This window comes from Rhinopithecus roxellana, chromosome 8 (assembly GCF_007565055.1).
Source record: "Rhinopithecus roxellana isolate Shanxi Qingling chromosome 8, ASM756505v1, whole genome shotgun sequence".
Lineage (NCBI taxonomy): Eukaryota > Metazoa > Chordata > Mammalia > Primates > Cercopithecidae > Rhinopithecus > Rhinopithecus roxellana.
This window is the reverse complement of record NC_044556.1, coordinates 38521976-38594064: the sequence shown is the minus strand read 5'-3', so window position 1 is coordinate 38594064 and position 72089 is coordinate 38521976. Positions and strand designations below refer to the sequence as shown.

The window sequence follows — 72089 nt, the reverse complement described above, 5'->3', positions numbered from 1 at the left end:
TTTTCCTTTGCCGGCGATTACAATGAATATTAACAATCTTAGGTTGATAATGATATTTTCTTTTCATTTGCGCTTCTCTGATTACTGAAGTTGAAGATATTTTCACACATTTATTGAACACTTACATTTCTTCTTTTCTGAGTAGCCGATTTTCCTCTAGATTGTTTTCTTTTTCTTAGTACTTTATAGGAGTGCTTTCAGTAAGACTGCATATAAGTTTTTTTGAATATTAGGTAATGTAAAAGTGTTTTCTCTCCCAGGCTGTTGGTTGAAAATTAGCTTTATTTATGGATTTCTTTCATTCTAAGTCATTAAGATTACATAGTCTATCTTTTACTTTATGGCTTTAGGATTTGGTGTTTTGCAGAGAAAGGCCCTTCTTACATTTAGATTTGTTAATGCATTTGCTCAACATGTATTTAATTAATGTTTTCCACGTGCCACTGTTCCATACATTAATGAAAACTAAATTCTCTTGTATGTTCTAGTACTTTCATGTCTTATTTTTATTTTACATTTAAACCTTTGATTGGTTGGAGATTTATTTCAGGGTATGGTGTGAGCTGGGGATCTCACTTACTCTTCTTGTGAAAGGAGAGCAAATTGTCCCAGTGCCACATACTGACTTGTTCATCCTTTCCCAGTGACTTGAAATGATACTTCTAGCATATATTAATTCCCACGGCTAAATGATAATTTCCATACGTAAACGTTTCTGCGCCTTCTTTTTAGTTATCCTGTTACTGTGCCAGCACCACACTGTTTTAATTACCATAAATTTGTAGTATATTTAAGATCTCATAGCACAAGATTTTCTTGACACAATCTTTGCACAAGATTATTTGCACACAGTAGATGAATTTTAGAATCAACCAAAATTGATTGATTCCAAAATTGGTTGGAAACTGCTGTTGTAATTTTGATGGGGGTTATACTAAATACAGACTAACTTAGGGGAAACCACTGTCTCTTTACAATATTGAGAGCTTCTATGTAAAAATCTGCCATGTCACTCTTTTTACTCAGGTCTTCTTCATGATCTTCCATGGAAGACGATAGCTTCTTCACATAGATCTTGCACATATCTTGATAAAGGTATTCCCCAGTTGTTAATAATCCTAGTTGCTATGTGTAGGCATCTTTTTCTACATTATATTTATTAATTCGACACTGTGCATGTGTAGAAAGGCTGTTAATTTTTATGTTTTCTGAAATGGTTCTAATACTTTTTCAATTGTTTTTCTGGGATATTCTAGGTAGATAAATGTAATAGATAAAACTACAGTGTGCTTACTCTCTGACAGGCTTCTAAGCACTGTACATACATGAACTTATTTAATTCCAGCCATCACTTTATGAGGTAGTCACTATTACTATCCCCATTTGCAGTTGAGAGTTTAAGCGATACGCCAAAGATTACACGGTGATGGCTGAAGTCAGGATTTGACTCACTGCAAGCTCACTTACAAGTAATAATAGATTTGCCTCTTCTACAATATTTTTGCCTGCTGTCACATATTTTTGTCATGTTACATCAGCCAAAACTTGAAAAATACCCCAGGACTAGAATTGAGATGAGGCGAGAGAGGCACTGGCTTGGGCACAAAACTTAGGGAGGCACCGAAGGCTCTGCAGTCAAGACGAAAAAGATTTTAATGATTATTAGAGCCGCATCAGAGCTGGAAGCAAAGGGAGAAATCAGTTTTACTGATCCTGTCTTTAATATTTGTATATTTTGTTCTTCCGGGGATTTTTTGCATTAATTTGGATTTTTTAAAATATTGTGTTAAAATGTTATTTATTTATTGAGTTTATGGGCACTTTCTCAAATTTTGTACCTCAGGTAAGTTCCTCACTCTTGTAACCATAGTCCCAACTCTGAAGTACTGTAGAGTGTTTTTCCAAACTCTGATGAAAAGGCTTCTTACATTTCTTTGTTTAGTGTAATGTTTGTTGTGGGTTTCTTGTTAACATTTGTTAATATCATCAACAAATTAAGAACTTTCCTTTTATTCTTGGTTTACTAAAAACTTTTGTTAGGAATAGTCTTTGACATTTAACACATGATTTTTAAGCATTAATCAGGAAGATCATATAGTCTTTCTCCTTTAATGTAAGAATGTAGTGAATTACATGGATAACAATAAGTAAAGTTGCTTCTCAGTGTTTTGTTATCATAAGTAAGTTATAATCATTTTTGTGGATAAATTGCTTTCTGTCATTTGTGTTATACCCTTATGTGAAATTCTCATAAATCAGTGGGTTGCCATTTTATTTTAAACTCTTTCATTTTAAACTAGCCCCAAATGAAGCACATTTTTAAAAAACAAATGCTATTAACAATAGTAGCAGTCTTCTTTCGCTAGAGCTCTGGGGGAATTTGACACATATTCTCTTCCTGGTGCCTGTCTTATTGTTTTCTGTCGTGGTTTGCATGTGAGTAAGGGGCTGGCACCACCGACAGTACCATAACTATTAAATTCGATGGGATCTTTCACTACCTTTTATGGAGAATAGAAGAAAATTCCCACATATGGCAGGATTCCGTTAGGGGACTTTACTAGTGTGTAATCCCCTAATATGGCTGAGTAGTGTAGAAAAATAAAATTGGAGCTTAGGAGTGATAAAAGGTGGCCAGGCCTTTTATGTCCTCTCTATATTGGCTGGAAATACGGAGTAAAGATGACCTCATGACAGACTTATCAAGGACAGTTCGGTCTCTTCTTTCTTTTCTTTCCAGGAGGATTTGTTGACAGCTGATGAATAAGGTATATCAATGTGAAGCGCTGCCCCGGAATGAAACCCCTACATGTGGTTAAAGCTGCGGAAGTAAAGGATATTGCTTAGGAGGAGAGTGGGCCGTGGTTGGGGCCGTGAACTGGGGACACAGTGCAAGCTCCATGGGAGAGTCTGTCTTCAAGGCTCCAACTGCTGCACTTAGTGTGAAGCCCAACACACAGGGGTACCCAATAGATGCCCAGGGAGGAATAAAAGAATAAATCACGAAATCTTTCAGGATAGCACCATCAAAGACTGAGCTGAGGAGGAGGAATAGGAGAAGAAATGATGAGGAAACCCAGCTGAGATGGTGTCATGAGTGTCAAGGAAAGACTGTTTCAAGAGGAGGGAGTGGACAGCACTGCAGTAAATGCTGCCAAGAAGTCACTGAAGTTACAAAACCTTTAACTGCAATGAAAAAGAAAAATCCACAACAATGACTTCAAGGGCTTTTGATGGTTGTTGATGTGCCATGAGAGATCCAGCGTCTCCTAGCTTTCTCTTTTCCATTTGTAATGTGTTGGATTCTTCCTCGCGTCATGAAATGGCTGCTGCACCTCCAGATATTGTGCCCACATCCACAGTAAGAAAAGTGGGAAGAGGCAAAAGGGTAAGGAGGAGGCCAACTAAGCAAGTCCATTTGCTACAGAAATGCAAAGGTTTACCCAGAATAAGCTTTTATTTTCCTTTCTTCTATGAGATCTAGATCATATCATCATCTCTAGATCAATTTCTGATCAGAAGTCTTGAGATTCCATCACTGTTTTAATCACGTAGGCTCACCCTCTGAGGCTAAGGAAGGGTCTCTCCCTGAGATTAAGGGGTCCCTAAGGTTGACTGAAAAAACTTGGGTTTCTGTTATAGAAGTTACATTTTTTAAAGACTCAAATAAGATCAACTGCGTAATTTGTGAGGTCCTGTGCAAAATGAGAATGCAAAATCTCTGGTTCAAAAATTACTAAGAATTTCAAGACAACAACGATGGAACATGAAACCAAATGTGGGGCTCTTCTGAGTCCAGGGCCCTGTGCGACTGTGTGGATACCACACTCATTACGTTGGCCCTAGACCCCAGGCTATCCACTGAGCTGGGCAGTTGGAGATTGTTCGTCAGTTCAGGTGGGGTGTGGAGAGCAAAAGCAGAGGAGAGTGCATTAGATTGAGAAGCAAATGGGAGGTGAGGATGTAGAGATGGCCCCAAGACTCCTTGGAAAAAATAGAACCAGGAGAAAGCTGACAAAATAGGGAAAGAGAGGAGAGTGGGTAGAGGCCATATGTACCCAACAAACTGCTGCATAGGCATTTTCTGCCTCGTTATTGTGGGCCAGCTTGTGTTGGAGCCTGGGGGTGACTTTCATGTGAGGCAGGTGGGAAAGGGGCTGAGACTGAGAGCTGCAATCACACCTTTTCAGGACACATGCCACGGCAGAGACCTGAGTTTGAAGAGCTAGGTTCCAACTTGGTTCTGCTATGAACTGGCAAAATTCTGAATCACTGTGCCTTAGTTAGCTCAGCTGTCAACAGGCTATGAAAACGTGTCACGTGGCTCATATGAGGGTGACTTGCCACAAAGGGAAGGCACAGCTGTTGCCCTTCGAACAGACACTTCCGTCCTACCCTCCTCTCCACTACTGACCCCAGTCCCTTAGTACTAATTTTAAGGATGGGGGTCAGTTTTAACAGATCCTATTAATATATAATGATACTATCAGTACGAGTGGTGGGTGGGATGGTGCAGGGAGGGGCAGGAAAGGAAGAGGTAGATGGTGTCTGTTTTATGTAACCCAGTCCGTTCCCTCCCTCTCCCATGCTTGCCATCCACTGGGAGACTTGGACCCAGGGCTTATGCCACTTGGTGATGTCACCCCCATCAGTGCCAGGAGACATAAATTTCATTTCCCAGAAGATGCAGCAGACAGTAGCTTCTGGGCAAACAGTGACTCCAGCAATAAATATTGGCAGAGAAGAAAAACCTTTAATGGAAAAGCTTTGTGAACCTAAAACAGGCAGGCTGTAAATCCCAAAACAGGGAGGGATTTCATACTTTTAGACCAGAAGAAAGATTCATCAGCAGCAAAATAAATAATTCCAAAGCCTATTTGAAGGAATTAAAATCCAAATATTAAATATAAAGCACTTCTAACTGTTAAGAAACCATGGAAATGAGACAAGACCCTATCCAGAGAGAAAAAGCCAAGTGACCCCCTGAGATGAGTGTGCTCTCGCAGAGGAGTGCGTGGAGCTCAGGAGGAAAGAGGGAGCCCACAAGAGATGGTGGACAGGGCCTCTACCCTCCTGGGCGAGGAGAAGAGGTGGCAACTTTAGATCACACTCCAGGGAACTTACCTGAGGGTCACCCAAACCAAAACTCGGGAGGACAGCAAAGAAAACATAAATAAGGACAGATTGCAAAACTGTCCCCCAGATATCACTTGCCAACAAAATACATTGGGAAACTGAGCTCTAGGACAGTTTAAATGATCAAATGTGAATTTCACGTTGTGTTCCTCTGCAGAGTGAGTTCACTTTCAACACTGACTGCAGAAGAGAATGCAGGCTCATCTTCATCTTACAAGATGTTGGGGCACTTGCTTTGGGACAGGCTGGTTTTTCTGAGAAAGTAATCCAGCATCCACAGGCAACACCTTGGTCTACCCGACCTAGAACACTGCAGGCCACTCCATGACTGCCCAACCCCAAAGCAGACCTACATGGGGAGGGTGGCAGGACTCCCTGGTGTGACAGCACTGCACAGGTTCCTGTGCCGCTTCCTTTGCAGTGGGGGGTGGGAGGAAACATGGCTACTATTGTCTGCCTCAGACAAGGACATGGAAGTTCAAAGAGGTTAGGTAATGTGCTCATTATTACGTAAACCTGAGGCTTCTTCCTTGGAATCTCAAGCTTTTCTCACTTTCCTATGCCACCATACCAAATTCAAACTCAGTGTGAGAAATTTGCAGCAGGAATTCTGCTTCTGGAACGAGAGATTCAGATGTTTGAAAGTGGATCTGGAGACTACCTGGGGTTCCCTAACAGGCCCAAACTCTAAATCCTATTCTAGAATTGCCCCCCTACAGGTCAGGACTGCAGGAACTTCTTCCGTGGTCCGGAGTCAGCCTCTCCCCAACTGACACACCGGGTTAGAGCAGATAGAGGTGAGGAAGGGTGCTTGGCCTATAGCGTTTGCCCCATAACGTGTTTGCCCCAACCAGAGATCCAGATCCAGATGCAGTCCATCACATCTAGGCCTGAGAATCTGCATTAAAGAGATCTCTGGCGGGGAACCAGCAATAAGCCAGGCGTGGGAACCATGGCACTAGATGGTGACACCCGGAGGACATAAATTACATGTTATTCATATTATTTCATGGTGCATGATATTCAGTACATTCAAAACTTGTTTACTGAATACCTGGACAGACACTTTGGATAAAAGTACCTGGATCTCAGTCTTGGCTCTGCTACTTAAAGACCATGCCTTAAGTAAGCCAATGTCCAAAACTCTCTCGACTATAGTTTCCTCAGAGGTGAATTATACCTTATAGGATTGTGAAGAATATATGAGGTAAAGTGTATGAAAGAGCCTGACAAATTAAAATACACTAAAAAATGTAAAAGTTCAGAGGGAGCATTGCCAACATTAGAAATCCTTTTCTTGTCACTTACCTCTCCTTGCTACACATCTCTCTGCCAGCTTTACTAATTTATGGTTTCCCACCCTTGTCTAATATGCACTGGAGTGATGGTTGGGGGAGGAGGTAGAAAGATAAATCAGCCTCAAGTTGCTGACAATCTACAGTTTCTGCTCTCTTACCTAGAAGCAGTCATATTCCCAATTACCACGGCAACCTGGAGTCTGCCCATCTCACACCCTGGTGTCCAGAACAATGGCCATGTGTTGGATAATTGTGTGTGTGTGTGTGTGTGTACACACTCAGGGTCACTGCACACCCCCATGGCTGTTAAGTGATCAAAAAGTGTGCATGGAAGGCCTGTGTTGATCACCCACTGGAAACAGAAAGTGCACCTTTTTGATGCTTTGGACCCAGGGTTAATAAGTTACACCCCATGGACCAAATCTGCTTGTTTTTGCACAGCTCTTAAGCTAAGAATGGTTTTCACTGTTTTAAATGGTTAAAAAATCAAAAGAAGAATCTTTCGTGACATGTGAAAATTACATGAAATTCAAATGTCAATGTCTATTTTAAAAGTTTTATCAGAACATAGCCCCACTCCTTTGTTTACATGTTATCTATGGCTGCTTTTACAGTTAAAATAGGACTGTGACAGAAACCATCTGGCCCAGAAAGTCTGAAGTATTTACTCTTGAGCCGTTTACAGAAAATGTCTGTCCACTCATAGTCTAGGCCTTCAATTCGGCAAACTTTCACTGAGAATAGACTCGTGTCGGGCTCTGGGTCACCCCGGTGACTGGGTATACTGATAAATAAAGCATGGCCTTCATCCTCATGTGGCTCAGGGTCTAGTAGAGGAGCACAGAGGCCGGGTGCAGTGGCTCATGCTGGTAATCTGAGCACTTTGGGAGGCCAAGACAGGAGGATTGCTTGAGTCCGGGAATTCAAGACTGCAGTGAGCTATGGTTGCACCGCTGCACTCCAACCTGAGCAACAGAGTGAGATCTTGTCTCAAACAAAAAGAGAGCACAGAGTCCAAACACCTATCCAGGGTGTTCCTAGAGATGCCAGGCCCCCTCTTGGATACCCTTCACCAAGTTTGTGTAGAGATCCCAGTTTGAGGTAACCTGCAAGGGATCCTAGCCAATCATGGTTCCACAGAGGGCACAATTCAATTCTGTAAAAGAGCAAGCTGGTCCCTTGAAGCGTAGCCAGTGGTCCCTGCAGGTGCCCAGAATATGGGGTGGCTCTCATATCCAGGTGACATCCTGTGCCAACCTGTTCTGACTGGTGCTTTGCAAACAGATATGGGGAGACACACTCATGGTAGGCTGAAGTCCCTCAGGCAGATTTCCAACAGTCCATGGGTCACCTTTCTGCTGGGTACGGCTGTGTGCCCTGCTCCCTTGGAGGATTGTTTTATTGTTTCACTGTTACCGTTTTATTGCCTGTTCAGCATGCAATCTGGTCTCTCCTGGCCTCACATGGATTTATAATGTCTCCTGCCTTGGGTAGGCTCACCAAGTCTTCTGATGCCTCCTTTGGGGAGACTTCTCACAGGAGTCAAGGCAGAGCCAAAGATGTTCAGCACCAAGCATGAAGCGTTATCAGTAAAGCAGTGAAATGACAAAATACCATTCAACATGCCAACACCTAAGTGTGGACCTGTTTGTTGCGGACCTAGAGGATCCTTCTGCCAAGGGTGACCTGACCAGGCTAAACTTGAAGATTATACAGATCAAAGGGCACCACTTTCCTCAAAGCCCAATTCACAGACAATGTTTGCATAATGGAATCTGTGAGCTGGGTTCAAAGATAATGGATTTTTAACCGGGGTTTTGAATGTGAGCCTTAACCATAACTAAGGGAATAAGATGAACTCCTTTTGCTGCTGAATGGGCAGGAACATGAGATGGTCCAGGCAAAGTCTCCAAAGGCACTAATTGGCAAGGAGAGAAGTAGGTCACATGGAGGGACCTGCTGGGGAAACAAACTCTGGGCAGGGCATCTGGGGCCTCAATATGGAGGGTGAGGGGTGCACCCACACCTTGCCAAGGAGGGAAGATTGCTGCGGCAAAGGTAGTGTTGCCTGCTATGGAAGGGGCATGCGGGCAGAATGAACTTTGTTATCTTAGGGAGAGAGTTGAAAGGGACTGAGAAATTAGAAAGAAGTAAAAGATGTCGATGCATCAAGGGGTGGCAGTGCTATTGGTTGTGTAATTTATTATTTTCACCTGCTTTCAGGTTCTATTTTGCTGAGGTGGGCTGCAGATGGCCCCCGGCATGCTGAGCCAGTGAGTGACACTTGTTTGTGTTTACTACACCAGTGCCTCAGTCTGTGAAGTCCCAGGCTGGGCTGATGTCCTGTTGGATTAACACAGGACAGTCCGCATGGTCCTAGAGAACCCTAAGCCCTAAGGAAGCTCCACATGCGTTATCACCTCCACCACCAAGATACCTCACTTTCTGGAATGTTGTATATAAATGAAATGTGTATAATTTGAATGAAAATACCAATGCCCTGTTGGAAATTACATTTGCAATTTACATTTGTATCATGCTTCACAATGTTATAAATTATTTTCAAAGACAGGATTTTCCCCTAGTCTTTGTAACAATTGTGGGAGGTGGCTATTATCACCACTATTTTACAGCTAAGGATGGTGAGACTGCGTGTGAACATGCCACTTCGCATAACTTCCAGAGGCTAGGAAGCTCTGAGTAAGTCCAGTGGCTCTACAATGTCCCCAGAGATCCCTGTTCTTTCCATCTTCCCACTCTACCCTCCTCGCCGCTCAGTTCTGTCCTCAGGCTTACTTCCTCGGCGGCCACGGTTCCTCATACCACATCCTCATACCACAAAACTCAGCAGCAAAAAGGGACCGTGTCTTCTTTGGGCTGATTTTTAAGATTAAAGAAATCCTCACTGGAAGCGTTGCCTGCAGACTTTTTCTCCTGCCATGTTAGCTAGAATAGGGTTATATGTCCATTCTTAATCTAATTGCTGGAAGCAGGGATGAATGATCAGCATTGGCTTGGATAAAGTACATTGACTGGTTACACTATAAATTCATGACCACCAACCTCAAGAATTCTCTTAATGCTGCGTTGCAATCATACTATATTTTCCTAGACTAGTGATTCTCAAACTTAAGGGTGCATCAGAGTCACCTAGAGAACTTGTAAAAGCCCAGATTTCTGGGCTTGGCCACAGACCTTCTGATTCAGTAGGTCTAGAGTGGGGCCTGAGAATCTGCAATTCTGACAAGTTCTCAGGTGATGCTGATGCTGATGCTGTAGGTTCTGGGATCACACTTTGGGAGCCACTGCTCTAGATCATTGACTCTCCCTACCATCCAAGACAACGGTCATTTGCATAATCTTTTCCCTCAAACTTCTGACACCTTCCTTCACACATTTCTCAATCTCAACTGATAATTTTGTTGCTGATTTCATTGAGAACAAAGAAAAACAATCAGAAGAAAACATGCTCCCACCATCACATCTGCCAAGTACTTGTACACTGACTTCCTTTCTGCTACTTTTTTTTTTTTTTTTTTTTTTGAGACAGTCTCACCCTGTTGCCCAGGCTGGAGTGCAGTGGCATGATCACAGCTCACTGCAGCCTTGACCTTCCGGGCTCAAGCAATCCTTCCACCTCTACCTCTCGAGTAGCTGGGACTACAGGCTCACCACCATGCCCAGCTAATTTTTTTGTACGTGTAGAGAGGAGGTTTCACCATGTTGCCCAGGCTGGTCTTGAGCTCCAGAGAGCTGGGATTACAAGTGTGAGCCACCACGCTGTCCTTTCTGCTACTATGAATGAACTGCCATGCTCCTATTCAAGGCCAATTCTTCTATCTGTCTTTGGACCTTATCTCCTCTCACCTATCCAAGGACATGCCTCCAACAAACTCTTCTGCTCCACAAGCCATTTCCATCAGCAAACATGCTCTGATATTTTCCATCCTAAAACAAAACAAATGAAAACCCCAAAACATCCCTTGACCCCAAACCCTGGTTAACTCTGATCTCAATTCTCTGTTTTATAAAGAAATACTTGAGATCTGTATATACTCACTCTCTTCATCTCCTTTCCTTTCATTGTCTCTGGAGTCCAGTCCAGTCACACTTTTATTCCGTTTTCTTTAGTGATAACTTCCTGGTTTCTAAATCCAGTAGTTAAGTCTCAGTTCTCATCTTACTCTACTGTTAGCAGCATCCGACCCAGCTTGTCACTTCTCTGTTGGTCTCTAGGTTCTCCTCCCTCCTCCATGGCTGCTCTATCTCAATCTTCTTCAATGAGTTTTCTTCATGTCATTGACACCTATTCTCTGTTGAGGTAGTTTCATCCAGTGTCCAGACTTGAAATGCCACCGGCATGCTGTGACTCCAAAATTGACATCTCCAGCCTCTCCACTGAATTTCAGACACATGTATCCTATAGCACTAACTGCCATCTTCAGGTATATAATGGGCATGCCAGCCTTGACATTTTCGAAACTGATCTCTTGATTCTTTCCTAGCCACAGAGCACACACACATGCCAAGTTTCTCTTCCTACTCTCAGCAAATAGAGACTCCATTCTAGTTCCTCAGGCCAAAAAGCTTAGAGTCATCCTTAACTGTCCTCTTCTTTCTCACTTACCACACCAAAAACATCAGCAAAACCTGTTGGGTCTACTTTCAAAATGTATCCAGAATCTGACCCCTTCTCACAGCTTCTTCCACCACTGCCTCTGGTCCAAACCAACTTCATTTTCTGCCTCCATTATTACAAAATCATCTTACCTGGTCTCCCTACTTCTTCCCTTGACCCCCATTACCTATTTTCAACACAGCCAGCCAGAGTGAGTCCATTAAAATGTAGATCAGATTATGTCACTCGGCAGCTCAAAATCTCACTCAGAGCAAAGCCAAAATCCTTACAAAGGCCTGCAAGGGATTTGCGGGGCTACCACTCTGACTTTATTCCCTCTGCCTCTCTTCTCTGTAGCCACGCTGACCTCCTTGCAGTTCCCTGAACACATCAAGCACATAGTTGCCTCTTCACTTGCTGGTACTCTGATGGGACTACCCCTCCTGCACATATCTTTGCGTCTAGCTCCTTCGGGTTTCTGCTCAGATGTCTCCTTATCAGAAAGACCTTACCTGGCATTCCTAGATGAAATAGGAAGAACCCCCTACCCTCACTTCCACCTCAACCCTTTCTCTTCCCCTTAGTCTACCTTAATTTTCTGGCAGGCCATATTATTATCTGATATATCAAATACTTATTTACTTATATCTCTTCCCCTCTAGAATGTATGTAGCATGTATATACAGGGAATGTATGAGGCAGGGAATTTGAGCCCATAGTAGGCATGTAATAAAATTTGCTAAATAATTAATGGAAAGAGAGTTTCCATACTAAACCAACAAAAAGGCAACTACGTTATTATACTTTGGGCTCTTACGAGTTAGATTAGTGATAGTCAGTCCGCACAGAGCCCCATCAACTCTGTTATTTCCAGACTAAGCTTCTGGATCTACAAAGCCAAGAAACAGACTCTGGACTATGTTATCTCCCTGTAGGTGCTGTCTTTCTGAGACCCCTGGCTAACAAGCAGCTTCCCTCAAAGCATCTCCAACTCCTCTCAGATTCTCTAAGTCCTGGGTCTTCAGTATTTAAACTGTGGCAAATTCTTTTTGAAATACACATAATCCCTTCCTGATTAAGTTCCCAACTATTAATTTTTAATTTTTGAACAATGTTTTTCTCAAAGCTGGTCACACATGTATTCACCCACCAAAAAATAAACAAACAAAACACACACACATACACACACACACACACAAACCACTCAACTGGCATAGTTCACTCTCTGCTTCCTGCCACAAGATAGCACCCTCAATTAAACAACAACCTGGTCAGCCAGAGTAGGATGATTTTGATGGTTGTTTCTAGTCACAGTATAACTACCTGTACCTTGACAAAAAAAATTGTTTATATCAGTAGACTTCACTCTTATTGGCATTGATGCAACTTTCTTTTTTCATGTAAGTCAAATCTTTTGTCATCCCCAGAAAATGGTGTTCTTTTGTCAAAAATAAAGAAATACAGCATCCTGTGAAAATGGCAAGAATTTCCATGAGGAATTGTCTTGCTTGGAACCTTGCCTGCATGCTAGCTAATATATGCCTGCACTGCTAAGAGAACTGAAGTGACCTCTTCAGGTGATTTTTTTCTCTTCTGTGAAAGATTGCACTTCAGGTTTTGGAACAATCCAATAGATAATGAGATTGGCAAAAGGAGACGGGGGAGCCAACTGGAAATGAGATAGTAGCAGCAGCCTGACCTCTCCTGCACTCCGTCCACCAAAGGGATTACATTTAACTAATTGGCTAAGGAGCTAAGGCAAGGGTCTTGCATGTTGGAAACGATTAGAAAGACTTTTATGATATTACCATGGTGAACCATCAATGATATAACTGATGCAAGGTGTAGCTAGCTTGGAACAAGCCACATGAAAAGCAGGCAAATTCCAAGTCAGTAGATAAAGCTTAACTGAGTGAGTCATTAATTCTCCATATTGAAGAGAGGAGGAAAAATCCCCTTAGTCAAGACACTAAGAACCAATTGGGGGCATTTAGTTTTGAACAGGACAGTGTCAAACTGCCTCTCAGTGAGTGTCTCAGCTAAATCGTTAAAGCTGCTGCTATGCCTGGGGACCTCTGCTCATCTGGAGAATGTGGGGATACTATCAAGACTCAGGATGTGTCCAGAAAGAACTAAACACACTCAAGAGCAGTGCTTCTCAAACTGAACTGTGCCCTCAAATTGCCTGGGCAATCATTTTTAAAAGCAGATGCTCATGAAGTAGGTCTAAGGGGCAGCCTGGGATTCTGTGGGTCTAACAAGTTGATGCCAATGATGCTGGTCCAGGGACCTCCCTTTGAGTAACAGGGGTTAGTACTATATGGTCTGCAAGCTCATTTCTCTTTGCAATGATGGAATTGCCAAAGAGGTAGATGTAGATACGTAACTGATTAGGTCAGTAGTGCAAGCATTGGTTCTCAAAGTGTGGTCCAAAGACTAGCAGCACAGGCATCACCAGAGAACTTGTTAGAAATGTGAATTCTTGGGACCTTCCATAGAATTTCTAAACCAGAAACTGTGGGAGTGGGACCCAGTGATCTGTATTTTGATAAGCCCTATGAATGATTCTGATGTGCACTAGAATTTTGAGACCAACTATTCCATCACATTAAAATCACCTGGAAGTTAGAAACAAACAAAAACAGGACATAGGTCCCACCTCAGAGACTCTAAAGGCATCCATGGAGATTGTTATGTGTGGTCAGCCTTGAGGACAGCTGGGTTACAGCAGAAAGCCAATCCCACTCATGAAGTTGATTTAACTCTAAAGCATCTCAGTAAATCGCCACAGGCTGGTTGTAGAATGTGAACAGGTATCTGAACAATGTGCACCCTGGGGCTCTGGGGCTGCAAGTCTGAGAGAACAAATAGTACAGAACAAAGTCCTGGCTCCTCTCCCTGACATTGGGGCCCAGGTTTCTTGCTCTCTGCCACCCTACACACATCCCAGGTTGCCAATACACATTTCCCTGGCTAGCCAGTCACTCTGCCTACCGTCATGATGTGCTGTGGCTGAAATGTCTCCCTGCTATAGTGTTATCAGTCAAAAGTTTCACCCATCCTTAAAGGCCAATATCAAACTCCAGGTCTCCCAGAAATCCCTTGCTAAACTCCCTAGCCATTAAACTTATCTGTCCATAGAATTCCATGGCATGTTACATGCAATTCATTAAGGTTATTTCTTGACTCTTCCCTGCTACTTGATTATAAACTCTTGGACACCAAGAACCACATTATACTTAACTTTGCATTTCTTGTTCTGGTGTAAGTGCTGGGCTGTGAACCTATGTAGGCACTTAGTAAGTAAGTATTTATTGAATCTGGGATCAGAACACTTGAGTTTGAGATCTGCCTTTGCAATTGGTGGCTTTGTGATCCACGTTATTAGATCTCTCTAGGCCTCCAATTACCTTTTCTGTAAAATTAGAATGTGAACTGGATGATCTTCAAGGCCTCTTCCAGATCTCAGATTATTCTATTCTCTCCAGCCCATTCTTATCCGTAGAAAAATAAATCTAAACATAAACTTTATTGATACTGGGTGTTGTGGATTAGAGATGGTCACAAATTATTTGATCAGTGTCCCCTAGAGATGTGGGGTTTATTTCCCCTCCCCATGATTCTGGACTACACTGGGACTTGCTTTGACCAATAATAACTGCAGAAGAAGTGACAATGTGCCAGCTGTGGGCACAGTAAATTGGTATGTGAGAGACTCTGTGGAGAAGCCTTGAGTCTACATGGAGAGAGGGACCCATGGACTCCAGCCTTACAGCCATCCCAGCCAGTGTGCCAGATGTGTGAGTCAAATAGTTTTGGGTCCTCCAGACCTGCCTCACCACTAGCTGAATACCACCAAGTGACCCCAACCTGTGTCAATCTGGAGCAGGAGAATCACCCAGCCCATCCCTGCCCTAATTCCTGATCTAGAAAATCATGATACATAATAAAATGGTTGTGTTTGGACGGGCACAGTGGCTCACGCCCGTAATCCCAGCACTTTGGGAGGTTGAGGTGGGCGGATCATGAGGCCAAGAGATCAAGACCATCCTGGCCAACATGGCGAAACCCTGTCTCTACTAAGAATACAAAAATTAGCTGGACGTGGTGGCGCACGCCTGTAATCCCAGCTACTTGGGGGGCTGAGACAGGAGAATCACTTGAACCCAGGAGGCAGAGGTTGCAGTGAGCCGGGATCGCACTGCTGCACTCCAGCCTGACAACAGAGCAAGATTCCATCTCAAAAATAAATAAATAAATAAATAAAATTAAAAAAGGTTGCTGTTTAAGCCACTAAGTTTGAGGTTGTTTGCTATGTAGCAATAGCTAACTAGCCCATGATGTTAATGGCATTATACTTGTCTGTGAAATTCTATGCAGTTTAGCATGCACATATTGATAGACGTTAGAGAAAATATATGCAAATACACACATACATAATATGGGCTTGTGGAGGTGCATGCCATTCTGTGCTATTCCCATTAACTTTGATTTCTCAAGTCAACTAAATGGCCTGTGGATACATTACCACAGCAAATGTACAACAACTAAAAACAAGAACCTCCTTGTGAATTGTACTGAGGTCTATGATGTGGCACCAAGTTCTATGTTGGGACTTGTGGAGCAGATGTAGGAGAAGCCGGTGAATTGTGCTGAAGGCTTGAGAAGGTGGGGTCCTTACACAATGAGGGCTTTGTCTGCTCATGAACACAGTGTGACCATTTCCTAAGGTAGAATTTTTAGTTTGGGAGAGATTTGCATTTTGAAAAAGAGGATTTTATTTCCTTCTCTCTGCAACTAATTTAAACCTCCCTCATCCCAAGGGAGATTTTTAGTGCAGTATAATAAGGACACGTTCAGAATCACAGCCTCTTTTTCTGAATGTGTTTCTTATGTAAATGCTGCATCAGAGAAATTTCCCTCTACTTTACACTTTAATTCTGCTTTTAAAACCTGCCAAATAGAAACAGAGAGAAAAAGACACCTTGAAAATACTTTGAGTTTCATCTATTTTCCATTTTTACCGCAGGGGCCCACATTTTATTTTTCATCCTTATTCTTCAAGTCAAGTATATTTTAAAATCATCCTCTGTTGAAACAGAAAAGCAAAGAAAAATTATGATTCCTATACAAGAAACCACCAAGTGACCCCAACCTGTTTCACTCTGGAGACAGGAGAATCATTTGAACCCAGGCGGCGGAGGTTGCAGTGAGCCAAATACACCAAGAAATGCAAGCACTTTATAATGATCTAATAATCTCCAGATGCCACAGTGAAGCCAGATGATCCAGAGGAGGTGAGTCAAGGGACTTTTTAAGAGGTCCCATCTGAAGCCACTGTGGTCCCTGCCCCAACACCACAGTACTTCTGGAGGGAATGGGACAGGCCTGCTTCCATAGTTCTCTTACCTCCTGTCCTTTGGAAGAACTGTGTATTTAGTGTTTGTGGCCCACCCATGGTACTCCAAACAACATCTAGCCTACAACACCTCACTATGGTGATTTGTTGACATGTCCATTTGCCCCCTTGAGAACATAAGCAGTGAGGGAGAGAAGAATTATATCTCATCTCCATGGCTGCAGACAGCCAAATAGTATTTAAAGATTGAAAAATATGCTAGATCAGGCACGGTGGCTCACACCTGCAATCCTAGCAATTTGGGATGCCGAGGTTGGAGAAGTGCTTGAGACTGGGAGTTCCAGACCAGCCTGGGTAGCATAGCAAGACCCCAATGCCAGAAAAAAAAAAAAATTAGGTGGGCCTGGTGGCACATGCCTGTAGTCCCAGCTAATCAGGAAGCTGAGGCAGGAGGATCGTTTGAGCCCAGGAAGTCAAGGATACCATGAGCTATCATTGTGCCACTGCATTCCAGCCTAGGAAGCAGAGCAAAACGCCATCTCTAAAAAAAAAATTGAGAAGAAAAATTTTAAAAAAAATGCTTACTGAATAACTGATTGAAAGAATATGTTTGAATAATCAATGTAGGCACTTACTGGCACCATTTCCTCGGGCAAGTTATTGAATCTCTAAGCAGGCCCTGGTTTCCTCCTCTGTGAAATAGGGAAAAGTTGCAACCAGCTTGTGGATAGTTCTGAGGAATAAAGGGGGTAATATTTGTGAAGTGTGTGGGAGCATGTACCAGGCACACAGTAGGTTCTCGACTAAGGGCCCATCACACCTCCTCCCCAGACTCATCTGCTAACGCTTACAGAATGAGTGGGCCTTGCTTATGGGTTTGGGGAGCACCTATAAGGTTTGCTACACCCACAGTGCTGCTCCACTTTCCTGGCCCTTGCTTGAATCAATGTCCTTAAGAACTTCTTCTAACTGGAGGCTTAGATTCTACTTTAAAGGCAACTCTTTGTGGGGGTGGGAGGTCCTTTAAGCTGCTATCAGTCACTGAAACTTTGGTGTGAACTAGTTCCAGATTCTCCTCATAGAACATATTACAATGCAGAAGTGGAGCTAGAGAGAGCAAATGGGTGCCTGAGGCTGGGCTAGGGATGAGGTAGGGGAAAGAGGGTGAGGAGAAAACTGGGAAAGCTGGGCCTCCAAGAAAAGGAATCAAGAGGGGCAGTGTGTGAGGAAGGGCTCCCTGGGAGACAGGAAAACACTGCCAAGTCAGATCCGAGTTCAAATGTGAGCCCTTGTTATTGCTGGCAGTGTGACTGTGACCAAATGACTCAACCTCTTGAAATTGTAGTCTTCTCATCCGTAAAACGGGGCTAATACTAGCTAATATACGGGGTGACTCTGGGGATTAAGTGAGGCAACATGTATAAAGCATTTGGTAGAGGGTTGGTGGAGTAGTGGAGTGGGGACGGTGCAGTGCCCCGCTGGCTCCACTACTCAGCAGTAGGTTAAACAAGGTTTCATTTGTGGTCCATCTAAGCTGTGTTTATTACTTCCTTTCTCTCACCTCAATTTCTCAGTCTATGCTCTTTTGCCTGGAGCCAACTGTGGCCGCAGTGACAGCCACCTACATTAATTATGAGAGAATGCATCTTTTCTGAAATCGTCAAATCCCAAACCAGAGACAGAGGCGAGAGTACAACAATAATATTTCATTCTAGCTGGGACAGTCGGCCTCAACCACAGCTCCAGGAAGGAAATAGTGAAACCAATTCCACCATTCAGTTGAAAGCGAGGAGAAAATACTACTGCGTGGAAGGCAATTCAGCTGACGGGTAGTGCCCTCGGGCCTGCGAGGCAGGGACCTGGACTGGCGCGACCGTGGAACCTCCAGGCGGCCGGCAGGAGGCGCTGCCGAGCCATCTCCGCACGCGCTTGGGGGCAAGTGGGAGCCCTTCCCCCACCCCGGGCGTTGTTAAAACCCCGGCAGGGCGCGGCAGCTGCTCTCCTGGTCCCTTCCCGGTCCCCTGGCGGGGTGCTCCCGCCTCTGTTCTGCTCCTCTGTGTCTTCATTTCTTTTCCTCCCACCCCATCCCCGCAGAAGGCTCGGCTCGCTGCTACTGCACCCCCTCTCCAGGTGCCCCAGCGAGGGGCAGTGGGCCCCGACCCACCGCAGCACAGCGGGCGACGGGTAGCGCGGCCTTTGTCGCCCCCTTCCCCTCCTCCCCCTTAGCTCCTCCTTTCCCTCCTCCTTCCCGCTTCATCTTGCCCCCTTTCTGCCCACCTTCTCTTCCTTCTTCTCTCCCCGCCCACTGCAGCCTCCTTTCTGAACACATCCCAGGAGAAGGCTGGTGCTGTGCCAGGAGAAGGCTGGTGCTGCGGACAGCGATCCCAGCACCCCTCTGGCCTTTTGCTTTCCGGGGAGAAGGAGCAGGAAAGACATCTCAGCGGCGTGCCCTGACTGGCCCTGGCTCCCCAGCCTGCCTTGTGTGTCCTGGCTGGGAGACCCCGAGCCTACGCCCTTCAGCCCCTTCAGCCACAGCCCTGAGCACCGCCCTGTGCCGCACCGGGCTATCCAGGCTGCCCCCACCCGCAGATAGACTCCGTGGTACCCAGACACCACCTCTGAGAGCAGCACGCTGGGGCAAACCCAGAATGTGACAGCAGACGCCTTTCCCTCTCCTGCCTGGCTGTAGTGCGGACACACTGCAGCAGGGCTCAGGCGTTCACCGGGCCCAGTGAGCTGCGGGGGTGGGATGGACAGCAGTGCCCAGTGCACCCTGGGGTGAGACCGGGGCTCATACACGAAGGCTGCAAGGCAGGCCAGAGGCAGAGCGAGTCTTATCTGAGTTCACCTCGCACTCTGGAAGCCTTTGACATTTTCAACTCGGCGGTAATGGGCTTCGCTATAGGTCACATTGCTCTAGGAGAGGAAAGGAATCGTGATCTGAATTGTTGTACAGAAAGTGTTTACTTAAAATCTTATTAAGGTTTATTTTTAGAGCCTAGGTCTTCTGGCCTTATCACAAGAGACCAATTCTAGAGGGGTCTCTCCGCTCTGCTGACCTTTAAGAAAAGACGTCAGAGATATTAAATGAGGGAGAGGCAGGATGTCCTCACCTGCCTTGACAGGAAGGCAGCTCAGGGCTGGGTTCACCAGGCAGCCTGCATGTACTCTGTAATGCTAGGTCAGTGGGAATCCTTTCCTGGAATGGAAGGGCATTGTCCCTCCCTTCTTCCTCTACCCAGCAGACCCAGGGAAAAGGCTAGCTTGACCAGTGGGATAGTCTCATCGTAGCAAACAATTGTTGAGTGCTTACAAGCCAGATATTGTTCCAAGTGCTTTACACAGAGTAACTCAATTCTCACCATGACCCTGTGAGGTACATACTGTTACTATTCCCATTTTGCAGTTTGAAAAACTGAGGCACAGAAGGCTTAAGCAATTTGTCCAAGGTCATGGAACTTTCTGATAATTTTCCTCATCATAAGAAAGTCCCCACCTGGAGGCACCCTGCCTCAGCCCTACTGGCCAAAGAGCAGCATTGAGGGCCAGTCACACACTGGGGAGACCTGAGCAGGGGTTGCTGAGGATGGGGAGCCTAAGGCCTCAGCAGCAGTGCTGCTGCAGAGGGAGTGGCATTGCACCAGGCCTCTAAGAGCTGATGCCAAGAGCTGCTTCTCCCTGCCAGGCTGCAGAAACATCTCCCAAATCTGCCTCTATGAATGTGCCATTCCTCTCCTAAGAGCCCACAGCAGCTTAGAATATTCTCCATTAAACCCCAAACATTCACAAGTTTTAATGGCCACTGTAGTTCCTAGTTCTCCCAGTTTTGCAGGGCAACATGGAAGCTATGAGTGAAATCCCCAGAAACCTAGAGGAGAGGCTGTCGGCATGCCAGACAGTGATGCTGCTTTCAACTGGGAACCAATCTAAGACAGAACGACTAGACAGGGAGGGCCCTCAACCACCAGCTGTGCCCACCTAGGGTGGAGGCAGACAGAGGCTTGGGTCAGAAGGAAATGGTGATGTGGGTTGGAGAAACTCATGGATCCAGGCCTGCCATAGCTCCAGGGACTTCTGGGCACTGCCCTTTCATTGGCTGAAAAACTGCCTCTGAACCGAATAGTTGCCAGCTCCCTTCCAATGTGGCCAGGGGGACGTCAGCAAGGCTTGGGGTGGTGCAAGAGAGGTGAACAGAAACCAATGGGAGGCAAGGGAAAGCAGACAGGAGCTGTACTCTGCAGGAACAAAGGCAGGCCGACAGTGCACCAAACTGCCGGTCTCTGCAAGGCAGGGTCCATGTTACATTGGAACATGCCAGGGATCCTGGGGCAGCAAAAGAGGAAAATGCTAAGGCAGCTGTAAGCCACAAACTGGGTGAAGAACCACTAGGAGGGTGTATCCATATGCACACACACGGCTACATAGCTACATACCCCAGCCTATCCCCTTTCGCACGAACTTTGACATGTTGTATGCTCATATCAGTATATACCCGTATCTAGACATGAGTCCCCTCCCACACACACATGCTAGTGGACAAAAGTGAAGACACAACATGACGACACAGTGAGGTTCGCCGTGGGGAGATGCACATTTGTCCATTTACACCCACACACAGGCTCATACCCAGAGATGCTCAGTGACAGACTCCAGCACATGTGGACTGCATGTTCCTGGGGAGGTCCCCATGGCCCATTGCTGGCCATGCCCAGAGAGCTGGCCTACAACCAGGGTGTTCTGCAGCTGGTCACCCATAGCTTAGCTGTTCAAATCAAAGCTGGTTCTGGGAAGCTCTGAGAATCCCAGGAGTCGCTCTGGAAGTGCTGGGCTTCCCATAGGGATTTCAGACACCCAAACCGTACCCAAACTGTGGGATTATCCAAGAAGCTCTGGAAATGCCCCAAGGGGAGAGGATTCTTTGTCCCCTTTGCATGGCCTGAAGCTTCCACCGGAGCTCATCTCACACAGTTGGGTGGCTAGGCAGATTCACAGTGCTCCTTGTCTCTAGAGTGTCCCCACCTCTGGATGCCAAGTCTCATGGTGTCCACAGTTTGTTCTGTCCCTAGAACCACACACAAAAAGCACCGCACCTGAAGGCTGAATAGCCAGGATTAGAAACACAAATTAGGGAGCCAGACTGCCTGGGCTTAAATCTGTACCCTGCCACTTACTAGCTGTGTGACCCTGGGCAAATTACTTAACTGGGCCTCAGGTTCCTCAGTTGTAAAATGAAAACAATAATATACCTAACTCCTAGGACTAAGTAAGAATTAAATGAGAAAACTGCCCTCGGAGGAAGTGGGTGGACGGTGAGGGGCCTGAGGCCTAGGGACTGGAGGCAGAGTGAGTGATGATGGACAGAGAAGTAGGGAACAGGAAAATGATGTGGAAATGACCACAGGCCTGTGTCTCTGTGCCGTCAACTTTGATATTCTGGAGGGACAGTAAATAAGAGCATAATTCCTGTAACTATATTTCCTCACAGAGCACAGTGTACTCAGCCAGAAAGCCACAGCAGGCAGGAACATTTTCGCATTATTATATAATAATATCAAATATAATGATGTCCTGAGCAAAAAGAAGCCCAGAGCACTTAGAGATTGCATATTCAGTGCCCAACTCACAGGGGCCCCAGGCTGGGTGGCCGAGGCTGCCAGCTGTCTGCACCAGGCTGCTTTGCGGTGGAGAAGGCAGAACCTGAGCCAAGGGTATAACGGGAGCTGCCACACTCAGTGAAGTGCTGCATCCTCAGTCCACACAGACAGGTCGCCCACCCTGGGGGCCACTGCCAACTCAGAAGCCTTGGAGGGGCAGAAGGAGGGCAGCTGTCTCTGCTCATTGCACTGTCAACAGGAGAAATGGGTAGCGGGGTTTCACAGACCTGTCTGCTCCAAACTGCTGCTTACTCTCCTGCCTCTTGCAGGTTCTGTCTGTGTCTGAGGCAGTCGCTGGAGCTGGGGCAGAGCAACCAGAGGGAGAACCCACAGGAAAGAGCAGGAAGTGATTCCTCTTCTGTCCTACACAAGCCCTCACTGCACTATGGACTCCGTTTCCAGGGTGACTTCTGCTGTCGGATTGGACTTCATGTTCAGGGAGAGATATTTTTTCCTTTATGTGAAGAAGCAGAGACCCACTTAAGGACTGCATGGGCCCTAAGACATTTCAGAGAGTTGATGACTTGATAGGGTCATTAAGGCACCAAAAAAAAAAAAAAAAAAATGCTGCCCAGGATGAAGTTTGAAGCTAGTGCAAAGACAACGTGATACTTTTCTCCACTGTTAAGCCATGTTTGATATTTTCCTTTTAGGAGAAAGCAAGAAGCATGTGGTTCCTGAGTTAAGGAGTCCTTCATGCCCTTATGCTGGAGCTCCTGCCTTCCTGAGCTTTCACATGCAAATGTCTGCTCTAAGACTGACTCCTAAGCAGCTTCAGCAGAAGAGCAGATGGACCATTACTACCTCCTGAACACGGTGGCAGTTGGCACCAGGCAACTCCATAGTCAGAACACTTTTTATCTGTATTCCTGCAAGCTCTAGGTCTGACACAGATGTCATAAAACAAGTAAGACCACCATATTCCTGGTGCCAGTGGAGAGTCAGGAACATAGTAGGTGCTCACAGCTTTTTAATGCCTTCCTGTTGCTTGTAACATAGCAAGAGCACTGACAGCAACAGTAACCAGCATTTGCTGAGGCCAGTTATGGACTGGCACAGCTCTGTATTCATTGTACATATTGTTCATTTAATGTTCTCGGCATCTCTGTGAGACAGACCCCTAGCCACATGTGACAGATAAGGAAATCGAGGCACAGAAAGGTCAAATACTTTGTGTAAGGCCACACAGCTACTAAGTGGTGGGGCCAGCATTTGAAAATGGGTAAAGTCCAAGCATCTGGTGGTGGCATTAGCCTCTGTTTCCTCCCTGGCCTCCATTCTTGACATGCCCTATCATGTGTTCTACTACAGCTTTGCACCTCTCTCCACCTCCTTCCACTGTCTTTTTCACCTCACCATCCTCCCTCAGCTTCACTGCACCCTTCTCCTGCCTAATACCTACTTCTGTTTCCAGATTCATTTGACTTGCCACCTCCTCTTGGAAGGCCTCCCTGATCTGCATGCCCTAAGTCCCCAAGGCTGAATTAGGTGCCCCTCTTTTGTGCTTCAATGGCAACATATGTATAACCCAATCATTGCACACATTGCATGTGCTATTACAGGGCATTTATTTTCTCCACGTGCTTTTCTGACTACACTGTACTCTAGGGTGCCTGAGCCTGTATTCTTTTAGCATAATTAGATAACTAGCAGTGTGATGCTGTGAGGCCGTGCACCACACACTATCCAAGGGGCTATACTGGCATTGAACTTCATAGTGTAATATCGCTACCACAAAACTAATTTAAACTGGGCTTTCAACTAAAGAAAACAAACGTCCACAATTAAGGAAGAAAGAGTCTATCTCTTTCTATGACTATGAGTCTATCTCATAGTCTATGACTATGGTTTCCTAATGGCCACAATGATTTCTTATCCATCACACTATCACCAGTATGTGGTAGTTAGGTTGGCACTTGGTCATTGTTTGTTGAGTTGGGAACTTTTTCTATAAGGAACCAGAGAATATTTTAGACCTTGCAGACCACATGCAAACTCTTCTCCTTTCTTCTCCTTCTCCTCCTCCTACTCTTCCAACTCTTGAAAAGTTGTTTTTTTTTTTTTTTTTTTTAAAGCAACAACAAATAAACAGTCTTAGCTTGAGAGTCATAAAAAACCAGCTCTGGGCCAAATTCTGCTTGCAGTTAGTAGTTTGCAGACTCCACTGTCATTGGGTAAGATGTTTCTAAACAAAACAACTCCTAGTCAAACTAATTCAGTGATTCTCAAAATGAAGAGTATGGAGATGGGTGTATTTTTTCATCATCACAATGGCTGGGGGTGGAGGCTAGCAATGCGTACTGCCCAGGAACAAGGGATGTTGTGCTCCAAGGAAGCACAAGTAGCAGTGTGCAGCACAGTCCCCCAAAACTGCCACAGGTACTCACTGAGGAGCATGGGCAGCTGTTTGCTGATTTCCTTTTGTACTTTCTGGTAGCAATAAACTGCTTTGGGAATTCACTGAAAGAAAAGACATTAGAGAACCAATTCCTTCACAGATCCAATTGTTTAGGCAGCAAGGATAAAAAGAAATGAGAATTCATCCCTGGGCTTTCAAGGCAAGGACCCTCTTAGGTTCTTCCCTGAGTCCCTGGCACAGTGCCCAACACACAGAGGCCTCCATGTTCCTGAATCTTGCCCACCAGTGCTGCTGAGGATTGGCAGAAAAGTAGAGTGCCTCAAGACCTGCTGTAGCTTATTGTGTTTTCTGAGGTCTCAGTAGGGTTGCCTAAGTAGGGTTGCCAGAAGGGGAGGAACTGGAAGATCACCTGAGGGCTTGGAACTGAAATAGAGATCCCTTAAAATGGATCAAAATCAGCCTTGGGTAGGCCAGAGTCACCTGAATGTCCTGTCCCATGCTGAATGTTGAAAGGCACAAAGCTACATGTCTGCAGGCTTCATTGAAAATGCACAACAAAACAGCAAGAATGGTGCAATGGAAAGGCTTGGTTATCATTGTCTTAGATCATTTGGCTCACTATAACAAAATAATATTGACTGGGTAGTTTATAATAATAGAAATTTATTGCTCACAGTTCTGGAGGCTGGGACGTCCAAGATCAAGACACCAGCAGATTCAGTGTGTGGTGAAGGCCCTCAGAGATGGTGCGTGGTTACTATGTCCTCACACGGTGGAAGAGGCACAACAGCTTCACTTCTTTTATAAGGACGCAATCCCATTTATAAGGGTGGGAGCCCCCATGACATCATCACTTCCCACCTCTGAATACTATTATGTTGGGTGTTGAGTCCCAACATGTTAATTTGAAGGGAGAAACCAACATTCAGATCATAGCAGCATGATATGCAATAACTCAGAGCAACCCTGCAGAATAGACCACTTGACTCTCTCTTTCTCCTTCAGTTCAACTCCATTATACATTGGGAGTTTATTCACACATGAGTACTTCAAGAACTTTGGTGAAACTGTATATACTCTCATCATAAAAACTAATCAAACATTTATCTAAACCCTTACTCAAGTGCTTGTAGCCACTTTATATGTAGGAAAACAGAAAAATATACCCATAAGTAGAAAACGGTTCAATCATACTTTGGAATAGCTTTAACTATAGTTCCTAAACTAAAGGGACCTTAGTTAGAGCTGGACATAGAAGACTGAGGCTACTTCTAGCCTTTATTGACCGTGAAGTTGGAATGCATTGGCATGATCTTGGTTCACTGCAACCTTTGCCTCCCAGACTCAAGCAATCCTCCCACCTCAGCCTCCTGAGTAGTTGGGACCACAGGTGCACACCACCACACCTAGCTAATTTTTTGTATTTTTGGTAAGGACAGGTTTTCACCATGTTGCCCAGGCTGGTCCCAAACTCCTGAACTCAAGCACCTCACCTTGAGTCCACCCACCTCAGCCTTCTAAAGTGCTGGGATTACAAGTGTAAGCCACCACACCTGGCCTGTGGATGAGTTCTTTCCTCTTTTGAAGCCTTTGTTTCCCCTTTTGTAAAACCAAGGTGATTGACACCTTTCCAGCTTTTTTCTGGGGGTGATTTTGGTAATCCAAAAGACATGAGGCAGGTTAAAGTCTCTTGTGAGCTATAAAGCACCATAAAATATAAAATCCCTTAGGAAGTCTTATTTTTACATGAATCACAATCTGTTTCTTCACAAAACTTCCTTCTGCTTTAGAATTATTCCTCTTCAGAACAGATTAGTTACTTGCATGAGAAAACAAGTCATATCGACCTTTCATTTTGGGGCCAGACACTAAGGTACCAAGATTATTTCTGATTTCATAGCATTGTTTGGAAGTTCCATGATAAGATTTCATAAAGCATTAGGTTAATTTATTCTGTTGTTGATTTATTCATGCAGGCCATATCTATATCAAGGGATCTACATTTGCCCAGTTGCAGCTAACATTCTTAAATTGCTATCTTTCCCATGTCATGGCAACCCCATGAGGTAGCTATTATTATTTCTGATTTCCAGATTAAAAAAAACAACAGCAACTGAGATTTTGAGAGTTCAAGTAACTTGTCCAAGAAAATTTAATGAGAAAGTAACCATTTAAAAAATCTTCTTTTCTATAAAGTTAAATCTAGTTCTAGTGTTCTATAAATTAAATATTTCCTAGAAGACTTAAAAAGAATTTTTTCTTGTTAAGTCACCAAGATATACACAAACCATTCTTCAGTAAAAATCAAATTATGCAAGTGCAAAAAAAAATGACAAAAATGTAAGTTTCAAAAATTTCAGAAGCATTGCTTTTAGTCGGTTCTTCCCAGGTGCTGAAAGCAAATCCTGCAAGTCAATTTTTGAAGAAAAATATGAAGAAGGTAAAATATGACCAAAAACATCAGGAAAGGTGAAAAAGACTTGGTTACAAGGACTTCTGGCTTGTCAATTCTTACTTTCCTCAGAATTCTTTCTTGTTGGTTGATCTGTCATGTGTCTCAATGGGATGGGAGCTATTTTTGTCTCTTATTTCCCTCTCTGTTCCCTTGTGCAATGAGCCAGTGCCTTCAGAGATTAAGCAAATACCTCCTCTTCCTCCCCTTGCCACTCCACTCTCCTTTGGCCTCAGTGACCCCAATATTCCTCCTGCTTCTGGAGGCCAGAGAGGCCAATATTCTAAAGCTAATTTTATTCACTTTCACAAAATGGCAGCATGCTCCAGGTTTTGCCAATGAGTTGCTTTATTATCTTGCATCCTTGTTTCTTAGCTCTGATCCTGACAAGGCAGAAGGACAAACTCTATCTCTGAAATTGCAGGTTGTGTGGGAAGTAGAATACTCTTTCAATATTAGCTTTATTTTTGTCCCCCATTCCCAACGTCACCTCTGCTGGTCCAGAAAGCAGTGAAAAATATCTGTTTCTCTAAAGGCTTTAAGAGCTGCTTTCACTTTTGGGAAAGCTCAGTCTAGTGAGTCTGATTAATTCACTCCCAAGATGTGTGTAATTCAGCAGGCCAAGTGTGCCAAGCAGCAGCAGGCTTGCCTGGGCACTGGGAGGGAAAAGTGCCCAAAGGGCAGGAGCTACTGCCACTTTCAGACAAAGCTCCCACTAACTAGAAATGGCCCTCCCCTAAAACCTTCATTATGTAAATACTACCTATTCTAAAGTCCTACCTCACACCCTTGACCTTGAGCACCTCTGCTGGGAGAGTCCCCTCTTACAGAGCTGCTCTGTGCCATGAACCACACAGAAGCATGTGTCACCCACCACCATACACACCTCTTGTTTATATGGATATCTTGGTTTCCTTCCTGGACTTCCAGCTCCTCAAAGGCTGGAACAAAATTCTTGCAGCCTTACACCCTAAACAGCACTTGGCCTAGGGGTTTGCACACAGAATGTGCTCAATAAATTACTTAGTTTGTAAAATAATGGCTTCATTAGATTTCTGCAACTTTCCTAGGTTTAACGGTTTTAAAAGCACATGTGGGGAAATCATAAAACATTTTGAGACAAAACATTATTATTAAATTATTTTTTGATCAGAGTGAAAATCTTGAGGGAAACTAGAAAATATTTTAAACTGAATGTAAATGAAAATATAACATATTAAAATTTATGGGATATACCTAAAGCAGTTCTTAGAGGGAAATTTATAGGAATAGGTGATTATATTAGAAAAAAGAAAGGTGTTTAATCAATCATTTTAGCTTCCATCTTACAAAACTAGATCAAATTCAATTAAGAGCAAATTCAATTCAAAGCAAACAAAAGGAAAGAAATAACAAAATAAGTGTATATATCAATGAAATTAAAAATAGAAAAACATAGAGAAAATCAATAAAACTGAAAATGTTTAATACAGTTGGTAAACATCTATTTTAAAAAGAAGATACAAATTACCAGTATCAGAAATGGAAGAAGGGGTATTACTACAGACCCTACAGACACTTAAAAACAAATAATAATGAGTATTACAAAAAATTATACACACACAAATCCTGCAAGTTAGATAAAAATGCACCAAGTTCTTGAAAATTTCAATCTACCAGAATCTAGCCTTCATGAAATAGATAATATAGTTTTATAATTATTAAAGACATTGAATTCATAGTTAAAAATCCCTTGAAAAAGAAATCTCTAGGTTCAGATGGTCTCACTGATGAATTCTGGCAAAGGTTTCAACAAGAAATAACTGTGATCTTCCCAGAAAAAAGAAAGGAATATTTCTCAGCTTGTTTTATGAAACCAGCATTACCCTGACACCAGACAAAGACAGTACAAGGAAAGAAAACTTTAAAACGATATCCCTCAAGGGAAATAGAAGTTGCTATTCAATGAGTATAAAGTTTTAACTATACGGGATGAATAAATTCTAGAGCTCTGGTATACAACATTGTGCCTATAGTTAACAATACTGTATTATATACTTAAAATTTGCTAAGAGGGTAGGTCTCATATTGAATGTTGTTACACGCACACACACACAGCAAATTGAATCCAGCAATATAAACTATATATAACAATAATATATGAAATAATAATACACCATGAATGAGTGTTATTCAATGAATGAATGAGTCAACAAAACTCTTCTGTTTTTATTGTGGTGATGGTTATGCAAATCTATACATGTATTACATTTCATAAAACTGTTCACATACAAACAAATCAGTTTTACTGTCTGTTAATTTTTAATATAAAGTTCAAAAAAATTATATGTTTTTATATGTGTCATCTCTACGATGACAGTAACTAGCATTTGTACTGCATTTTCAATACAATGTGCTTTCAAATACATTTCACATAGTTGACTCAACCACAACCATATGAAGTGTATTACTGATCCCATTTTTACAGATGGGAAAACTGCCTTAGAGAATTGAGATGGCTTCATATGTACCAACGAGCAGAACCATGCCACAGGACCGGGCCCTCAATGGAAGCCCTCTGCCAGCAGAGGTTCCCACTGACCCTCCCCTGACTCTGCCCTTAAGCCCCCAGATGGTGACAGAGTGAAATTCTGAGTCCCCCAAATAGAAAGCGAGCCCATGAGCAATGTCACCCAAGGACAGCAGCTCCAGGCCTCACTGGAAAAGGTTTCCAGTGGGAGCAGGAACTCACAGCTCTGCAGCTCCAGCTCCAGTTAACCTTCATAAAATCGAGAGTTCAGTTCACCCACACCAGAGAAGGCTTTGCCACTCCTTCGATACCTGCTTTCCAGATGCTTCTTTTCCTTTTGTGATTATCTCTCTCACCACGAGTGTGAGCTATTTTACCATGTTTGAAGTAAGTGGTGAAAGGTGGGAGTGGAGGGGCAAGGGGACTCTCAGGCAAGAATGAAAGTTGCCAGAGTATTCCATTCTATTCTCTCCAATTCCCTGCAACTTCATTAAAACATTTGTCTGATATCAGCACCATAGGAAAGGTTTAAAGAAGTGTTTATCTGGCTGGGCGCTAAAGTGCTGAGTAATCCCAGCACTTTGGGAGGCCGAGACGGGCGGATCACGAGGTCGGGAGATTGAGACCACCCTGGCTAACATGGTGAAACCCTAACCCTGCTCTACTGAAAACACAAAAATTAGCCGGGCGCGGTGGCGGGCACCTGTAGTCCCAGCTACTTGGGAGGCGGAGGCAGGAGAACGGCGTGAACCCGGGAGGCGGAGCTTGCAGTGAGTGGAGATCGCACCACTGCACTCCAGCCTGGGTGACAGAGCGAGACTCCGTCTCAAAAAAAAAAAAAAAAAAAGAAGTGTTTATCTCCGAGACCCCCTACTCCTCTCAATCCCACCGATTAAAACAAAAATCATGTGTGTTAAGGAAGGAAGAGAAACCAAGAAACTGGGAAACATACCCACTGGGGTTCTGGTTAATTGAGATGGTCAGGAGGAATGAGGGATGAGGGGTGATATTCCAGGAACACTCGAGGAGGAACCTGCTGATGAAAGATTGCTTATATTTGAGTAACTCCCCCTTCTTTAATTCAGTAAACACTCATCAAATATCCAGAGGGTTATCTGTCCAAGAAACTGCGTATATGCTGTCTTTGTCAGAGAAGCAGATTTTGATTGCCAAGAGCCATTTTCAGGGGACTTAATTTTAAAATGGAATAACAGCTCAAGATGCTGCAAGGAACTTTTGCCAAAACTCTGGAGCCTATCCGGACACACTTTGGACAAGCAAGGGGTGAATTTATTTCCTAGTGGTCATCAGCATAGTCCTTACTCTATTGAAAGCACATCATGTTGGAGTGATGATGTGTTTCTAGAGGCTTAATTCTGGATGAAACATCTGGAGGCTAAATCATTTGCTACCATTCTAACTCCATGGAAATCTGACATAGGGAGTACAGAGATGAATTAATTCTAGAAGGCACAAAAGATGTAAAGTTGAGTCTGAGACAGTATTGGAATAGGGCAGTGGGCTAAGGGAGACCTTTGCAGGGTCTTTGCAATCTGTGTTTGGGGAGTAAGCCACATATGGGTAGCCACATTTCACACACTGGCACTAGCAAGACATAGCCAAGGGCAATAGATGACTTCATCTTATGCCACATTTTCTGGGAGCAGGAGGCAGTAGAGCGTGCTTTTCAGGGAAGGCAATTGTATGACTCCTGTGCTTGAAGCAACAAATTCTACTGGTTGGAAGGAGGGCAACTCTGGGAGGACATGTTTTAGGGGAGAGCAAGAAAGGATCCAGTTGCTTCTCAGGCAGCCTGAGGTTATCTTGTGAGCCCAGGGTTCTTTCTTCCTTAAGAATCCAGAACAAGAGATTTAAAAATAATATTTTAAAATATTCCTACATCCAAAGGATTTCTGCTTTTGGAGGCAGATAGCCTACTTTCGTGTCCTCCAAACAAAGCCAGTATAAGTACCTAGGATACTCCTGAATTAATTTTATGATTTTGGTGTGCTGAATTTGTCATTTAGTTTTCCAAGTCTGTGAGACAGGTTTTATGATCCCCATTTTACAGATGAGGACATTAAGACTCAGAGAGATTCAGGAACTTGTCAAAACCTCTCAACCATGATGTGGCAGGGCAGGGACTAAAGCCCAGATCCATGCACTGCCCTACCCCTGCCCCATGTTGCCTTTCCTATTTCAAGTGAGGCTCTTATACTGAAAGCCACCTCTAGGGACTGCAAAGTTGACAACCTTTGACAAATGCAAAAGGAGAATTTCCTTTTGTTTTTTAATTTGATAAGATACTAATAGGTGCTCCACTGCTGACCTGGAGTATTTGTTTAAATGTTTTTCAAATCCTTCTCTTTCTTTCTTGCTTCCCTCCCTCCATCCCTTCCTTCCTTCCTTCCTTCCTTCCTTTCTTCTTTCCTTCCTTCCACAAATGCACTCTGAAGGGGTATTACACGGATGGGGTGATGTCAGGCACTGTGGAAATCACAAAGATAAATGAGACTCAGATTCTTCCCTCAGAGAGTGTACAAGGTGGTATTTGATTGCAAAAAGGCATGTTACAAGTAGACTATAATAAAGGTCAACCACTCCAAGAGTGCCTCCATTGCCCTTACTGGGATCTACCCTTTGTTTGTTTTCTTTTGTTCTGTCACCCACCAACAGCAAGCTCCCTGTGAGTAGGAACGCATCCCTCCTATTTGCCATTGAATTCTCAGGGCCTGGAACAGAACCTGGCACATAGTTGGTGTTCAATAAATATTTGTTGGCTAAATAAATAAATGAGAAATTGATCCTTAGTGGGATCTCCTGGAAAGTTTCAAGGTGAAAGTATCATTTGAACTGGGCCTTAATGAAGAGGTAGAGTTTTTATAGGCAGGCATGGGAGCTATGCACATTCCAGACAGAATGTGAAGAGTATGGAGACAGACGAGAAAAGCTGACCTGTGTGTGAAGGACACTGAGTTTGGCTGAAGTGTAAGGAGTGGGTGTAGGAGGGAAGTTAGGTTGAGGCTATATCATGGAGGTCCCGAATGGCAATTGTTTGCTCAGCTGGCAAAAGAAAGCCATTTAAGTTTCTGTAGCAGGGAGAGGCTGGCTGGAGCTGTGGGTGAGTGTGATGATCTGGTAGTGACACTTTGTGTCAGAGTTGGGAGAGAAAGGAGGGGAGGTTGGTGCGCATGCTGGATGTGGTGGCAAGAGCCCATGTGAGGGGGACAAGGGCCTAAAATGGACAGAAGTTGTGGGACTATGAAGAAGAGGGCTCTTCACAGCCAGATATTCAGGTCTCAGGAACTCACTGAATGTGAAGCTGTTGGATAGCGAGACATTAAAGATGATGTTGATGTTCCCAGCTCAGATACCTGGAGAAGAGAAAGGGAAGTCAGAGTTAGGCTGAGAGGAGGAGAGGAAAGGACAGGTGTGTTTGGTTTGTGCATCTTGAGTTTGAGTGCTCAGTGGGATGCCTAGTGAAAATGTCCAGCCAGTTGTCAGAATGTCAGAGGTAAGGAGTGTGGCCCAACAAGGCCTTCTAATCACTGAGACAAAAATAGTTAATGGAACAGAGCTGGGAAGCCTGTTAAGGCAACCTGCAGGATTACAGGCTGCAGAGCATTAGCCTTTGTAGAGAACTTGGAGCTCACTCCCCAGCCTCTGCACAGAAGGGGAATCTGAGGCCTAAAGAAGTTGGATGGCTTGTCCAGTTTACATAGCCAATTTGACCTCCCAAATTATTATAGGAGGTCAATTAACTTTTAGGTGATTGAAATATTGAGATGGAAAAGCTCCTCACTTTCATCTCTCTAAGGGCAAAGCTGGTTAGAGTACTGTACCAATGAAATTTCCAAAGTCCATCTCTCTAGGGGCAAAGCTGGTTAGAGTACTGTACCAATGAAATTTCCAGAATCATCGCTGTTGGTAAACTTAGCTGCCACCCAGATGAGAGCAGGGGTCTAAGGAATCAGGTGCAGGGTGGCTGATGGCTTGGATTTTATTGGTTTTTTGTTTTTGGTATGTTTTTGTCTTCTGGGGTCTCCTGTATATAGCACTCCATGAAGGCCATAGCTATGGAAGATTAACCTGTTTTCAGTCTTCAGTTTATAGCCTCTCACTGAGAAAATGTTTCTAAACTCCTGGGAGATGGAGGGCAGGAAGAAAAGCAAGCCTTTTACTGGACCTTAAATTATTTTCTTTTTCACCTAAAGGACATGTGTCCAATTACAAACTACAGGACTTTTAAGAAAAGCAAACAAAACCCCCGCTACATAGCAAAGGTCATCCAGCCTGCGGAGTGAATGATTAACTTTTGTGAAAGTGATATTTTTAGGATTTTTTAGAGAGTTCAAAGGTACAACTGGAAAATGTTAGCCCAGGGCAATTTTAAGAACAACTTTCTCTACCATCCGGCACACTACGAGCTCCACCCATTCCACCTTCAGGGAAGGACCTTGACCCATGTCCATGTTGGAGAATGTCCTCTATGTCAAGGTCAGGGAACAGCACCCACAGAGGGTGCCTCTGGGTCCCTCTCTGCTCAACTCCCTCTCTCTTGGTTCCTGCGGGGCTCATTGGGTTGTAGGGCCCAGCGGAAAGACTGAGTCTTCCTCCTGGACTTCTGGTCCTGGTAGGCTGTGCCTTCATGTCTCTCCTGTCACCTGCACTGTAAGGAATTCATTATGACAAATGCATAAAGAATATGGATCTGTCCACTCCAGCCCATGACCTCGGGCAAGTTCTTTTTCTCTGTAAGCCTCCAAGTGTTCATTGGCAAAATGGGTTTATGCTGCCTCCCTACTCCAAAGGAGTGCCGAGGGGATTAAATGAGATAAAACACAAAGCCCCCAAAATATGTGCCAGGCACATAGGCAGTATCTGCAAATCTGGTGTCCTGTCCTTTCCTTTCCTGGAGGATTCTGACCCATCCACCCTCTTTATGACCTTCCTACCATGACGCCTGGCCTGGGGGTGATGGAGCGCTTAACTTCCCCTTCTCTTCCCTTTCGTTTCCTTTCCCCGTGGGCATTAGTCTAAGGAAAAGAAGTCCATAAGAACACACAGCATCATTCTTTTGTCTTCCACAGCCCCTTTATCTTGCAGGGAAGGAGGCTGGGCGCCCTGCAGCAGCACAGATATGTCCAGATGAGCCAGTATCTATACTGGAGTAGCTGTCCATCCCCCGTCCCGACCCCCAGTCCTAGGCAATAATAGAGGCCCACTGAAAAGAGGACCCAAGGAGCTGGGCGGAGCCTGTGGATCAGAGCCCCCTCGCTGGGCACTGGGTGGGCTGAGGGTTACCCCCAGGCTGCAGAGCGCGTGTGGAGGCCGCCGTCAGCGCGTCCTCTGCCTCCCGAGGGCTGGCGTGGGCGGAGGCGGCGGGGCTGCGGATCTCGGGAACCGCAGTGTCCCAGTCTGCTCTCTGGGGCGGGCTCTGCCTTCAGCGGGAGGAATTTCCCCAGCCCTTCCCCGCTCGGCGCCGCGAGGAGCCGCGGGCGCCCCCTGCCGCTTGCGAGCCGCGGCGCGCAAGGCGGCCTCCCTGTTAGACCCTAGTCCCTGTGCGTCTTCCCCTCCAGCCTCAGCCCCACGCGAGCCGGGGCGTCCGCTCCTCTCTCTCTTGCTCCTCCCTGCTCCTTCAAGAGCCCGCGTCCTGGTCACAGACAGCACAAGTCACATATGGCAGCCCCTGGACAGAGAGAGTCAATGACAGAGAGTCTTCTTGACGCCCCTCACATCTCACTGTGGGGCAAAGGAGAATATCCTGGAAAGAGGCAGGAGAGAGGGGGAGAGAGGGGCAGGGGCCCCCATGGAGGGGCTGTGACAGCAGGAGACGACGGGAGCCCAGGCTCTGCTTCCTTTGTACACCCGGCCACCAAAGGACCCAGACTGTGCCTGTCTCTACACCGGTGCAGCCTTCCTTGCTCAGACCTAAACCACACTTTGGGGTACTCTGTAGTAAGCACCCCAGTGTGTGGAGTGCTCAACCTAATATCCCTCTGTCCCTCCTATGGAGAGAGGTTACATTTTGCATTAGAAGCAAGAATCCTGCTCAGGTGGTGAAGGTGAATTTTTCATTTGCAGTAACATTCTCTCTCACAGAGAGCACTGCTCACTGCGGCCTTTGTATTCTGAGCATTCGTAGGTCGGTCCTCAAAGGAGATTCATAGGTTACAAAGTCTGAGAACATAAGATACATGCTCATGAAAGCAAGTTACACCGCCAAAAATAAAGCTGATTGAATGAGAGGAAATGAATGGTCTAGACTCAGAGACAAAGAGAACCAAGACCACTACCGTTTGTCTCCGTGCTTGGCAGGAAGGGAGGGTGAAAGCCTGAACTCTTTTCTGATGTGCTTTGTTTAAATGCAGTGTGTGTGTGTGTGTGTGTGTGTGTGTGTGTGTGTGTGTGTGTTGCTCACACAGTCTACATGTTGCACGTTGGAGCTCAGTTAAGCTAGGCATGTCCAGCAAACACCTGCTACAGAGTATGCACCAGTGCCCACAGTTGTCAGCGGCTGCCGTGATGAGCTGCCAGGCTGGCCCCTCTGCAGCATGAGTGTGCATTCTCAAGCTCTGCTGCATCAAGCTGTGTTCTGCACAGTGAGGAGAGCCAGGCCCTTCTGGGAAAATAGGCTTCTGGAGCCACAGGCAATTTTTCTGTCCCTAAAACTAAAGATGTGGGATTCTTCAAACTCTCAAAATGTTATTTTGTAGAGGAAAGAGCCTGGCCTGAGAACTAGAAGACCTGGGTTCAAATCCAAGCCCTGCCACAAAGCAGATACATGTTATGGAACAAAATCATTTATTCATCCATTCCTTCATGTAATTATCTATTTAACAACTATTCATTGAGCTCTTTCCCACTGAGCATTGTTCCAAGTGCAGGAGATATAATACAACAGTGAATAAGATAAGCTCTTTCCCTGCATAGAGTTTATATTCTAATAGGGGAACCCGCAAACCACTATGGGGAGAGTGAAGTATGGTGCAGGGCAGAATGCTGAGGGGCTAGCTGTGTTAGGCTGGTCGGGGAGGGTTGGGACATGTCAGCATATGGGGCATGGCTTTCTGAGCAAAGGGGGAAACAGGCCCTGGGCAGGACGGAGCTTGGGTGTTTGAAGCAAAGCAAGGAAGCCAGTGTGGTATGGTTGGAACAGGGTGAAGGAGTGTGGTAGGTGGCAAGGAAAGAGAGAATGGCCCAAGTCAGATCACATAATCCTTGTGGGCCTTCGTGGGGAGTTTCACATTTTTTTCTAAGAGTGATGAGAAGCTATTGGGAGGATGAGAGCAGGGAAAATAAGCATGATTGGGTTTGCAGGTTGCAGGGGCCATGGTTGCTCTTGTGTGGGGAGGACTGGGGTGGGGTGGGGTGGCAAGAGTAGGTCTGCAGCAGTCTGGAAGAGAGAGGCATGACCTGGCCTGGGGTGGGCTGACCCGCAGGGTATGAGGAGGCCTACCTGGACTACATTGAGAAAGGAGAGCCAAGTTATGTGCTGGTGGCTTGAACGTGGAGGGTGGTGGCCTCAAGGCTAACTCTTGGGTCTCTGGCTGAAGCATGTGGCTGAAGTGACACTGTTTACTGAGGCAATGGGAGCTTTGAGAGGGAAAATAAAGAGTTCAGCCTGGGACATAATGCATTTGCTTTGAGCAAATCGTTTTCCCTCCTCTCTTTGGACCTCTGCCTTCGCATCTGTAAAATGAAGGGGTTGGCCCAGCTGATAACCAGCATCTCTTCTGTGGTGATTAGAGCTATTTTTTTTCTAATTTTTCTGTGTTCTTTCAAATCTACCAATATATTCTGAATTCAGAGGATAGAAATGATGGAACTGTTTCAATTCTCTTTGAGGGTGAGGAGAAGAGACGAAACAAGCCTGTGTTTCCCATAAGGGGTCCCACGGAGGCTGATGTCCTGACAGCCATGAGGGAGAGAGCATGGGAGGAGGGCGAGGCGAGCCAGTCAGGACAGAGGACACAGGCGGGGAAGGACGACCCGAAATGTGTGACTGGCCACAGTTTGAGTTAAAGTTCATTTCCTACACTTCCTATGTTTGCATTTTAGAAGATTCAAGGGCTTCTGAAAGGAAAACTATTTTAGACTTTCAATTACAAACTACCTCAGTTTGTGGTTTAGTGGAAAGAGAGCTGGCCTGGGAGTCATCACTAACTCTCTAAAGCCCAAGATAGTCATTCAGTCTGTATGGACCTCATCATATCCACTCTACATTTTTTTAAAAAATTTTAAACAGTTTTACTGTATCTTTAAGATAGAAAATTTTGTGATTCTATTGCCTTAAAGAAAGAACTAATAAATGAAAAGTCCAAGAACTTGAAGATCTAAAACGAAGCTTTGAAGAAGTATTGCAAACATTTTTATTCAACACATATTAATTGTGTACTTACTAATGTGCCAGGCTCTGTCCTCGGCTCTAAAGATACAACCCTGAAAATGCAGATAAAGCCCCTTCTCATGGAGCCTTCACTGTGGTGGGAGATAGATGGTAACTGGACAGCTGGAAGTCCAGGTGGTGCTGAGTGCTATGGAGAAGAATAAAGCAGAGGATGGGATAGAGCTTATCAAGACTGAGGTGGGGTGGGGATGGAGCCAGGGATACTATTTTACGTGGGAAACTCAGGGAAGGTCTCCAGAGGGAGGGAGCAGCAAGCACAAAAGTCTTGAGGTAAGGCCATATTTGGGGTATTCTGAGAAGAGTGAGAAAGCCAATGTGACTAGGGATGTGTGTGAGAAACGGGGAAAGGAGAAGATGGGTGTGGAGAGATCGGGGCTCCAGGCCATCCAGGGCCTTGGGACTGTAGTATGAATGAGGCAGGAAGTGATTGGAGGATTGCGAGCAGATGAGTAACATGACCTGAAAAACTGAAGGAAGACCCAAATTCCAAATGAACGTGGGGGCAAAAGAATCCCTGGGATATCAGACACCATGTCAACATGCATTAAGCTCTAAAGCAATTGGGGATATTTGTTTCAGTAAATGCTTAAAACAAAATTGTTGGCCCTTGGTGTGCAGCTGGCTGGAAGTTTCATCTGTTTATCTACTGAAGGGTCGTTGGTTGCCTGTTGTGTGCTACACAGTGGGGATTCAATGAGATAAAAGACATAATCTCTACCTGTTCTACAGACGAGGATGAGGAGGTCTTGCCAAATTTAGTGAGTTATTGGCTAGTAAGTGGCAGAACTGGAATTCCAATCCTGGGTTGTCTGACTCTAGATGGGGGAACCAACATTTGCAATCCTGCAGGATATCCAGATGAGGAAAAGCATTTTGAGAAATGAAGAGACTTGCCCAAGATCGCCACACTCTAAAGGGCAGAGCTGGATTTTAAAGGGATGCCTATAGACTGTCTGTCACGGTGCCATAAGTTGAAATCCCTGGAAGGCAGCTTGGTGATAAAGATGTGTAGCAGAATGTTTAGTAGGGAGTGCCCTCAACAGCAACCTGTGAAGGCAGAGGAAGGAAGCAGGGTTGAGCCGAGGAAATAACTGAGCTCTCATGCAAGCCCAACACAGGCCTCGGCCAATCCTGAGTAAGCTCTACAGCTAAGAACAGGCCTTCAGAGTTGTCCTGAGTTGGGGTGAGGGGCCTGGGCCTTTACACACCCACGTTAATCAATCTTTGGGTCTGGCTGCCCCTAGAAGGGAAGTAATTTTGGCTGAGGCAGTTTTCTTTAGTGAAGTCATCCTCCAAGAAGAATGACACTGATATCACACTGGGAAATAAGCCTTTCATTCCATCCAGAGGGACCTGAGCAGCACATCACAGAGTCTGTACATTCTCTCCACCTCCTCACATAGACTCTCATAGACTCATGTCCCTGGCCTTTTTCAGGTTACAAAAATATCATAGACCCACTTATTATATTTGACCTTTTAAAACAATTTCTTTAAGGAGGTCTGCTTTAAGGAGGTGGGTGGAAAAAAAAATCTCTTTAGGCTATGTTTACCATCATATTTTATATTTTATGTAAAAAAGACATTAAGAAATGGTTTTTAGTTTTCCTTTCATTTTATTCCCACCCCACATTTAGCCAGTCTGTTTCTCTCCTTTCTGTCTTCACTCTTTGGAGGTGGTGGGCAGTGGAGAAGGTTGTACTCAGGTATTCTAATAGAAGAGCTTCCTTTGTACAATTAGGGGGAAAAGATAGAAATGTTGCCTTTAAAGCTACTGATAGCCTGTAGAGTATCAGCCTGAGGAACTTTATTAACTACATGATTCTATCTGAGCAAAGTGAGGGGTACTCACCCTTGGGGGTCACCTCGTTTTGTTGGAACTGCTTGTGAAGCATCAGGTGGTGGCGTTTCATAGGAACCACCTGCAGTGCACAGGAAGGCCAGACTGGAGCTGTACATGTGAGCATCCTTGGAGTGTGGATAGTACTGGAAACCACAGGAGTAGCTAAAATTGCTAGGCTGAATGAGTAGAGTCTGAAGAGAAGAGAGCCCAGGACCAAGCCCTTACAGGAGGATGATAAGATTTAGGGGAGGGCAGAGAAGGAATCAAAAGAGACTCAGAGGGAGCTGAAGGAGAAGCAGGGAGTAGTGTCACAAGGACCGAGAAAACAGGGATGCAAGGAGGAGGGGCTGACTGCTGAATGCTTCTAAGAAGTTGTATAAAATTAGGAGCAAGAAGTAGCACTTGATTTTGCATATAAGGTGGGAAGAGTTTATGTTTGAATGAAGTTTCTAGCTGGCTTGAGGTTTTGTTTGAATGAAATTTTCTGTGTACTCAGCAGTATAGCAGATTAGGCACTCTGGATGACCTCCCAACCGAAAGAGCTAAAATGTTGTTAAATATATGGACTCTAAAACCTTTACAAATATGTCTCTGAGGTAGAAGGAAAAATATCAGGAAGAAAGAAATCCAAGGACTCCAAAAATGAAATAAAACTAAGAACCCTAGATGAGCAGAGAGCAAAACTAGGTTTTGCCCTGACGGGTTTGCTGATCCTAGAAATCTGGAACATTTCATGGACAGCAGTACTAGTCTAGGGAATAGATGAGAATGTCTATGACCTGCAAAGGGTAGGGAATCGACTAAGATTCCCCTGCCTAAATTTGGCCCAAATGCCCATGCTTTCAGAATAAGGGTGAATGAGGAATAAACCTGCCATAAAGAACGCATCTTGCTTACCTTGACCTTAGCACTGGAAAGATGGGGGATACATTCCCTAAGGATTTTTAACCACAAGATAGTCTCAAATGTTTTCTATCTGGATTCACCTACCTATTGGCCTGAAAAACCACAAACATCAAGTTTAACTTAAATGGTCTCGAGTTGGTATGCTCTTGGGTAAGTAGCAGAATTAAAAGCAAATCCTTTTAGATACCTCAACTTCAAACCAAATGTCAAACAAATTCCTACTGATAAAGTTTTAAGGAAAATAAACAGAATTTTCAGATATGGAATGTAGAACAATTATGTATAAAATATTTAAACAAAAGAGAATCTTACAAACATAAGCAGGAACATGAGACCTTAAAGAACAAATCGGCAGGTTTAAGAAATAACCAAACAGACTTCCTAAAAATGAGAACCAAAACATTAGAAATTTAACATTCAGTGGACAGATTAAACAATAGATTAGATGCAGCTGAAGAGAGAATTAGTCAATTGGAAGCTATATCCAAAGAAAGTATTGGGAATGCAGATCTGAGAGATAAAAAAAAGATGCCAGTTCTAAAAAAAGAAGGTAAAAGAGAGGGTAGAATGATAAAATGTGTTATACATGTAAGTTGAGTTTCCTTCTACAATGGAATACTGAGAGAATGGGGAAGAGACAATCTTTAAAGTTAAGGGCTGGAAATACAGAATTACTGGAAATAGTTCCCCAGATTCACGAGGCCTAATAAATCCAAAGAAAAAGAGAAAGAGATACAGAGACAGAGAGAGAAAGAGTATTAAAAGAGCCTAGATAGAATAATGCAGGTACTCTACAAAGAAACAACAAATAGTCTAATGACTAACTTGTAAAAAGCAATAATAGAAGACAGTGAAAAAAAAATTTTAATATGCTGAAAAAATTTGTTTTTCAACATAAAATTGAAATTACCTTTCAAGAATAAAGGTGAATAAGAACAGTTTCAAACCAATAAAAATTGTTTACTCTTGTATACTCTCACTATGGAAAATGCTAGAGCATCTACTCCAGGCAGAAGGAAAATGATCCCTAATATAAAATCCAAGATGCAAGAAAGAGTAGCGAGTAAACATAGTGGCTAATATGTGCATAAAATAAGAAATATAAAATAATGTAATAAAAATATCTATTTTATTTATGTGTATGTGTGTAGGGGTGTGGCAAATAGGCTAGAATCAAAATCCAGATGACAACAGCAGACAATGTGGTAGGGAGAGTGATAGCAGCCAAAGTCTTCAAGTCCTTGTCATAAAGGAAAATGAAGGTATTGATTAGCTTTAGACTTTAATCTACACAATTTAATCTGTATGTGTAAATAGTCTTGGTAACCATTAAAAGGACAGAGGTAGAGTATGGAATTTCCAAGCCAATAAGAAGAAAAACAAATTTAAAAAGAAGAAACAAACCTCTTAATATTAAAAAGGTGAAAAGTGGGGGGCAGAGGATTTATGAAATAGGTCAAATAGAAAGTAAATAATAAGAGAATAAAAATGAATCCATATGTATTGTCAATTAGAATAAATATAAAAGGACTAAACATAGAGTCAAAAGACCTCAATCATCAGATGGAATTGTTAAAAAATCAGCCATTTATAAAGAATGCGGTTATCAACAACATAAATATACAAACAGAAAGTTAAAGGATGGAAAAATATGTACCAGGAAGCTACTAGCCAAAATAAAGTGATATTATTGTATTAATAACTGACAAAAATCAATATTTAGGCAAAATGTTTACAAGAGCTTAAAAGGTCACTTTATAGTGAAAAAGCTTCAACTTTATAAAAATTCTAAACCATATATCCCTAATAATATAATCTCAATGTACATTAAACACAAGTTTGACAAAACTATAAACAAAAATTGAAAAGTCCATTATCATAATGAGACATTTTAAAACAACTCTCTCAGTAAATGTTAGGAAATACAGTCCCCCCCAAAAATCTATAAAATATAGAAAATTTGAGCACTGCATGATCTAACTGACATGTATTAGACATTATATCTGAACTTGTATATCTTCTTTGTATGTACATAGAGCAATGAAGTGCTAAGCTAAAAAGCTGGCCTCAATTAATATCAAGGGATTGGGGTCATTCAGGTCACTTTTTGTTATTACAATGCAATTTAATGAGAAATCAATAACAGAAATATAACTAGGAAACCCAACAGGTTTGGAAACTATTTTCTTAAAATCAGTGTAGAAACTAGAAAATAAGTAGAACTTAAGACAATAAAAAATACATTATATAAAACCTGTGGAATTGCACTAAAAGGGCATTTAAAAATTTCTATACTTAGAAGAGAAGAAAGGGTATGAATTTCTCTTTTTAAATTTTATTTAATTATATATGTATTTTATTAATACAGAGATGAGGTCACACTATGTTGCCTAGGCTGGTCTCCAACTCCTGAGTCAAGTGATCCTCCCACCTCAGCCTCCCAAAGTGTTGGGATTACAGGCATGAGAGGGTAATTACAGGTGGGTGAATCGCAAGCTCAGGAGTTCGAGACCAGCCTGACCAACACGGTGAACCCTCATCTCACTAAAAATACAAAAACTAGCCAGGTGTGGTGGCGTGCACCTGTAATCCCAGCTACTCAGGAGGCTGAGGCAGGAGAATTGCTTGAACCCGGGAGGCGGAGATTGCAGTGAGCCAAGATCACGCCACTGCACTCCAGCCTGGGCGACAGAGTGAGACTCTGCCTCCCCACCCCCCCCAAAAAGATTAATACTAAAGTATCTCCTGGCAAATAAAACTGAAGGTCCAGCCGGTTCTTTACAAGAGTTATACCAAACTTTCCAGCAAAGAGATTACCCCAATATTATTGGAATAGAATAGGAGAAATAAGGAACAGTTATATCTCCTAAAAGCCATAGCTATAAAATTCTAGAGAACAATATAGGAGCACTCCCGTGACCTGAAAAGAGAGAAGGATTCCTTAAACAAGGTGCAAAATGTGCTCCGTTATAATGGAGAAAGTAGTTGAAAATCCACCCATATTAAAATGGAGAATTTAGATTGATGTAATCACTTTGGAAATATTTTGACAATATTTAATAAATTTAAACATTCATGTATTCTGCAAACCTACATTTTATTCTTATGTGTATACCCTTAAAAGACTTGTGTGCATCTGAAGATGTATAAGAATGAGCATAAAAACATCATTCTAATCACGAAAACTAGAAACAATGCAAATGTCCAATTACAGTAACAATAATATATAAAGTGTAGCAGCAGATTCCCACAGTGGAATATTATTTATCAGTGAAAAGGAATAAATGACTGCTACATGAAGGCACATGGGAGTCTCAAAAGCATAAAAAATAATCTCAAAAGATTGTTTCTCTGTGGCCATGAGAAACAATCACAGAAGACTTTATATAGTATGATTTCCTGTATGTAAAGCCTTTAGATAAATGAAACAGTCAAAACTAAAAACACAATTTGGGATGCATGCAGATCATATTTTGTTGATGTTAAGCCATGTCTCTTTTTTGACATTTCAAACACTTTTCAAAATTGAGATTCATTTTGTAACCAAAATTTTGTAACCAAACCATTCATTTTGTGAGTCTCTTTCTTAGAGTTGAAATAATAATGCATCTTACAATGCTGGGAGCTTAAGTTCAATGAAATATGGTAGGAAGTAGAACTATAAAGAAAAGCATGAGAATGATTAACATAAAATTTGGGACACCTATGATTACGTATGTCTGGGAGGGAGGAGGCTACGGGAAGGAAGGGGAAGCAAGGAGAATTCTATATACTGACAATGTGCTATTTTTCAACGAGGTACGGTATATTGGTGTTATTATTATTATTATTATTATTTTGAGGCAGGGTCTCACTCTACTGCCCAGGCTGGAGTGGCACAATCTCGGCTCACTGCAACCTCTGCCTCCCAGGTTCAAGCTATTCTCCCACCTCAGCCTCCCCGAATAGCTGGGACTACAGGAGTGCACCACCACGCTAGGCTAATTTTTTGTATTTTTGGTAGAGATGGGGCTTTGCCATGTTGAACAGGCTGGTCTCACACTCCTGGCCTCATGTGGCCCCCACCCCCACCTCAGCCTCCCAAAGTGCTGGGATTACAAATGTGAGCCACCGCACTCAGCCTGCTTTGTTATTATTCTTTAAATAGGTTAGTTTCTCACATGTATAAATATATTTCACAATTTTTTAAAAAAAGAGTGAATGAGGCGAGTAGGTGGAGACACACATATAGTAACTCAGGAAGCTGGACAGTAAAGGGGAGAAGAGAGTGAGGCAGCCATTGCGGGAGGATGTGGAGGAAACTACAGGAAATAAATGGAAAGACTGAAGAGCTGGGAGTCATCCAAGCTGTCACATGTGGAGAAATTGGCCCTTCAGGGAGATACCTTCTATATTTTAGCAAGAGGGACAAAGGGGAGAATGGGCTTACAGAATTTGCAGTGAAATTTTCTCATGTTTCCCCTGTGATGGTTTATATTTTCTTTACAAAGAATTTATCTATGGGCTGGTATAGTTACCAGGAATGGCAGAGATGGGCAAATGGCATGAGGTGGTAGGCATCTAAAAGGAAAACGTGTGTTCAGCAGTTATCCCATGCCAGGTACTCAACTAAGAGCCTTTTGCATCCATCATTCCATTCGATGCTCTCATTAACACTACGAGGTATATATTCTTTCATGATGTCTGTAACAGTTTCCTAGGGCCATAGGAAAATAACAAAATCCCACAGACTAGGTGACTTAAATAACAGAAATGTATTGTCTGCCAGTTCTGGAGGCTTGTGATCCAAGAGCAGGTGTGGGCAGGTTGGTTTCTCCTGAGGCCTTTCTCCTTAGTCTGTGGGTGGCTGCCCTCTGTGCGTGCACATCCCTGGCACTTCCCTGTGTGCTTAATCTTCTCTCCTTTAAGGACACCCATCAGACTGAATCAGCTAAAGTCCTCCTTTTAACTTAATCACCTCTTCAAATACAGTCACATTCTGAGGTGCTGGGGGTTGGAGCTTGAACTTATGAATTGTGGGGGACACAATTCTGGCCATCACAATGCCCATTTTGGAGAGAAGGATCTAGAGACACAGAAAGGTCAAACAGCTTGCAGCTCCTCAGCATCAGAACTGGGATGCAGACGCAGGCAGGTCAACTGCGGTGACTGAACACCAACCATTCCTCCACACATCTAGTTTTGGGCCTGGAAGAGTGAAGACGGATGGAAAGGTCTTTTGGAGAATTAAAAAAAAAAAAAAAAAAAATAGAACAGAATAAAGAAATAATATTCTCAGGCTTTTCTGAGTTGTGCAATCTGTCCCAGGAAACAGAATGGAGCTGAATGCCCCAGGAGCCAGGATGGACGGTCCTCTCATAGGCTCCCTTTTAAAATCTGGGCTTTAAGGAGAAAGATGTAAATCTCGGTTAAAACGGCAGGAAAGGTCAACAACTTAGCATGAGCTGAAATCCACTGATCCCTGCTCTGGAGGGACCAGGTGTTAAGTTATGGGCTGAGAAGGGTGACACCTGCTGGGCACCGAGGACAAGAATAGGTGGGACCTGGCTCCTGTCATATGTGGTCCCTTGCTGCCCTCTTCTGGCAAGAATTGGGAATACGCAGGAAGCTGCGGGTAGCCCCACTTCCTCCAAAACCCACAAATCTCCTGGGAAAGACGGAAAGAATCTACTGGAATCAGAGTGTGGCGCACGTCAGTTCCTCCCTCTCCACACACATACACACATATTGAACCAATGTTACAGTCAGTTTTCACTTTTTAGCATTCTGTGACTGTGTAGCTGTTTTAAAAGTTGCTTAAGATGGTTTTTTGTTTTGTTTTGGTTTTGGTTTTGCTTTTTTTTTTTTTTTTTTTTTTTGAGACAGAGTCTCGCTCTGTCTCCCATGCTGCTGGAGTGCAGTGGCGCGATCTCGGCTCACTACAAGCTCCGCCTCCCGGGTACAAGCGATTCTCCTGCCTCAGCCTCCCAAGTAGCTGGGATTACAGGTGCACACCACCATGCCTGTCTAATTTTTGCATTTTTAGTAGAGACGGGATTTCACCATGTTGGCCAGGCTGTTCTCGAACTCCTGGCCTCAAAGGATCCGCCTACTTAGGCCTCCCAAAGTGCTGGGATTACAGGCGTCAGCCACCCTGCCCCGGCCAAGGTTGAATTTAAAAACTTATTACATTTGCCACCTTTTCAAAGATGATGTTTCTTAAGGTACAAGAATATGAGAATTAAAATACAAGTTTTGATGATTTAACAAAATGCTAGTTTGTTCATCATTTCATATGCTCTTTTTTTATTTTTTATTTTTTTAGAGACAGGGTCTCCCTCCCAGTGACTCCGTCACCCAGGCTGGAGTGCAGTGGTACGATCAAAGCTCACTGCAGCCTCAGACTCCTGGTCTCTATCCTCTCATCTCAGCCTTCTGAGCACCACATCTGGCTTATTTTTAAATTTTTTGTAGAGATGGGGTATCAGTGTCTGGCTATGTTGCCCAGGCTGGTCTTGAATTCCTGGTCTCAAGTGACCCTCCTGTCTCAGCCTCCCACAGAGCTGGGATTACAGAACAGGCATGAGCCACTGCACCAGGCCTTTATGTTTTCAAAAATTGTAAACTCATTGTTGGTTTGGAAATACTTGTTTTCAATATTTTAAAAATCACTATTTGTTATGCGATAGCCTAGGGATCCCACCATTTGGTTGCAGTACTTTTGAAAAATAATCATTTTTATTTTCAAATGTGAATTTTCATCAAAACAAAACCAGTAGCTCATGTTTTAGAAATTTATCTTTGGTATAGATATGTGGGCAAAAACATTCCAAAGTAATAAAGGAGCCCCCTTGAGTTGAGAAGCATTACATAAATGCCAGAAAAAAACCATTGATCTCACCGAGAACTCCTAGAATTCCTGATCAGTTGTGCCACACAGAATAGGCTGCCTTGTGCGCCTCTGTGAAATTCCAAATGGGTGGCTCAAGAGCTCCTGGCTCATGTGTGAGTCCCCAGACCTTCTTCATGCAGTTACCAGAGCAATTGTTTAAAATGCAGTCAGATCATGATACTCCTCTGCTTCTGGAGAGGCCAAATGTCACACCTTTGATCTTAGAATAAAATACTGATTCCTTCCTGGCTTTACAAGGCCAGGTGCTCTGACTCATGCCAGCCCCGCCAGGCCTGCCTTTGGTCACTTTTCCTTCTCCTTCAGCTATTTGCATTTTCATCCTTTAGGGACCTTTCTGTGGACTCTACTTCAACATTCTGTTTATTTCCTTCGGAGCATTTGCTTCCATCTGTAATAACTGTGCATGTTTATCCGTTGTTCATTTCTTGTCTCCACCATTAGGCGGCATCCCCAGGGGGAGGTCCTCATCCACTTTGCTCTTTGCTGTGTTCCCAGTGCCTAATGAGCATTATTTGTCAATGAGTGAGTGAGTGAATGAAGTGAGCAAAGGAACACAATGAGTGGTGACAGACACCTAAGGTCACTCCACGCAGATCATAGTACTAGGTTATTTACATAAATATATAAGGAAGTTCCATCCATGGCCCATGGCCTGGGAAGCGAAGAGAGGGCTACGGTTGGGATCAGGCCAACAGCTGTACTTTCATCTTTGACTTAAACTTGTCATCAAAACCACTCCCCTCCCTGCTTAGAGAATACCAGGGAAGCAGACAGAACCTCAGGAGCCACTGACCCACATGCTAAGGAAGCTGGAAGGCAGCAAGAAAGCACAGGCTCGCTAACTCAACAGGTGCAATTTTGTGTCAGTGCTGTGGGTACCGATCCAGGATGCAAACACCAGCTGCTCAACCAACCAGGAACACTTTGTGTTGATCCAATGTCTTCCCCTTGAAAAGGTGCCAGCACAGTCTCATAGGCACACAGCCCTGCTCAGAGGTAGGCACATTAACATTCCCATTTTACAAATGGCAGGAGAATGCACCCATGATTGGTGGGCTGGGCACAGTATTGGCCAGTAGGCTCATGTCTTTCAGGGGTTCTGTCTCCATTTTCACTGTGAGACAATCAGAGCCTGAACAAGGGAAACTAAGTTCAGAACTGTCACCAGTTCTAAATCTGTGCCTGAGGAAGCCTGATGAGAGCCGTCTCCAGGAGAGGTAGCTAGGATGGAAATGCTTGCTGGGCTCCAGGGAGGCTCCAGGGAGCCAGACAGCCTGGGGCACAGTTTCCTCCCTCCCTGCTGAAGTGTTACTGGTTTGATGTAATTTCCGCTGCCATTCATGGCCTTTCTCCTAGGCAGGATCCTGGCACCTGACTGAGGAACCATCCAAAGAACAAGGTTAAGCCAGAATAAAATGCCCAAGAGCCTCCCAGGCTGGGGCAGCCATCAGGGCGGGCTGATCTGGGGGTTCTTCAGGAAGGTGGCCAGTTTTTGGGCCACAGCGTCCAGTTCGATCAGGTTGGTGCACTGAAAGAGGTTGCTGTTCCGGACGAAATAGTGTTTCAGGAAGTGCTGGCTCACGCACTTGTGCAATTTCCTCACCAGGCGCAGAAACGCTTTGCTGAAGACCTTCCAGTCTTTAAAGTGGGGATATTTCTCGCAGGTCCAAAAGAGCACAGTCTGTGGAAGGAAGAAGTGCTGTCAGACATTGTTTCAGGCAATGGAGGAGGATATCTGGGAAACAATTATTGAGTTTATGTGGCCTTGGAAGGAGGGAGAAAAAGAGTTGCCTGGGCAGACTGGATCTACCATGAATTCACAATTCCCAACTTCAGGTGGGCTTTTAGTTTACACGTTGGTCTCCCGCACCTCTTCCCTAATCTCCTCCAACATTTCCAATGTCACCACTCCAGGCAATGTCTTTGCCTCCTACTTTATGGAGAAAATGGAACCCCTCATCCTCCCAAACCAGACAGATCTTGCCTACTGCAGCACCCTCCTTTCTTCCTCCCTGCTTCTGCCTCTTCTGCCTGTGGGGCTGATCCCTCCACAGGGTCCCGGATGCCATCTTCCAGGAACTGTATATGGTGGATTACCCTCTTCTTCAACTGCTTTTCACAAGTTGAAAGCTCTCCTGCCACCCCAACGCCACATCTGCCTCCTGCCCTCACTCTTCCCTCGGCAAATCCAGGTTTCTCCAGAGAGTCAGCTCTATTGTTTGCCATCATTTCCTCTCCTCCCGTTTCTCGCCTCAGTCTGCTCCAAGATGGATTCTTCTCTCATTAATCCTCAAAGGCTCCTCTCTTCAAGGCCCAGTGATCTCCATGTTTCTCAATGCAACAGGCCTTTGTCAGCCTGCACCTTACCTGACCTTTCAGCAGACCTGGTTCTCTCGCCCACACCCTCCCTCCTGAGCCATCCTTCACTTGATTTCCAAGCAATCGACTCTCTGGGTTTTCTCCTAGCATTACAGCGCCTCCTTGGCAGGCTTCTACTCCTTGGCCTGCCTTTGAGAGGTGGAGTTTCTGGAGGCTCAGTTCTAGGCCCTCTTCTCCTCTCACTGTACATGCATTCCTCAGCTCTGTGTTCCCTCCACAACAGCAGCTCTAATTCTCACTACAAATCAATGACTTGCAAATTTGTGTCTCCAGCCCAGACTTCTCCTCTGACCTCCTTACCGTGTATCTCTTGAGTATCTGAAAGTTATCTCAGTCCCAACATGTCCAAACTGAACCCCTGCTCTTCCTGCACAAACCTGATCTGCCTCCAGAGTTGCTTAACTAGCTAGTTGTGCAACATGCAAACCTAGGAGTCATCCTTCTCCCTTACTGCCCCCAGTCAAGTCCTGCAATCCTCTTGCCTGAGTATTTCTCGAGTCCACCCATTTACCTTCACCTCGAGTATTATTCTACCATCCCCCTCCACACTGCCTCCACATCTCACTGGACCTCTGCAGTAGCCATCTCATCAGAGGCTGTTCTTGCCACCATCCAAACTATCACCATCCACACTGCTGCCAATACACATCTACTTCCCTTCTCATCTAAAATACTTCAAGCTCTTCCCATTGTTTGTTAGCTAAAAACATCATCCTTAATATGGTGTGGTTTATAAGGTTTGGTCCCTGCCTTCCTTTCCAGATGCATCTTGACCCGTATCCTCCCTTGCTGTCTTCATGTAGCCACACCAGCTGTTTCGTGCTCCATTCTACCATGGGGCCTTTGCACCTCCTGCTTCAGCTGCATAGGACAAACTTCTTTCCCTTCTTTGTCCATCAGATCAAATTTCCCTAGTACAGCCACTGCACACTCTCTTAGCCATGTACTTCTCATAAGAAGGAGCGACAACTGTAGTAGTTTTTATATTTATGTGATTGATTGTATCATTTCCCCTACTGGATTATAAACTTTATGAGAACAGTGAATGATGCCTATTTTTATCCACTATTAAGCTATCCAGTACCCAGCAGAGGCTAGCCCATGAGAGGAAGTCAATAAACATTTATTGAATAAGTGAATTAATGAATTATCCATTCATGTTATGGTTTAGATATTGAGTATTTTTATACAGTCTTTATTTTTTAGAGCAGTTGTAAGTTCATAGCAACTATGTATTTAGATTATATGATTATGAATAAATGAGTTAGAGATAATTTCATGCAAGTGAAGATAACCTAGATACCAGAAAAAAATGTTAATTCCTCTTGTTAATTAAGCTTTTATCATCCTAAGCAAACTGGGGCAGTTAAGCTCATTATAAGCAAGCCAATGTACTTTGAGTGGGTTTTAGGAATAAATAAGTCAATAAAAGATAAGCTTTTCCTTCATATGAAACAGTCTTGGGGCAGAGCCTTTTTGACAGTATAAGAGAGTGTCAGACTTAAGGTGAGGCGAGGCTGAGTGCCACAGCTTCCTAATGCTGTTTTGCAACCCAGCCTCTTCCACTTTCCCCAGAATGAAGACTTGGCAAGGATCTAGCACACTCAAGTCATCATCTGGGATGGTGTCTAACACCACGTTTGTCACCAGCCACATTCATTTCAAGGGTGAGGATGCCTAAATGGGAGATAATTCTGTCTGTGGACTAAGGATGGAAGACCAGAGAAAAAGGCAGTTAGCACTTTGTGTTTATCTTACTCCAGAAATAGCCCCCTTAAAAAAAATGCCCATCCTTGAGGATGCCCAATTCTATTGTGCCATGCAGGTGGGTCAGGGAGGACTGAAACAGAATCCTTAAGGAGTTGCCTTAAAATCCACTAGGTGACTTAGGAACTATCAGAATAGAAGTCAGCCCTTGTGGGGAGTACAGATTTGCAAGCAGCTATGGGTTGGGAGATTCATGGTGGCCCCATTCAATCATGCCTGAAATATTCATGTCACTGAATGGTATTTCCATCCATCTTAATTGAGAGGTAATGAAGTCAATCGTTAAGGTTGTGAGGTTTTGATATGAGATAGACTTGAGTTTGCATCTCAGCTCTGCCTCTTCTAGTGTGGCCTGTATAAAGGAAAGCAAGAGAAGCTAAATCCACAGAACAAATCAAAGTATCTTCTGCAAGCACATGCCCTCCATCCAGGAGAACAGCCTGCATGTTTTTAGGGGAGTGTGCTTGGGACACGTTGAGAATATTGGAACTCCAGAGAAAAGCCCCAGTGCATGTGAATGAGATGTTAACAGATTCTTCCGCAAGTCAAAATGGATAGGTTATCAGAAAGATAAGAAGGTGAAGCAAAGATTAGTGATTTTGTGCAAAAAAGAAGAGAAAAGTTGAGCAAGATATGAAGCCACTCATTCATTTGCTCTACAAATATTTAATGTGCTACTATGTACAAAGCATTGGGAGAGATACTGGGGGTGTTATTCATCCTCCCAGTGAACAAGAGCACTGAGTAAGGTCAGCATGCTAGCTGGACAAGACCAATGTGGTATCTGTCCTTCAAGAAGTTACTTTAGAGCAGATGGAGTAACATGGGGCAAGAAGAGAGTTTTGTCTGTCGAATGAGAGGAGGAACAGGTATGTGAGGAAGGCACCTCACAGATAGGTGACTGCCCCAGGGACCTGTGCTTACCTGAGTGGAAAGGCAGTCCATCCTTTCTGGGGCCAGAGAGGAGGGCTGAAGCTCCTAGACCCACACTAGCTAGGCTGGCTGGGGTGTCCTGCAAGAGTCTCCTACCTCCCTACCCCAGCAGGCTGCACAGAACTGCTACATGAGAGTCTGCTTCACTCTGTGTGGTCCACTATTTGAGAAAGAGGGAGTCGGGAGGGTGGTCAAAGGCCCCCTTCCCAGGGAGGCCCCCCTAACTGCCCAGTCCAGGTCAGGCTCTGCTGCTTTGAGCCTTCACAGAGCCATGCTGCTCCCGTTCCAGTGCTTCCTCACTGTGTGATTGTACATGCACCCACTGGCTTGCCTTACCCATGTCTATCTCCCATGCTAGACCAGAAGTGACAGAGTGAGGAACCACATCTGTGTCTGTTCACCTTTGTGCTGGCAGGGGTTGAGCCCACAGCAGGTACTGGGGCAGGCCTCTGGCCCAGAGTAATCTCAATAGACACTTGCTGAATGAGTGAGTGAAGGCGTGAATGGATGTGTACTGTTGGGTTTAGGGCAAGGAGAGGCAGGTGCTGGCAGAGCAAGGGAAAATCCTTGCCTGGTGATTTGGACCCTGGAAAGAGGTGTGTGGCAGTACGTGTGTGGTAACCTCTGTGTTGCATTTCCTGGTTCCCTCTGTGTTAGTGGGTCTGTGTGCATGAGGAAGCAGTGGGTTCTAAGACTGGCACAAACATAAAGCCATCAAAGTGTGAGGCACAAATCACATTTTGTAATTTATTTCTGAACCTCAGCAGGGTTTCTGGCACCTAGTGGGCACTCAGGTTGGTTTGGTGGTAAAATAAAAGTGAGAGGGGAGAAAAAGTGGGAGAGAAGAGAATTGAAAAAGGGAAGGAAGGGAGGAAATTTTACCCTGGACAGGGGTGTTGTGGACTCCCATATGGTGCTAGCTTACATATTTCCATAATAAGTAGGCATTTGTTGGACGGCAAATGTAGATACTAGAGCCTCATTTTTCACACAAGCCAGCCCTACTGAGTGGCTCTGGCCAGGCCCTAAAGAGGCCACAGGGAGAATGATGTATCCAAAGCTGCCCCTGGGCCTTCTCCCACCTGCCCCACACTCACCTGCAGATGGTGGGACGTGATGACCGGCCTGTTCCCTGGGCACCAGACGTCCTCCTTCAGCTGCCTCATGACCTGAAAACACTTCCTACGGCAGCCCCCATCCTCATCCAGCTGTTCTAGCAACACCTGCTCAGCACGGAGGAAGCTCAGCTGCCAGTGATAATTTGAACACGGCAACAAGTTAAACCCAAACGACTGGGAGAAAGAGAAAAACATTGGGAAATGAGAACAATGCTCACTGGTGTAGAAAGCCATTTCTGAAGCAGTCCGCTGGTCTGGGGAACTTGTCACCAGGCAGACAGCACATCCTATGTGGGGAGGAAAAGGGGGTGTCAGGGAGACCACAAGCCACTTTGGATGTGGACAGTTAGAAGGTGGTACCCACTTCCTCTCCTGCAGCAGTTCTCCAACTTGAGCATGCATGAGAATCACATCACCCGGAGGGCTCCTTAAAAGACATATTGCTGGGCCCTGTTCAAGGGTGTCATTCAGCAGGTCCAGAGTGGGGGCCCGGGAAGCTGCATTTCTAACAAGTTCTCAGGTGACGCTGGTGCAGGGCCCACACTTTGAGAACTATTGATCTAGTGACACCTCAACTTTCCTTTGAAACTCTTTGGCAGTCAGTAATGCTGTGACTGGTTAAGCTGTTGGCATCACTGCTCTGGAGAGCTGGGTCCCGCCCACTGATACCTTGATGCACTCCACTCTCTCTTGGGAAGGCCAGCGTTGCAGACATCGAGGCCACCGAGCTTTCTCGGACCAGGTGGTGGGGATCTCCACTGCGGGGGCCAGCTCCAATTCCACCTGATATGCAGATGTTTCCACAGCAATCCAAACTGCAGAGCGGTTTCCTAGCATGCTGACCTTACCTGACAGGAAATGACCAAATGGATAAGGAGAAGAGAAAGGCTTGCACATTACAAGCATTCAAACAAGAAATTTGTGAGCAGTTGCTCTGATCAGCATCTTGCAACTGGTGTGGCAACTTTCACAATGTCTGTAGCACGTCAAGGATCACAATGTCTGTAGCATGTCAAGGATCACAACGCCTGTAGCAGGTCAAGGTTTTGACATCAAAACCAGATGGTTAGTCACCTAGCCAGCGTCAGAGCATTACTAAGAAGTCTCATTGCTAGTGGGTTTTTCTTTCTCCCCCAATCCCAAGGCTTTTGTGGTACCTTTTCTTTTAAATTAATAGATTATTTTCAAGAGGCTCAACTGAAAGTAAAAGCCACAGAATAAAAAGAAAAAGTGTAGTACATATGCTCCTTGACTTACGATGGGGTCACATCCCGATAAAGCTGAAAATATTGTAAGTTGAAAATGTATTAATACACCGAGCCTACCAAACATCATAGCTTAGCCTAGCCTACCTTCAATGTGCTCAAAACACTTACATTAACTTAGAGTTGGACAAAATCATCTAACACAAAGCCTATTTTTATAATAAAGTGTTGAATATCTCATGGAATTCATTGAATGGTTGTATGGGTACTCAAAGTACAGGTTCTACTAAACATGTATCACTTTTGCACCCTTGTAAAGTAAAAAAAATCATATGTTGAGCCATGGCAAGTTGGGGACTGACTGTATTTGCTACTGTAAAATGAAACCTAACTATTTTTCTATATCCTTCTCCATTCCACCCAAATATCTAAATGTTGGTTTTCAGAGTAATGCAAACATAGGGAAGGCTAATGCCATTTTTTTTTTCCTTCTTCACCTAGATGTTCTGACACTGGCTGGGGACAGTATCAGCCTCCTTATTTATTCATATGCCTTTGGTGAAATTCGGCTTCACCTGTCTTTTATCTAGGCCTCAGTCTCTTAGATGGTATTTGTTTTTACCATCCACTCAGCTAGCCGAGCCTCAGAGGCATCTATCATCAGAAACCCCTGTAACCACAAAGTACATCAAAGCACGTCACAGCCACTGTTTCAGAGGATTGAGTGATTTGAAAGAAGCTGCCATTGCCTCATTTTCCAACCAGGAAAAGAGAAGAAGAGAAAACTATGCATCTAGTAGTTTTCCAGCTCACATACTATAATTTCCTCATTTCCAATTTGCTCTTTCTTCTTTCAAAAGATACAGTTTTTGTTTGTTTGTTTGCCTTCATTGCAGATAAAGATAAGCAGTCTTGAATAGATCAGGATCTATTCATCCTTATTTGCTAATCCCAATTTTTGAAATAGATCAGAATCTATTATTTTGCATTTCCTTGCACAGAGAAGAAAATGGAAACATGTTAATTGTGTTAGGCTTTTCAAAATGGAAACATTCCCTGGCCCAGGTGGGATAAAGGGCTTGTTGCCTGCATGTCATCAGAGCTGCCCAGACAGGAACATGACAACCGGCACTTTAGCATTATTTACCAAAAGCGTCTCATCAACCTTGCCCAGTCTGAATCTCTGCTTTGCACTTTCACTATGAATAATGTCACACAGCATAAAAGGTGAGTCGATGCTGCAGCCAGCCCACTGGCCCCCACCCTGCTCTGCAGCTGGCTCTGCTTACGAGGTGTGCAACCTTCAGAAGTGACTTAATCTCTAAGTCTCAGTTTCCTCATCCCTAAAACAGGTAGGAAAAGAATTCTTACCGTATTGTGTGGTTATGAGGATTAAATTAAATAACCCATGAAACTTACTCTACTTAGTAAAAAATCTATTAAACATAAATTATTACCATTATGAAAATTTTCAGAACTATTCTGTCTAGACAAACAAATGTATGTACGAATACATCTTTTTATTTTCACACAGATGGAATCTCATATTGTTTGGCAGTTTGGTTTTTCACTTAACTATCTAGCCCATGCATTTTTCATAGCTCTGTATGTATGAATGGGCATATGCCTGTTCTTTTGTAAGACTGCATAGTAGTCCAGTAGGCAGACACAGCACAATTTAAGTTAGCCAATTTTCCTTTGTTAGCCGTTTAGATTACTTCTATTTACTATTATAAAATCTATGGCAGAGAATATTCTGGTGCATATTTCTTTGTGTATTTGTGGAAATATATTTCTAGATCTGGAATTGTTGAATTGTCAAGTGAGCACATTATGAAAATAAAATATAGACAACTTGCTCTTTAAAAAGGAGACACCAATTTCCACTTCTAATAACAACACGAAAATACCCATTTCACCATGCCCACTCGACACTAAGCATGATCAAACTTTTCATTTCTTTTAACTTGTTAGGTATTTTAATGTACCCAACATGAGGTATATTCTAATATATGTTGAAATATACATTAGATGGAATGTCTTTTCTTATTTTTGCAAGTCATTTGTATTCTTTTTCTGTGATTCCTTCTTTTTTTTTTTTTGGTAATTATTTCTATTGGTCAGCTCATCTTTTTTCTTATTGGTTTATAGATTGAGAAAATTTTTATTTTCCTAATTATATAATTAAGAAAATTGGCCATTTCTTTCCAGTTTGCAATTCACCTTTTCACTTTGTGTGAACAAAAAGGGTGTGTGTGTGTGTGTGTGTGTGTGTGTGTGTGTGTGCGCGCGTATGCTGTACAGTAGCTTAAGACTTTGGAGTTGTCAAATTTAGTCAGTTCTTTTGGCTCCTGGATTTTGTGTTTTGGTTCAAGTTAGTGGTTTCCAAATGTGGAATCTCAGCACACTGTGGTACTGCAGTCAGATGGAGGTGCTGCAGTAAAAATGTACTAATAAAGAAGACCTGGGGTTTGTGAATAATTTCCTTTAAAAAAAAATATGCTTAAGTTTTTAAGCCTGGTTAAGGTGCATAATCCACAGCATTTTATATCTATGCCAGCACAGTAACTTTCTCAAAGCCACAACACTATTTTGTTAGTATGAATTCCAACCTTCTGTGCATCAATGGCAGGGGAAAAAAGCTGATTCATCTTATTAAGATTAAACAAATGTGAAGAGCACATGATTATTTTCTCAAATGTAGGCTGTGAGTTGCAGGTAGCACCCAAACAGAGGTTTTGTAGAGCGAAAGGGGAATGCCAGCAATTACCCTTGCCCTTGTTCCTGATAAGCTCACCTGAGAGGTGACAGGTTCTAATTGCGTTTTCCACCAGCTTCCGGAACACCAGGAGGACCTTAGCGGGCACAATATCTCCGTCGATGTTCACGTCTGTCTCATGCCACTGCCACAGGCTCTTCATAAACTGTTCCACCTCCAGCCACTGCTGCAGACCCTCAGGGTCCCGCAACGGGCAGGGCAGCCTGGTGCCCTGCAGGGTGTAGTACCGCCAGCGCTGCTCCCTGGCCTCCCTGTACCCAGCCAGGCCTTTTATTGGGACTGTGACAAGGAACTGACTGGGGGCCAAAACCTAGGGTCAGGAAAGGATTGAAAACAAGCATGAATACACAGATTCGGGAGGTAACGGAAGTCCTGGGAGCTGACCTGTCTCGCCAGGCAGCTCTCTTAACCACTCCACCCTCAGCAGTGTGACCAGATACACAGAGACATAGACCTGGGTGTTACCAGTGGATTACCTCTTTGTTCTGCTACTGAATCACTGTAAATACTTTGGGCAAGTACATTAGCTCACTGAGTTTATTATCTTATGACTATACAAGTAAAGACAGTGAGCTGGACCAGGAACTCCAGAGGAGGCCTAAAGTTTGAGAAAGAAGAATGAGTATGCATGGAGTTCCCTGCAGATGTGACACTGCAATTCTAATGCATTTGACCATTTCAACTTCACAATCACACAGTAAGGTGAGCTTTGTTGCCATTTTCCAGATGAGGAATCCAAGATGCAGAGGGGCTTGGAGATCTCCCCAGGGACACACAGCCAGTAAGTAGAAGAGTCAGAATTCTAGTTTAGGTCTTTGGACAGCTTGTTCAGTTATTATTTTTCTACCCTGGGCTGGCACTCAGTCAACAATGAATGACATGGAATGGTGAATGTTTTGACACAAATAAAAGGTGGGAAGTAACAGGAAGGGAGTTTAAAAGATTTTGTAAAATGTCTCCTTTTTTGGGGGTGGGGGGGCCTTTACTGATGACCCATGGTCAGTGTTCATGACTAACCCTTCCAAAATCAAAGGCAAAATGAAAGCTTATTTGTTGAGACAATGTGAGCTGTTGAGATAATTCTAAGTTTAAAGAAAAAAAAGCAAACAATCAGAATCCACCTAATCCCTTTCTCCAGGAACCAGTGAAGCAATGACTGGGGGAAAGCAGGCAGACCAGCAGCCAAGAGATAGAACAAGTGGGTAAACAGAGCAGCCAAAGGAGCCTGAACTCTGACCATGTCCCACTTCACACACACCTTCAGCTGTGAGTCAGCTGCCTCCTTCTCACAGAAAGCTCTGACCATGGAATTCGGTTAACTCTTGCCCAGGGCCAGTCATTGACCCATTGAGGGGTGAATGTCCTAATCAGCCCCAGCTGGTTCTGCCTAACTCTAAGAAAACAATAGTTTGATGTTTTAGATGATGTATCCACATGACTTCTGGTACCCACAGAAAGGTAGCTGGATTTAAAAAGAGGAAAAAAACATCCAAAGTCCCTGGAATTTCAGATCTGTACATTATTTCAATTCACTTTCATGTGAATTCAAAAGCAGAACTATCATGTTGTCATGTAAGTGGTGCTTAGTAAATATTTGTTGAGCAGCCTGGGCAATACGACGAAATCCATCTCTACAAAATAAAAAAAAATAAAAAATAAATAAAAATTAGCCAGGCATGGTGGCATTTGCATCTGTAGTCCCAGCTGCTCAGGTGACTGAGGTGGGAAATCACTTAAGCCTGGGAGGTTGAGGCTGCAGTAAGCCATGATCTCACCACTGCACTCCAGCCTGGGTGACAGAATGAGACCCTATCTTTAAAAAACAAACAAAAAAAAAAACTTGTTGAATTTGATCTAAGTTAAAAGCAATTTTATATGCTATGCTATAGCTATTTTTGAAACTTAATATGTAAGACATGACATATATAAATGCAAGATATATTTTAAGCTATGAATTCTAAGTAGGACCACGGAAGGAAATTTCCTTGGGTGTAGTGCTAAGAAAAGTAATGTAATATCTCTATTTCCAGTCACTGGTCTATGCGTGACCAAGTTAGATTGGCCTGGGTGGGAGAGTTGGGCAAGTGATGCTCTAGCATTCCAGGATTCAATCTAGTTTTATATTTTTCACCCTGGGATTAATTTCCTACAATCTGACTGTTTCAAATCCACAAATCCCAGCATCTCTTGGGTGGTTCTTGCATCCACCAAACTTGAGATGTAATGGGCCAGCAATGGTCTTTTGCTCAGGTACTAATTCTTTTGCTCATTCATTTATTCATTCATTCCACATATGTTAAGTGTCTACCATGTGCCACACACCATGCTGGGTGCTAGGAACAAAACAATCGGTAAACATGGTCCTTACAATCAAGGGATGTGCAGTCTGTTGTGAGAAATGGGCCATGAGTACATACAAATTTAATACAAAGTGAAAGAGGTATGTGGCATAATAAAAATCAAGATAAAGAATGATGGAGATTCAGAATGATTCAGAATCTCACTTCTCTCACCTCTAAAATTGAAATAACTGGAGTGTCTTTTCCACAAGGTGGTTTACAGGTTTAAGTGAGGTCGTTTCTGTGTGTTCAGCTCTGCCCTCACTACTGTGCTGCTTGAATGCTGGTGTTACCCATTGGCTTACACTGGGTGGGATTCCTTAGCAGGCAGAGGGGTTGCCAGCCTGCTCCTGCAGCTTCTCAGTGGCACCTCTTCTACTTTCTTCCTTCCCCATCTGCAACCCACAGACTATGACTTTCAATGGTCTTCTTATGGATGCCCTCAGTTCCCTCCACCACACCTCCAATCTATTAAGTAGGTGCTTAATAAATGAAGGTGTATTTAACTGAGTTTTGATTGTGACAGCAGAATGTGCTTTGGAACCAAAAGCTTCTGTGTGAGTTCTGGCTTTAGTGCCTGATATGACTTGATCAAGTCATTTGACTTCTCTAAGCCTACTTTTTCTCATCTAGGAATGTGGGGGCTCAAAGGAAATAACATCTATCTTTTCTTCTTTTTCTAAAGAGACAGAGTCTCACTGCATTGCCCAGGTTGGTCTCAAACTCTTGGCCTCAAGCAATCCTCCTGCCTCGGCCTCCCAAAGTGCTGGGATTATAGGCATAAGCCATGCCGCTGGCTGAAATGACATGTATAACATGAGACTGTAAATAGTAAAAACTAAGAGTACCTGTGAAAACAAGAATTGTTATGAGTATTTATGAGTATTCTGAGTGAGGCAAGCATCTGTCACACACTGAGATTCACCTGCCCAAGTGTTCTGGCTCTGTTGGTAGCACTTAGAGACAGTGAGACTTGCTTACCTTAATATTTTCATTGTATGTGTCAGAGTAAGGCACAGCTTGAAATCTAATGTCTTGGTTGCTGATGTTTGTGGTCAAATGATGAATGACTTTCTGCACCTCCTCCATAGCCTGGGAAATCTGCTGGCGCCTCAAGTCCACCTGAGTGTGAGAAGGACCAGAGAAGGTAGTTATTTCCTCTGTGGGCCCCAAGGCACTGGCATAAGATAGTGAGGAGACAAGGGTACAGCGAGCGGTGACTGAGGGAGTTCAGCTCAAAAATTCCGCCTTCCCAAGACGCCGGGGAGATGGACTTAGGTCTGACTCCACTGAGAAGACATTTGTTGGTGCCTCAATGTTCTTTTCTGTAACAGATGCATTCATTTGATATTTATCTAGGACCTACTATGTAGCAGGTGCCAGGCCAGGTGCTGGGGACACAACAGTGATTAAGACAACAGTGAACAATGTAGATACTTGCCCTCTAGCTGAAAATATAGGAATACATGTAGATAAAATACATAATATATAATTATAATATATATCAATATAATATATAGCATCATACCTGATATACACACACAGACACACATATAAATGTGTATATATATATGTATTCCTGTATATATATATGTGTGTGTGTGTGTATGTATATGTGTCTGTGTGTGTGTATATGTTATAATATCAGGTATAAGTCCCATGAAGAAAAATAAAATATGATAAGGGACTAGAGAATAAAGGGGCAGCTATTTTAGTTAGGGTGGACAATGGACAAAGAATACTTGTCTAAAGAGGTGACATTTGAGTGAGGCTGAAGACAGCTTAGGAGAGCAGATTCCATGCTCCTCCTCTGACGTAGGCAATGCTCTAAGGCTAGCAGCGAGGCCACTGTGGTTGGATCTGGCAAACGGAAAGTGATAGGAGGTGAGTTGGGAAAGGAAAGCAGGGGCCAGATCATCACACAGGGTTTTGTGAACCATGGTGAGACTCTACCATGGTATCGTCATGCCTGCTGCCCACAGTGTGAATATTAAACTGCTTAACATGTATCAGCACCCCGCAGCCTGCTTCCCACTGATGTCATCAGTAAATGATGATTCTCTTTGCCTCTGTACTCACCCTTGCCTTTTGCTTCTAGACCCTTAAGAAAAGGCATGTTTCTGCTGACAGAAAGTTACCACAGCGAGTTAGGAAGAATTGGGAAATTCTCATAGAAAACTGAACACTAATCAGATACTTAAAGTTTAGGGAAACAGATGTTTGTGGGAAACACAAAGGAACTTTTAGTGAACTCCAGGAGAGACACAGAAAAATCCAAATAAGAGATGGAAGGGTCTGCAAGTTTTTTTCTGAAATGGAGGGGCCGCTTTGTCATCTTGCTCAGGAGGCACCTGCAAGCCGCTGTCATAACAGTGAGACTCTCCTTCAGAGGCTCCTTCAGCCAGGGGCCAATTTCAGGCAATATCTGATACATCACAATCTAACACCCATCCATGAATCTTTATATTCTCTCCAAATTTGGTATAACGGCTGTTTCTACATATTCTAGAGTCATTTTGAGACACCCATAAACTGATCACGACAGCCAGAAAAAAAAGCCCAAGTCAAAGAGATTCCTGTTTTCCTAAACTAAGTCATCAGCCAGGCCAGTTACCTGAGATCTCACTCATACTTCCCATCAACCAGCAAGCGAACTTCATATGTTCACGGACTAAGAATGTGACTGTGCACCTACTGGTACACATGTTGTATAGCACATATAGGGTCAATTCATCAATAAGAACTTTTTTAACACATCCTCTGTGGTGGGCACCATCACATGCTGGAACACAGCAATGCACCAGATAGACGTGGTCATGCATTCACAGTAGTGACGAAGACAAATTGTATAGAATATAAGTGTGGGGATGCTATTATGAGAAAAATAACAAATGACAAAAATAAAGGTTTTAGAAGCCCAAAATTAAGGGTCCTCTCCAGCATAGGACTTCCCCTCTGTGTTGTGATTCAATTCCACTTGAGTAGTTTGAGTGGAGCATCCATTTTATGCTGGGCTCTGTGCACACGTTGCCATGAGGTTTACAGATAACTTGACAAAGCAAGACAAATAACCTGGAAATTAAAATCACTGCAATCTAGTGCAAGGTAGAGGTTTGCACAGATGCTATGAATACATAGAAAAAGGACACTTCATCCAGTTTGGAGGTTGGGAGGCCTTCCTGGAGGCACAGTGTGTTGGAGTTGTATCTTGAAAGCTTACTAGGAGTTAGCTAGGAAAAAGGGGGCATGAAAGTTGTTCTAGAAAGAGAAAATAGCAGGTATTGAGCCAGGCATGAGGCACACAAAGAGAGAATTTGTGCTCCTCATGCCTGTGCAATTGTTCCTGTGATATTTTTAGAACACAATTGCCTTAGAGGAGGTGGTGAAGTGGGAGAATAAACAGTGAGAGGTCCCGAAAGTAAAGGAAGAGTTTCAAGAACAAAGTCAACAGTAAGTGGCTGAGTAAGTTAAGACTCCCAAATGTCCATGGAGTCTGACAGCTAGAATAGGATGGCTGCATTGGGGGAACGCTGGGCACTGGCATTAATGGTGGGGGAGAGGTGGGCATTAAATGTGGATTAAGGGTGAATGGAAGACAACCAAGTGAAGACAGAGGTAAGCAACCCCTCCAAGAACTTTTTTTTTTTTTTTTTTTTAAGACAGAGTCTTGCTCTGTCAACAGGCTGGAATGCAGTGGCGTGATCTTGGCTCACTGCAAACTCTGCCACCCGCGTTCAAGTGATTCTCCTGCCTCAGCCTCCTAAGTAGCTGGGACTACAGGCTCGCACCACCACACCTGGCTGATTTTTGTATTTTTAGTAGAGATGGGGTTTCACCAGGTTAGCTAGGATGGTCTCGATCTCCTGACCTCGTGATCTGCCCACCTCGGCCTCCTAAAGTGCTAGGATTACAGGAGTGAGCCACCACGCCCGGCCCCAAGAACTTTTACTATGGGGAAAACCAAAACAACAGGGATGGGAACAGTTTTGTTTTGTTTTTTCCTTACAAAATGACACACAGGCTTAAACATGTTTAAATGCTGAGAGAAAAGAGTCAGTGGTGAAAGATGAGGTAGCAGAAAGCAAAACCATTTGGTAAGGATTTACCATTTGGTAAGCAAAACCATCCAGAAACCTGCGTGAGGAATTCATCTTGGTGTAGCAGAAGGAAAGAAGGGGAAAAAGTTGCATGCAGATACAGATAAAAGGGCAGGGGGCAGTGAAAATCAGAGAGATTTCCAGTCTGCTATGTTCTTTATAGAGTGGGAGATGTTAATGAGCTAAGAGTGAAGTGGAAGGCAAGAGATTTCAGGCGATAGACTGCTGTAATAGCTGCTATAAGGAATGAGAGATTGTTTAGGTACATGCGTAAAGATAACCCGACAGTATCAAGACTTGGCTGAGGCTGGGTCCCTGATGCTGTGGGATATCAGTAAGCTCAGTTGTGAGATCTTCTCTACCATCTCTTAGCCCTCCAAAGGTAAGAGTTGAGGTGCTAAGACTGGAGTTTGCTGGGCAAAAGCTGGAGAAAGATATAAAAGCAACAGAGGATTTTGGTAGTGGGCTATATTTTCCAGCCTGAATAAAGAACGGATAAAGCTAGTGGAAGAACAGGGAATATTAGGCAACTTCAGGGACCTGAAGTCTGAGCAGGTACAGTGGGGAAAAGTAATACAAGGGTTAACTAGATAGAACATTACAGGCAGAGTGGTTGAGAAATAGTATTCTCTAACAGTTAAGTTCTCAGAATGTGTTGGAGACCAAGACTAGCCTCCTGAATCTGCCAGCCCCGCTGATGTAATTCCATAGAACTTGAATGTTAGTAACATAGCAGTGGCTATATATATATATATATATGTATTTTGTTTCCTGAGTTAATAAACTAATGAAAGATTCATCACCATCAAATCATTTTTAACTAATAGAAGCTTAACAGTGTGTGTGCATGTGTGTATGTATGTACATGTGTGTGTATGTATGCACATAACACATGTGAAGAGCAGCCTATTGGAAAAAGTACCTCATTGTAAATCTGTTCTACAAATTGTGCCCTCATTTGATGGTGAAATGAGGACACAAGCAGGACAAGATCACACAAGCAGGACAAGATCACACTGAGCAGGACAAGGTCACACACTCCTGGAAAACAACTATAATCTCTCACTTGTTACACAGGTTATTAGCTCACCCTTATGACCTGTTTTGATTGCCAAAGGTGAAAGTCAGAGTAAGAGAATGCTTTTTGAGACCCAGAACCACAAATTCCAGTTTTAATTTTCTTCCTGCATCACTTCTGCTGCAACTTAGACTCAGGATCTTAGAAATGGAAGAGACCCCAGAAATTGCCTTGTCTGGTGTGACTTTATGGAGGATCAGAGTGACAAGGTGACTTTCCTAACATCACACTGGCAGTTAGAGGTAGAACTAGACAGGCTCTCCAACACTTCTTTCACATCAGACTTTGCCACACCCTTAAGTACTGATGTACCAGCAGTACTGCCTACCCTTTATCCTCTTCCTGAACCTAAAAATGCCTTCAATTTAAAGTCAAGACTCATGAAATAAGGAGTCCTAAGTCTCCGTGTATTTGGGCATCAGCAACTATTCCGGCATCTAACAAGCACAAAGCGTCATGCAGCAAGGGCCAGACAGTGATGCCCCTGCTGTGGGACCTGAGTGGAAGCCTCTTTCTCTAGGTGATGGGCAGCCCCATCCCTCCCACATCTCTGGCTACACTTCCTGCATAAGTTCTTACCCACACAGCATCACTGTGCTATTTGGTAGCCCCAGAAGTGATTTGTGCTGGGGGTTTCCAGGCTTAGTCCCAGACACCTCTTGTCACCCTCATGGTGTGACAACACAGAACCCCCAGACTGTTTCTCTCCACTTATTCTGGCCACACCCTAAACAGATACAGCAAGAAGTTCATTTCAGGGTGTGGAAAAGCAGGCAGTGGGGCTTGGGGTAGCTGTACAGTGATCTAAAGAAGGAGGCTCTAACACAAGTAGAGACCCGTTGCAAGCCCAACCCTGGAATTCCTTTACTGCCTCTCAAACTTTAGGAAGCCAGCAAGATACCAGTTGCAGCCTCAAGGCAGCCTTGAGGCAACCTTGTCACCAAACTCAGTTCATGGCAAAACATGGAAACAAATGTTGTTTGGGCCTCGCTCTTCCCAGGCATGTCTCCATGCTGTCGCAGGTCCATGTCCCATCCTGGGCCGCTTTCTTTTCCTCCTCCTTAACCACAGCATCAGGCTCATTGTTGCCCCACAAGTCATTTGCTGCTATTAATAGCTCAAGTTTGTGAATAGTTTACTGTTTCAAATATAAATTACGGGGATTCAAGGTTAACCCCTATAATATCACTCTGACTCACTTGCATTCCGATACACTTCCTTGCGAGAGAGACAGAGTGGTGGTGCTAAGTAGCATGCCAGGAATGTCACACAGGCCTGGTCACACCCATGACCACACAGCCTATGTGTATGTCATTCCCAATGAGTGTTACTAAGAAGAAAAGGCTGAGGACTTCCTTCCAGAAAACAAGAAGTCAGACTTCTAATTCCGGAATTTCATTAAATCCAATCATCAGTTAGAAAAATTTCAACAAAACAAAAACTGGCACCATCTCTGTCTTTCAGGGGCTAATAATGTAAAGAAATGGAAAGTTAAATCCAGTGATAGATACACACGAGACCATAGGCTTTCCATCATCATAACCCCTCCTTTTTAGACTAATCCTAATGTCGAAGGCTCATTCGTGCCTACCCATCATTCTTTAAGATGGATGCTATGATTATCCCCATTTTATAGTTGAGGAAACCAAAGTTCAGAACATTTAAATAATATGACTAGTTCCCAAAGTTAGTAAGTTATAGAACATATCCTTCCAAAGCCCATATTTGTAACCACTGCCCTGTTCTGTCTCCCCAAAAGAAAAAGGTGACTGGGAATGAAACATATCTTGAATGTTTGAATGAGGTTCCCTTAGCCCAGAAGACCTTTCCTATACTTGTCCACTTATTATAACCCTACACTTCCTCCAAGGCTTTGTCTCCACTCTTCTTTCTGTAAGACACCTTTCCCATCAGAACTAATGCACCTCTGTTCTCCTCCAGCAATCTGTTGAAATCTCTACTGCATCCCTTATGGTCTACTATGCATTATATTAAGCACTTGCCTGACTGCATATGAAATTCCCTCCTTCTTCCTTTGGGGTTATGTACAAAATCTGCAGATGGGACAGGGCTATCCTAGAGACCAAAACCAAAATTTCTCTCTCATTTAGCAGGCCACATCTCAGGCCTTGGTCTACCCTCAAACCGTAGCACAGTATTTTGCACAAAGCAGGTGCTTAGTATGTGTTTGCAGAGATATAGAGGAGTTTAGCAGAGGACATTCAGCCTTTGGACTAAAAAAGACAAGGCTGAAACTTCAGAGCCCTCTCAATTTAGCTGTGTAACTTTGGACAAGTTATTTAATCTCCACAAGCCTCTGTTTCCTCCTCTGTAAAAACGGAGGCAATATGTACATCACATAGTTGTTGATTAGATTAAATGAGATCCTGTATGCACCTTGACCTGTTGCCTTCCACACCAATCTTGCCTTATCTTTAACGAACTCTAAAGATATTTGTGATCATATATGTGCAAGATACTCTGAATGTCGAAGGCAAGAAAGGCATGCAAGACACTGTTCTCCCCTCCAGAAACTTATCAAGAATGAAATGATATGACATGTAAGTTGCCAACCAAGATGATAATAGAAAAGTGTCAGGAGTTGATATACAAACTCATGATCAAATAAATGGTGCCAGTAATGCTAATTATAACGGGAGTGAATATGTGGGCAAAATCATTTTGTGCTGGGGTGTCAGGGACTCTTTCTTGAGAAAGTGGACTCTGAGTTTGAAGGATGAATATGAGCCAGAAAAGTGGCGAGGAGGAGCTAGGGCCCTTGGCCTGCTCAGGGCCCAGTTCTTGTTGGGCAGAAATGGAAGACTCAACCACCTACAGGAATGGAGTAGGCGACACATGTGAGAGAGGCAGCGGGGGCCAGGAGCAAGTGTCAGACACAGAAGTGATCAGCCTCCTGAGAATTGGCCAGCACATGCTCTGGCTAACAAACACTCAGCCCCAGCACATGGTTTCCAGGCAAGAAATTGGGACCTGTAGTAGCCAAATATTCTGATTTTTTTTCCCCTGGAAAGACACAAATCTGGATTTCTATGCAAAATCTATCTTGAAATGTTTGTGAAAAACATTAGAAATAATCTACAGGCCAAACAAAACATGAGCACAAGCTGGATTCAACATATCAAACACTGTTTAGAATTTCTGCCATTGGAAATGCAGGGGGAGCAGAGGGTAGAAAGATAGAGCAGTTCAAGTTACTTGAACACCACGCTAAAAATTTTGGAGTTTTTTCTTACAAAAAATACAGGACCCATGAAAAAAATGCCAGCCAATATCTCTTTCATTTAGAGTCCTCAAAGGGAGGAATAATGGGAAATCACTTTCTTTACTCTAGTTTTTATCATCCCAGGCTGTCCTGATTTATCTCTCTTAATGGTTTTGCCTAAGAAATATACTTTACTTATCACTATGATAACGATCTTCGCCTTTGTACTTGTAAAGGCCTGAAAACTGCAGACCAGTGCCTACTTCTTAGTCAATTTAAATATTTTGGTTTTAACATTAACATCATGCCTTGGTAAGTTCATCTGTAAATGAAAAGACTTAAACTAGATAATATTTAAGTTTCCTTTAAGTTCTAACATTTGACATGACCATCTAGACCATCTAGAAGAAATTAAGTTCTTAACTGATGTGTACTAAAAATATAATAATATTTAAAAACCTAGTAGTTTCAGAGTTTTTTAAAAGCTTTGTTTTAATTTCATTAGCTCTTTTTCCATGACCCCATGAAGCTCCTATTATTATTCCCATTTTACAGAGAAGAAGGCCAAGGCTCAGGCAGGTTAAGTGACTCATGGCCACACGAGTGTCAGTGGCAGAGCTGGAGTTTCTCCCCCGTTCCCCAGATTCCAACTCTCCATTCTATACCCAGTAAGTCTCTGGACACTGGACCCTCAAAGAGAAGTAAGGCTGAGATATGTTAAGTCCCCCAACATTGTTTTGGGGGGACAGTCTGTTTTCTGAGGAGCATTTTATGTATCTTTTAGAAACAGCCTGAGATCCTTTCTGGATGAAGGTTTGTTTGGAAGCAGTGTGAATGGTGAGGGGATACATGGGAGAGACCCGGTCTGTCCTTACCTTATTCAGTGATGAAAGTTTGTTTGGAAGCAGTGTGAATGGGGAGGGGGTACATGGGAGAGACCCGGTCTGTCCTTACCTTATTCGGTGACGAAGGTTTGTTTGGAAGCAGTGTGAATGGGGAGGAGGTACACGGGGGAGACCCGGTCTGTCCTTACCTTATTCAGTAGGCAATCTTCTAAGCCTCCCACAGTAAGGGATTTCATGGCTTCTTGGTCAGTCCTGAGTAGAACAGCAACTTCCTGGTTTGTTTGTTTTTTTTTCTCAATGGAGTGCAACACTTGTGAGTAAACAGCACTCCCAGTAATGTGAGTCTCTGGGTACTAAATTTTTCTGGAAGTGTGTAATGGACCAGAGACTTGCCTTCCGAACCCTTCATTCATGTTTTTATTTCCAAATTGTGAAAATCCATCTGTCATCTTTTGGGAAATTAAAAAAAAAGAATTTAGAAAGAAGAGTTGATAACATTGAATTTGAGTCCAACCTAATAATACCTTATTTAGCTACACTGACTGGTTCTTTGACCAGAGAGCAATTTTCCAAATTGTATTTCCCACCCAAGTACTTAAAAGTTCCACCCAAGTCAGAAATACCCTGTAGTTGGTTTCTCCTCACCTTTTATGCTCCTATCCTGACACTAGATGCACCGCGGAACTCAGTATCTTATACCTCCTCGTCCTTATCCTGTTGACAGTAAACACCCCTTGCTCTCCAATCCAGAAAATCCCACAGACTGATTTACCTTCTTTACAATAAACAAATAGGAAACTGCCCAACAACCAGCCTGGCACCCATCATTATGCCCACAAACAAGTGATCAGGTCTTGTCAGTCAGAGCAGAGCACAACGGTTGGCATTTAGAAAAGCATGTATACACGTACACACAGGCACACACGTACACACAGGCACACACACGTACACAGAGTGCACACAGGCACACACCCACAGGAATGGCTGGTCAGGAATCCTTCTGCTCACCTGCTGACCTTTCAACGTAATTTCCCTCTTCCAACTGGAAAGCTGGCAGTAAAAATAAAGTCAGTGTAAACAGATCCCTTGAGAGTCGAGGGAACACTCACGTCTGGTTTTGCCAGCAAAATGTATGTTGGAAAACAGCTCAGGCAGTAAATTCCCAGCTGGGCTGGCCAGGGCTAGTTTTACTACAGAAAAAAAAAAAAAATTTCACAATGGTCTGATCTCCTTGAAGCTGGTAAACATCACAGAGTCTGCTATCAGATAATCTAAAGAAATTGTAGTCCTTCTGGGAGCACTGCTCACTTTTGAGCAATGTTCCAAAGGCAAGTGTTTCCAAGCCCACCTGTAAGTGCTGCCCACAAGGGCCACTCCACTATCTGAGGCCCCAGCATTTACGTATCTTCCCATACTCTGCCCCAAGCAAAAGCCACATCAGAGCTCCCTAGCTGCTCTGTGCCCCACCCATGTCATTAGCTCCAGCTTTCAGTCCACCTTCTACAGAACTCCTGCCAATGCACAGCCTGATATAAATATTGTAAAGCTACATTCTCTCCAATGACCCTCAGATAGCACCTCTCAAAACAGCCTTGATTTTCCATTTGCTTCTATATGTAATTCTAAATTTCCTTCTTTTATATTAAGTGCTCCCAAATTTTTCAAAATCTTATTCCCTGGGCTTTTCTTATCATAGTAGTGCCAAACTATTTGTTTTTCACAGACGGCAAGAATTCTTTCTCCACCTCCACCTCATTTTCAACATCACCAAAGTCCCACTGTTTCTCTCATGTGCTCATTTTTGTTGTTACTTCTGCTTTCACTGTAATCATTAACTTGTGAGTCCCTCTCTTCCGGTAGGGTCTTTCCTAATGTTTGAGGGTTACCCCAGACACCTGTCATCAGATGCACAAACTTTCATCATTTTTGTACCTGTGACTGCCCTATCTTGATTGCTGCAGTACTGCAGCTGATCAAAATGTTATAACTGGAATATTCTCTTGCCCTAAGATCCAGCGACAATTGCCAGATGTGAGCAGGGAAAGCAGCTAACAGGGCCAACTGAGCAATTGGGAAACGAAGAAATAATCACGTGCTCAGGGAAGCTACACAGTCCGATTTTACCAGGATGTCATATCCAGGGAATAGGTGTGTTGTGGGAGCACAACTCAGTTCCCTACTCCATGATATAGTTCCTTATGGACAAATGCTCTGAAATATAGGGCAGTCCTACAAATACAGACTCTCTGACAGCTCCTGTCTGACAGTTTGATGAAGGCAAGCTTTTTTTAGATGTATATATCTGGGTAATTGGATATAGGATCCGCAAAAAGGGATTGAATTACAGTAAGCCTAAGGCACTTGTATGCTAGGCCACTGAGGAAATTCAAAGTTAGCTCAAGTTCTCTTCCTTCCTCAGAAAATAAATATTCTCCTTTCTCATGACTCACACCAAATGCAAGTACGGAAATGTAAATCTGCTTTGGCTCAATTTCCATTGTGAAGACTAAGAACTTATTACAAGTTAGGTTAACAAGGTATTCAAAACCCTAGGCTGTCAATCTGAGAAGTCCCGGGGAGATGATGCTAGCCCTGGTTTACCAGCAGAAGTGTTGGTTACTGATTTACTTAGTGTCTGAGATTTTAATTGCAAGAAGGAGGAAGGTTAGCTTGATCCAAATCAACCCTACACATGCAAATTTGTTAAAGTAGCCAGGGTTACAAACTCTGACTTTTTAAAAGATTTCCTGTAATCCCAGGATGACTCAGATTAAATCTGACAATGCAGAATACCAGAGACAATCATCTGTGATGTGATGAAGTCCACAGTAGTGAACAACCTGAGGCAAGGGCCAGTCTATTCTGTATCTCCAGAGAAGCCTCAGGACCTA

At 43.7% G+C, this 72089-nt stretch overlaps 1 protein-coding gene across 1 annotated transcript; it reads right to left on the bottom strand.

Annotated features, from left to right (window-relative positions):
* Positions 1–47025: 47025 nt before the first annotated feature.
* Positions 47026–70313, bottom strand: MAB21L3 (mab-21 like 3). The gene is made up of 7 exons (XM_010367907.2): positions 70207–70313; positions 69387–69647; positions 60937–61077; positions 57635–57926; positions 54302–54480; positions 53612–53806; positions 47026–49116 (listed from the first exon to the last, which is right to left on the bottom strand). The coding sequence occupies exons 2-7, from the start codon at positions 69432–69434 to the stop codon at positions 48883–48885; spliced, it is 1089 nt and encodes a 362-aa protein (XP_010366209.1). The 5' UTR covers positions 69435–69647; positions 70207–70313; the 3' UTR covers positions 47026–48882.
* Positions 70314–72089: the final 1776 nt, after the last annotated feature.

Coding starts and splice junctions, on each gene's coding strand:
- MAB21L3 (XM_010367907.2), bottom strand. CDS start 69,434: ATGAAATCCCTTACTGTGGGAGGCTTAGAAGATTGCCTACTGAATAAG. Junction 61,078..69,386: donor AAGATTGCCTACTGAATAAG/GTAAGGACAGAC, acceptor TCTCACACTCAG/GTGGACTTGAGGCGCCAGCA. Junction 54,481..57,634: donor TAGAACCTGTCACCTCTCAG/GTGAGCTTATCA, acceptor ATTTCCTGTCAG/GTAAGGTCAGCATGCTAGGA.